Source organism: Gymnodraco acuticeps, unplaced genomic scaffold (assembly GCF_902827175.1).
Source record: "Gymnodraco acuticeps unplaced genomic scaffold, fGymAcu1.1, whole genome shotgun sequence".
Classification (NCBI taxonomy): Eukaryota; Metazoa; Chordata; class Actinopteri; order Perciformes; family Bathydraconidae; genus Gymnodraco; species Gymnodraco acuticeps.
Window position 1 is genome coordinate 949,243 of NW_022990590.1, and position 59,661 is coordinate 1,008,903.

Consider the following 59,661-nt stretch of genomic DNA (forward strand, 5'->3'; position numbering starts at 1 on the left):
CACATTTAGAGCAAGACCAACCTTCATCTTATCAAAGTGACTTGGCTCGATGGCTGCAGCTGAAAGATGGGGAGCTATTTTTAAGGCCATCCCTTCCTGAAAGGTCAATAAGTCCTTAATGGGGACCACAGAAACCTCGTTAGAGGGGAGGTTCTCTCTGTTAACAACATCCTCAGGAATTATGAAGACCTGCCCACGGACAAGGGCACTTTTTAAATTTTTTACCAGATGTGGGACATCGGGCATGAAATAGAGCTGCCTGTCTGGTTTTGCTGGATGTTGCACCGATGTTTTATTTTGGTCCACCCCAAAGGATTTCCACATGGCTCAGTTAGGGCTACCCATGTCGGTGGTGACATCAAGCACATGTAGCCCTATGGATGCTGCCCTCTGTATTATCTCAATAATGATTGGCCTGTACTCTGCTCCATTGGTAGAATTGCCAGTGTAATGATATGCCACTACTTGCTTCCACCGTGTTGTGTTTCCAGCCAACATAAACACACAAGCATGTGTTGCCACCCCTGTGTGACCTGGTAAAGTCACATCACCGTACAGTTTGCCTGTAATCATGTCTAACTCCACACTTGGTGTGATTGCCATTTCATCCAAGGTCAACACACACTCCCTTTCAAGGTCTGTCAATCTATCTGCCTTCAATTTTAGGAAATCAAAGACCTCTGTCAACACACCAGGCTCAAACTTAACACATTGCATCCTTCTTTGCAGTGTCCTTTTTCCTGGAAGGGGAATCTTCAATTCCTGCAGAGTTTTGTAACCCGTTGGTCCGCTCGCAGCGAATTTTTAAAGCCTTCTTAATTGTCTCATTGCTCCATTTCATCCTCTTTGTGGTGAGTCTGCCTAATGCCTTCAGTTGGTCTTTTGAAAATGTTTTCTTATATTTCTTGTCCCTAATTTTCATTGTTTTCTTGAGAGCTGCATTTTCCTTCCTGATTTTTCTTAGTGCAGCCTTTGCTTTTTTGGTGATTCCTTCTTGGCTCTTTAATTGTCTCTTTAATTGTTGTAATAGATCTGTTTGACTGGCTGCTGGTTCCCTCGTATGCTGACTGGCTGCTGGCTGAGTGGGTGGTGTCCGCCCTCCCTGTCTCTCCTCACTAGCCATGTCCTCTCTTTCTTCACCCTCACTTTCCTTTCTCTCCGTCTCCTCATCCCTTCTTCCCTCAATCTTTGAGACTAATGTAAGTAGAAGACATGGCACTGTAAATTTTCGAACATTTTAAATATTATACCACTTAAAAATAACAAATATTACTTTTGTTACTAAGAGTTCATACTTATTATACCTGTGTCACCTTTTACACTATAGCTGTGATCATGAGCTATGGGCTTTGTAGATACAGGTCCCGGGGTGAATCGTGGTGCAGGGGCCCTTCTCTTTTTGACCACAGGGCGATGCACGAAGATGGTGGGTATAGCCTCTGCTCTCAGCCTAGTCTTGCCCTTTTTTGTCTTGACAAACTGGTCTGCATCAAAATGTGCCTGCGGAGTGACTTGAGGTTACTTCACACACAGAACAACTGTGTCTGAATCTTGTCTGCCCACATACATATTCCATAGTGGTTGAATACACAGTGTTAGGAAACACTTTATACTTACTGGACATGTTATACTCATTACATACTGTATATAAAATATGACCAAGAATGTGAGACAACTTTATAGAAATTCATATCACATCTGTTACTGATGCCATTTGTCATACTTTGTTAAACTCACAAATAATAAATGTCCATAACTTCAGTTGGGAACAAAGACCACACCTTATCTCCCCAAGGCAATTTCCATCCAATAGGTGTGCTATATAGGTGTGTATAACCCTTTCTCCTGTCTGTTTATCCCTCTTTCAGCACAAGAACCAGAGGGGGATTCAATGGAGCCTGAATACCTGCACTGAGACCCTCACCCTGCACCCTGAGTCTCAACTCTGTGTTTTTCAAGCCTTTCCCTGTTTTTTTGTATTAAACAAAACATTAAGCTTTCCCAATGGTGTGGTTTTCGTTTTGTGAAAAAGTGCAAATGCAGTGTTTGTATATAATTACCTCACATATTTTTTTGCTGTTGGTCGGGAAATTGCTCCTGCTGACTTGAGCCAGCTATTTTTTCCTCTGCTCTGTGTCAGTGGGGAAGCCGTACATTCGTACTCCTTTCTCGGAGCGATTTGAGCATCCCCAGGCAGCACAGCAAACCATGGTGGCGACTAGGAGGCAGCACAGCAAACCAGGACAACACGGAGGAAAAGGCACAGACAAACTGCATGATATGCTATTCAATGTTTATTGAATTCCATGTATTTGCAATGGATGTTCCTAAAACAACACATTTAACATCATCATCATCATGCTGCTGCTGCTAGTCCTTTGATAGTCACCTGTCGGTCTCCTGTCCTTTCTGAAAGCCATAAAGATGACATTAGTCATTTAGATAACTTGTGTCCTCAATTACCATGGGATTACTGAAACTACCATGAATTTAAGAAAATGGTAGACATTAATCTAATCTGAATTTGAAAGCATTACTTTAGATCCCCTCCCTCTAAATATATCAATAAACATTAGAAAGTGATGCTCCTGACTACCATACAAGTTTAAGAAGATAATATTGGTTTTAAAGAATTCAAAGCTATAAATAAACAGCAACAGGCTCTTTAACCAAGGCACTGTTAGCCTAACATGTAAACTAGTTGTTCACACTAATCCTAATATTATCACTTAATATTAGCAAATTCTATTTTATTTTTTAAAACATATTGATGTAAATACATACACATATTACATTACATTGCATTTAGCTGACGCTTTTATCCAAAGCGACTTACAATAAGTACATTCGACCAGGAAGACACAACCTTGAAGAAAACAGAATCATATAAGTACATCAGGTTTCATAGAGCCAAACATTTCAAGTGCAACTCAACTGGCTTTAGATAAGCCAGTCCTTTATTAATATATAAGTGCTTTGTTAATAAATCTATCGCTCGAAGTGGAGTCGAAAGAGATGAGTTTTCAGTTTGCGCCGGAAGATGTGCAAGCTATCTGCTGTCCTGATGTCAATGGGGAGCTCATTCCACCATCTTGGAGCCAGGATAGCAAACCCACGTGTTTTTGCTGATGGGAACTTGGGTCCCCCTCGCAGCGAGGGTGCAGCGAGTCGTTTGGCTGATGCAGAGCGTAGTGCACGCGCTGGGGTGTACGGTTTAACCATGTCCTGGATGTACGAAGGGCCAGATCCATTCGCAGCATGGTAAGCAAGTACCAGTGTCTTGAAGTGGATTCTAGCAGTTACCGGAAGCCAGTGAAGGCAGCGGAGGAGCGGAGTGGTGTGGGAAAATTTAGGAAGGTTGAAGACCAGACGAGCCGCTGCATTCTGGGTAAGCTGCAGAGGTCGGATGGCACATGCAGGTAGACCAGCCAGGAGGGAGTTGACACGATTGTTGTATAAATATTGCAAATCAAAACCTTTATTCAATAATAATTACCAAAAATCGTAGTTCTATCTCCTGTTATCAATGCATTCACATTGTCCGCCATGAACTTCCGGGGAACGATCTTCGTCTACATGAACCATAGGCTCTGGCCTATATGCGAATGAGAGGTTTGGCAATGCACGTGGCCGTGGCTCATTCCCCTGATAGGTGGAGAGTTGACCAATAAGCGGAGCACGTCTTTGTGACGTAGAAAAGTATTGAAATCTGGATCCGTTTTTTTCAGATCCGTTGCAGCCCCTTTTTTAGAGATTTGGCTAAGGAGGAAAATAGAGAGGGTTGTGTTTTCTGACACTTGGTGAGTTCCCTGGAACACCGGGGACACATATTCATGTATAAAAGACGTACAAAGGTGCATTTTGCATGATAGGTCCCCTTTAAAATGCCGTCTAATCAGAGGGACAAGGTGGCATCTTGATCGTTTCTCCACTAGTTTCAACACTAGTCTCCGCCTTTGGTCTTTAACTCCGATCATTCCGAAGACCCATTTCTTCTTCCTCCACGTGCATAAAAACACAAAATAAATCATAACATCATCTTAGTTAACAACAACAAGCACACAAATTACAGGAAAAATTGTTGCACATCATGTTTAAAAATGCCATACTTGTTTATAAGGTGTATTGTATAACATCATTTAAGGATAATGATACAGTAATGGTCCATATTGATTTAAAAAAATAAAATATATATATATATATTCTCTTGTACAAGAAAGCCCAGTCTAGAACTGCCAAACATAGGAACTGGGTACAGTACCTTCTCCCAGACACAAATACTCAAATAAATAGTTTACTTTATCAGCATTGGTATTACCAATGCTTGCTTACTATTTATTTGATACCAATTTGGTAATACAATTAATAAAAAAAGAACAAGGTTTGGGTTTGTTCTTCAGATATGACTGTGACATTAACGTGTAAGCTCAATAATGAACTCCAGTTCAACCAACCATATTGTAATATTTAAGTAATCATCTTGAAATATGACATTATTATTTGTAATATACACACATCTTGTTGTGAGATTAATTTCACATACACTAGGCCGCTCTTCAACACTACTTTGTCGTTAGCTTGTCTACATAATCGATCATAGCTCATTTAAATTAACCTTATCAATGCATAAAGTTACCTACCTAATAAAATATCTCTCTAACTTACAAGGATGACCCTATTTCACCAACCTAAAACAGAAGCCGTTTGTTCTACAGTATTATCCCACTTAATGCTTAACACTTCTCCAATATGTTTTAACTTGGAGGCTACGATTAGCATCGTTAGCACAGATGTAGCTACCACTTTTCTTACTACATGCTAACACAAGCCTTAACATTCATTAACGTTAGCTGACTAAAAAGCATAAGCACCACATACATAAAGTACTCAAATTTCACTTACCGTAAAACTGTATTCATGCACCGTCTGTTTTAGCGAGTCACAATAGTCCGATATAAGCATGAAGAATAGTCCACAAGGCACCATCACAACAAACACGGACGAGTTCAAGTTCTGTTCCCCGGATGAGTTGAGCAGGCTGAGTCCCTGTAGCTTCACGGAGATGCTAGCAGAGCAGAAAGCTAACAGCAGCACTGGACAGACCTGTCACTCAATGTGACCATGTCCTAATTTATGCATAACTTTAATGCTTAATATAACTTAAACAAATTATAAATGGTAGTAACTCATTAATAAATGGTGATTTGTTTAACACATTACAATAACATTTGGTTGTAACTCATTAATAAATGGGAATGTGTTTTATACTTTACAAGGCTCCCTTTTGGCAGTTATAAATGTTAGTAACTCAGAAATAAATCGTCATAAAGAGATGCCAAGAAACATCAAAATGGAAGGGGGGGAATCAACTCTATGAACAACCAAGGATGTTGGCAGATGAAGAAGACGAAGTAAGCTAGGTAGCCAATATAAGGCTTAGGCCTACCCCTAGATTCCACCGGACTGCGTCTAGTTACGGCCATGTTACGGCCATGTTACGGCTGCGCCGCGGCGTCCGCAACAATCGCAGCCACTCTAGTCAATGGGTGATATTTCACCACACACGGCGTGTTACCGCTCAGAAACGTCCCAGAAGTGTCCCAGAAGCGTCCCAGAAGCGTCCCAGAAGCGTCTCGGCGCAGGGCTCCTATAAAATTAGGATGAATCCTATTTTTGACGCGACGCAGCCGTAACATAATGTCAGGCAGGCAGGAAGTGGAACGTTCAGAGCATATATAGCATATATATATATTGTAGTCATAGGCGGATTATACGGGGGGGGGCAGGGGGGGCATTGCCCCCCCTAGTGGCTGAAATATGTTACAGCATTACTACTTCTAAAACTGTTCCAATACAATATTTCGTATATCAATATTTTAATAGATGTAATATAATGATTGTTACAATACAAATCTGAATAATATCATATTTAGTTTGAAATAATTTCATTTTTGAGCAGTCGCATGTTGTGACGTGTGTGTGATGTGTGTGTGTGTAGTGCTGCGTACCGGTACGCCGAACCGGTACTGGACTTGTAAAAAGTTTCGGTTCAAGTCCGGTTAAAACCGGAACGTCGGGAACCGGTACTTGGACTTGCAAAAAAACTAGCACTTACGTATATTCTGGTGTCTGTGGTTGATAAACGTTATTCAGCGTCAATAAATGAGTGCTAATCCCAGTGTGCTCAGTGTACAACATCACATGTCATTTCACCTTCGATTCACGGTTTGAAAACGTAGCATTTCACCACATGCTAATGCTAACCGGAAGTGAAGAATTTTCTGAATAAAAGTATTAAGTTAATAGTGTGAACTTCCGGTTTTTTCAGAATAAAACTGATTTAAATTAAATAGTGTATTTAATTCAAAATTACGCCATATCAACATTGATTTTAATTTCTAACAGTATGTATGTACATCACTATGTATGTAGTATGTACTGTATAATGTACACATGTAGAGTTGTAGAAAATACATGGTGTACAGACAGTACAGTACACTCTGACTGTACAGTCACTACAATGTAGTATATACTGTATAGTAGGTGTGTAACAGTGTAATGCGTATAGTCTACTCTACACTCTACCTTTCAGCAACGTTTTAGGGATTTAGGCTCAGTCAGCTCAGGGACTGTTTGGTTACTTTAGTTTGGTAAATGAAATAAATGTTTGAACTTTGTAGTAGTTCACTGTAGTTGCTGTCATAAGTCATTTGTAGACTAAGTGGCAAAAAGTGTTTTTTTTACATTTGTATACTTTGTAGAGAAATGTAGACACAAGTTGGAAGGGAGCACAATCAACCTGATGAGTTTGAATTTGAGTTGATTATGAGTTAATTTTCAATTGATAATTAGCTCACAATAAGTTCACTTTAGTTACTCACACAACTTGACACAAGCCATGGGTTCAGGTCCGGACTTATAAGTCCGGACCTGAACCTGAACCTCTGGACTTGAGTCCGGACCTGAACCCGAATGTGACACACACATACATAAAATCAGCACTTTTGAAACAGGAAGTGAAATAGAAGGATATGAGGCATGGCTAGAATGGGTGGTCTGTTTGGTATTTTGAGACATGTTTTTTATATATTTTTATATATCTGAGACCTATGCTATTGCCTAAACATAGGTAGGTGACCTTTAACACAACATAACATAACTTTAACACATAGTGTTGCATATTGCAAATTCAGGTCATGCTATGAATAATAGAGGAGGCAAAAGTATGTTGTTAGTTTTCTGGATCATTGTCTGACTACTTATGTGCAATGCCTTGTTTTGTTTTGTTGTTTTTTATGCTGCTGCAACGCAAACATTTCCCAATTTGGGATCAATAAAGTAACTCTTATCTTATCTTTAACTTAACACTTCAGAGTCCCATCCACTTCATTCTAAAATCTTCTTTTGTCCATTTCTTTCCGATCTTTTTATAACGACCAAATACAGTTGCCATATTAATTGCACAATGTGAAAATCAAAAATGTCTTGGTGCAAGCTCAAGCACAAAGTTCTCATTTTGGAGCGTCAGAGCTGTTTTTGTTTCATCCAGTCACAGGACAACAGTTGGACCACTTCAACTTGGGACTAATTTTTCCCATGATAAAGAAAATCGAATGCATTCCATTCAGGAGAGCGCACTTTCGATTACATTTTAGCTTTACATGGAAGAGTCTTTTAAACAGAATCATACTGTGACAGTGCGAAAGAGAAAAACTACTTTTGTGTTCAGAAGATACAAATTAAGATGGTAAAAAATGTTGCTATTAACTCCAAAGTGCTAGGAGGCATAATCTCCTCAGTTAATAGCCTTTAGAAGTGAAGGAGCACCTGGAAGTTCTTTTCTCTAGCAAATCATCTTCACATTCGCAGCTGTTTGTGTAATGGAAGCTAAGACGTCACTCTGGAAGCTGTCGCACATCTGGTTTGTTACGGCTGTCTCCCACCAGGTTGTCTGTTGTTGTCTTTAAAGTTGTCTGAAAATCAACGATGGCCTCCAAAACAGTCCCAGGGGCCTCCTTACGTACTTTATCATAAATTAAATATTACTTTCTTGGGTTTCTAGCTCATTGTTTCTATCTCAGTAACATTGCATTAACACATAGATCTTACTTGTGGTGTTTTTTTATCAAACTTTTGAAATGTCGCGGTTGAAAAAGGAAGATAGACGTGTTTTGTTTCACGAGTTCGGAGTGAATAAAGGTTATGCAAATCATAGTTCTGTCAGAAGTTGGCAGTATAAGCTAAACTTTACACAAAGCTGTCATCACCAAGTAAACAGAGTAGAAATGATTGAGGTAACGAACTAGCAAACAGACAAGTGGAAGTGGCTAAATATGAGAAAAGTCTTCATGAAATTGATTTAATTATGGCTATGTTTTATCCGGTATAAAAAAATAAGGATGCTGATAGCGGAAACAGCTGATAAGTCAAGGGTTTTATATGTTCGCTACATCAAGACATTGGCAAAGGACTTTTCATACCTGACTGGGTGCAAAAACTCTCTTTCAACAAAGGAACAAAACAAATCAAGCTCACTTGTGCAGTGGAGGAATTTTTAGTATGACAATCAAACAGGGGTTTTAAAAAAAAAACAGGGTTAGAAAAATAAAGCTTTGCAGAAGTCCAATAGTGAAAACGTTTTGCATTCCTATTCTTTTTTGGGGGGTCATTGTTATCGTAGAATTATGAGCTTAACGTAAACTCTGGGAAGAGAGAAACCTGACTAAATTCCATGAGTCTGTGCTGGTTGCCTGGCAACACCGAAGTGATCACTTGGATTTTGATAGGTTCGGGGTGAGGTGACGTGACTGACGTTCTGACTGTGCTTGTATTTAACCTCTAAAATACCAGATAGAATGCTAAAATATGTCTTTTTTACAATGGAGTCCTGTCATACCTGGCAGCATAAAATATATGAAAAAACAAGAGTTGAGGATACAATTTTCTTAAATTTGGCCATGTTAGACGAGATAATTTAGCCCTGATTAAACTCTAACCCTAATTAAACGTAGTTGAAAATGAGCGTTTACCTAGTTTCATTTAGATTGGACACCAGAGAAAATATGTGGTATACCTATAAACCATTAGTCCATAGGGTTGTTGAGAAATGTTTGATATAGGCTAAGTGTGTTAATCAAACATGTATAATACAAGGCCAAAATCAGCTTAACATAAAATCATCATATCATAAAATGAAAACAGGTTATGTCAGGTAAAGGAAGGGGCAATAAATATACAGCAAACTTTATTCTGCCTTCTCTTCCTCCCAAGGTGCTCAGGGGCCCTACAGATCATTGAATGAGTCATCCAGCTTCACACTGTATGAAACCAGCTCCGTCTAGTGGTCACAGTGGCTCCTACACTCATTACAAGGGAATCTGAGTCCACAGGCAGATTGAAGCGAAGTCAGATATTCTTTTTATCCTACTTTCAGAACCAACCAAGCGCCCAGCCACAGCCAATTAAAACTAATCCAAGAGTTTCGCAGTGTTATATTGAAAAACTCCCATTCCACTGTCATGTTTTATCTATGACATGTCAACTGAGGACACAGAGTGTGCTTGGAGCACCTCTCTCTCTCTCTCTCTGGGAGGTAATCCCCACCATGTGAGTGGGCGGTGCGGGTACCGGAGGCGTGTTTTTTTTTTGTACTTGTTTTTCATTATTCAAATGCTGGTGTACCTATAAAAAGAGCGCCTGCGTGCGTCAGATAGTTTTTCTCCAATGGGTAAAGGTGACTAAAATACTTGTTGTTTCACCGGGCCCAGTCGCATCCTATCGGCAGGGGGAAGGAGATGATGCACGACTCCGGAGGTGTCCAAATGGCGAGGGTGTTGAAGCATGCCACCCTATGCCTGATGCTGCTGCCCCGGTTCCTGGTGGCCGCCGTCATGCTGTGGCTGCTGGATTTCTTGTGTATAAGGAAAAAAGTGCTGCTGAAAATGGGAGCGAAGCAGGACAGCCCTGACGACCCGCCGGTGTGCGTGTCTGACTCCAACAGGATGTTCACCTTGGAGTCGCTCAGAGCCGTTTGGTACGGACAGAAATTGGACTTCCTGAAATCCGCTCACCTAGGGCGCGCGGCACCTAACACCGAGGTACTGATGGTCCAGGAGCGGCGGCAGGTCCGGATCCTGGACTGCATGAAAAGGAAGAGACCGCTCATCCTTAACTTTGGCAGCTGCTCCTGACCGCCATTCATGACGCGTCTGTCGGCGTTTCAGCGCGTCGTGAGCCAGTACGCGGACATTGCAGACTTTTTAGTTGTATATATCGAGGAGGCGCATCCGTCGGACGGCTGGGTGAGCTCTGACGCGCCGTACCAGATCCCGAAGCACCGCTGCTTGGAAGACAGGCTGAGAGCCGCTCAGCTGATGCTCGCTGAGGTGCCGGGGAGCAACGTGGTGGTGGATAATATGGACAACGAGTCCAACGCCGCGTACGGAGCCTACTTTGAGAGACTTTACATCGTGATGGATGAGAGGGTGGTGTACCAGGGGGGCAGGGGGCCGGAGGGATACCGGATTTCAGAGCTCAGAAACTGGCTGGAGCGATACAGGAACGATCGGATGAATTCCCACACAGCGGTGCTCCATGTGTAGTTGGAAGATGCTGAACTGCTCCTCTGCTCATACTGCTTAAGTGTCCAACTCACAGTGCAAAAATATTCAGATGCTGCTATAAAATATTCACACATGGCACATTATGGTGTTGGTTTTTTTAATAAAGATATTCAGGACTCTTTGACAAATAGCCTAAAGTCATGTTCAAGCCTAGCCTGTTTTATCGTGCTTGTATTGACCTTAATTGATGGAAAGTCTTGAATCAGTTGAACCCGGATTCAATAGTGGTCACTCTCTTTTTCTACGGTGTGTGTGCGTGCGTTTGTCTGTGTGTGCGTGTGCGTGTGTGTGTTCAGGCTAAGGTCTCACTCTGGTGTTTCTGTGAAGTTCGGTTTTTAAAAGGCGAAGCCAGAAAACTGACACTGATGTTTTTGACACCGGGAGCGGGACCACGTGGGATGCCTTCCTCGATGATCGATTGCCAAATGATGTAATGTTGAAACGATGTAACTGAACAAATGTTTTTCATAAATATCAGATCACACATGAATGGTTAACTGTTGATTTGTGCAACACCTTAAAGGTATTTTTTATAATTTAATGCACATGATAAATGGAATGATGTTTTTGTTTAAACTCTCTAACCCTTTGTTTCACTCTCAGTTTTATGTCGTCTGATGACATCAGACCTGCTCGTTTCATGAATGTTTACAGCCAGAACTTATGTTCATATGATTGTGAATGTTTACTGTACACTTGCCTCCTTTGACTCCTGCCCTTATAATGACTTATAAGCATGACGTGTACTGTGTCCCCTCTTTCAGCAAGGAAACGTGCAAAAAAGAAGAACAGTTAAATGGTCAAAATCATTATCAAAATCAATTGTAGAATGAGAGTAACAAATGTGAGTTCTGTTTCATTATGTGTAACACAATCAGAAACAACAATCAGACCAATGGTCAGATAAAAAGAAAAGGTCAAGAAATGTCAGGACTGAATCATGCCTGGATGAAATGAGTAAAATAAACATGCTTATGAGAAAACTTCCCATTCATCAAATGTTTCTTTCATAAGGAGCCGTGCCACTATCCATCCCTGGATCTGAATGAAACAAAGAGACTTGAGCTGGTTGGGGGGGGGGGGGTGATGCATCTTTAATCCCTTTATCTTCATCTCTTTCTCACTTCCTTATTATTTCTCTCTTCTCCCTTCTCTCTTATACATATATGGTCACACACACAAGCAGGAATTCACACACTGCCACATGTATTTTGGTTGGATTATCGTGAACCCTCTATTGATGTGGGAAAATGACCCTACTTCTCACTTGATTTGTGACAGAAATAAACCTTTTCCTGATGAATTTATGGTCTCAATCACTAGTTGAAGTCTTCATAAATAAAACATGCAGTTTATTGTGTGAAAAGTGGTCCAATTAAAGGTAAAACAGAGGGTAAAGGTATGATTTGGGCCCTGGCAACATTGTGAGATTACTTTGGTGTGTTGTGGTGGCCAGCTCTCTGTGACTGGATCCCAATATGGACAACACATTGCTGCACTCCGCTTTCCCTTCAATGAACTGACAGGCTTACATAAGGCACACAGATCCTCATCCAGAGTGATTGTTTTTAATACATCTTGTAAGCCATTGTGTTGCTGCTTTTCCTCATTAATAAGTAAGGCTTTTATCTCACCCACCCGTAACCCATCTGCTATTGTTCAGAAATATTAATTTTGATGGCTTAACCCGTGAATTAAACATGTGCCTGCAGTTAGAACCGCAACCATACATAACTAGTAACTCACGCTCTTTCACAAATACAGGGTTTTGGCTTTGTGTGATTCCATTGGCTGCTACTTTGTGATATTTGTTCAAATGTGCCCTAGTGTTGCACAGAATATGTATCACCCCATGAATAGTTCTCGTATGATTTAAGTATCCTGCATTCAGCATAAATAAACATAAAGCAGCATTGACGTCATTAAAGGGGCACACCACCGTTTCAACACCCCAACTACAATCATCTTTCAGCATCTCTGTTGTCAAGACAGATGTTTTCTGCAAAGAATCCGAGGTTTGTGTTGCTTCACAGAGCCTTCTCTTTTCCTCCTGACTTTCTGTGTTATCAGCCAGTCTCAGGTCACCACTGTCATTTTAAAAAGCTCTTTGGTCAGACGTCACTGATTGACTCTTATCACCGTCTTTGTGCCTCGAGGGCTGTCATTTATTTGAAAAAAAAGTGTGTGTGGAGGGGGGGTTCAAACAAAGGCAGACCTTTTTTTCTTCCCCTTTAGCATAGAAACTGTTTCAAGATGGTGAAGAGGGGGCATGTCAGTTCTCCTGCTCTCAGTTCACCCCTCGCAGCACGCGGCATGAATGCAGAAGGACACACACAAACAAGCAGCTATACAGTACATGCATGTGGTGATATAATGAGGCACAACTGAGGCATGAAGGGACCTGAATACAGAAATCTATGCAGCACAGACGTGGGCTACATACAGAGATGCTGGGTGGAGATTGAAGTTGGGGGTGTTGAAACTGCATCCTACTGGATCAATGGCTTCAACAAACGTCATTATTATAATTGCATAGACAATTGAGCACAAAAGTAATTCAAATATATCTATCTTTCAGAGACACTCCAAAAGTAGATTTCTAATTAGGAGTGGGGCTGATAAAAAGATGAGTTCAAGTCTATAGTTGACAAATCCTGAGAAAGATCTCTTTGAGGAGGCACAGGTAGACAGCATCATCATCTTGTACGTAGATACAGGTTTCAAATACATTCTTTTGTGGACAGTTTCATCCACTTCTTATATACTGCGCAATATATGGTCTCATGGCTACTAGGCAATAACAAAAATATCTATAGTAACAGCTTTAGTACAGTTCATTATTTATGAAATTGTTAAATAAGTCAATATGATAATGTGAATCAGCTTTTAGATATCATGTTTTCCTTTAAAGGGCGAAAACGTTTTTTTTCTACTCAAGCAAAATGTAAACATCTTATTAGAGGTAGTTAAAGGTCTAAAGGTGGAACGTATGTGTAGTAACTCAGTGCAAAGTCTCATTTTGTAGCAATACCATTACAGATAAAGAACAAAACAACAGATATCTTGTCATTCCATACAGCACTTTAACCTGTTAAGCCCCAAGCCTGTTTTTCAGGTCTCAGACTCGAAAATGAAATTTCCAGAACAAATGACCATAACTTCTAAAAGGGGAAAACTAATAATCTTTTTTCTCAAAGTAATGATAAACCTGTGAGTTGGATCAATATAGATGTTTTTTATTTTAAAGAAAATTCAGATTGAACATAGTAAAAAAATGTAATTGATAGTGTCCGTCCAAAAATTCTTTTTTACTTATAGTGAAAACCACCCTTGGATGATGGGTTAGTTAGTAGACTAAAAGCTTTAGTAATACAAAGTACAACATATATATAAGTACCCTGTATCAAGATTGATGCAAAACAAGTGACATTTGACCTTTTTAGATAGGTTTAGCAAAAAAGACTCCACCTCTGGGGTCATTTGGGTGGAAATGGGCGTTTTTTGCCGTTTCTCTGAAACCCATTGGTCGATTTTGATGATTGACATCTCTTTTCAACCGTTAGAGCCAATAGAATCGAAGGGGAATTTCCACATACACACCAACGTTACCATTGAGAATTGGGGGCTATGCACACGCAGTTTGCCTAAAGCGAAACCTATCTTACGCTCTGAAATCTGAAAACTTAAAACTAGGTTTATTGCTGATGGATTATCAGAAATCATTTCAAAGTGACACAGGCACATTGCATTAACCTATGGATTAACCTTCAGCAGCGTTTTTATCGTTTTAATGCCATTGAAGACCACTTTTGATCAGACAACAACAAAGGTAAGACATATTGCCGTGTTTGCTACCTAATGCCACATGTTGTGATGTCTGTTTTTGTTTCTCATTTCGTGAGTTCTTATCATGGAGTGATGATACAGAATCTGTGTAATCTCACGATGCTAGTCGATGGGTTATATTTGCATTTACGATAAGTAATAAGGGTTTTATGAGTGAGTTCTGTGCTAACGGCGTTAGCATTTTTTCGCTCAGGGCTAATTCAGAGGCTCAGCGTTAGCCTTGTTTCTTTTTGTTTTGCTAAAAATGGTTCATATCATCAGTTAGCTGAGTTTCTTCCCGTTACATGGATATGAAACATTCATAGTTTATTAAATATTAAGAAGCCCTCAGACGCTGATTCCTGCAGACGATGCGTTTTTCCGCCCGCCGGCGGGGGGATGGGGTTTACATTTTTTGCACATTTTTATTAGAGTTCTGCCACTTAATTTCTACATTTACCTCCCAGACAAACTGACACCAGGCGGAAGACGCAAGATCTCCCTTTTTATTGTCGAGGCATTTATTGTGTTATATAAATGTGATTTCATTTGAATCAATTGATTTCTTGGACGTCTTGGCAAGCTAACAAACAATGTATGAACTCAGCGAGGCATTTGCCGGTTAAAGTCAATAACTGCTGATTAACAGAAAAACACACAAACAGTTATTAACTCATGAATAACAACATGCCTCAGATAAGATGTCCTGACCACAAAGCTGTGAATCTTGTCAGGCATAGCATCTTCTGACCCAGTAAATCCCACAAGGTTTTTTAGTACACGTTATGGCCAGCTAAAGCTACAATAATCACTATTTTATATTTCAAAATGTACCAAATGAGAAAAGTGGTACCTTGTTGTGAATAACCCACAGAAAATCAAAACCATAATCCTTCAGTTCTACACAGATTTTTAGTATCTTTCCACTAAATGTTTTTGTTTTCTAGACCACAACTTAAATACTGTTTCAATTCAGTCTCCCTGGATCAGTGCTTTTAACAGCAATAAATGTCCAACCTCATACTACAGCCATGAAGTAATCTGGTGTAGCTGGTGACAGGGTGTTCTCATTCACTGTTTGTAGGTGTATTTATGAAAAGTCATGCGCCATCCTTTCTGTATAGCCAACTAAATGTATTTGTATGTATTCCAGGTAAATGTGGGGCAGGAAGTATGAAGATTGAATGATTCTGCAAATGAAATAGGTTGCTGTGGATCGATGGGTCCAAAGACTTTCATCAGGGCAGACTTTTTATGTCTTGTGTGAAACCAGAATGAATTAATCTGTTGTGTAACTTCTGTATTTATTTAACTTATTCCACTTCCATAGTTAACCTGTTAGGGCCTGTCATGGCTCAGTTTGTCACCCGCGGCCCGCCACAGATATTTGAGAAGCCAAACCCCAACAAATTATACTAAATAATTGTATTTGTAGAACATTGAAAGAAAACAGAACTAGAACTATCAAACTAGTCTAGAGGAATGGCAAAAAATAACCAAACAATTAGGAAGCCTTCGGACCAGAGCCCCCCGGAAAATTAAGAGAAACAGTGCATAAACTAAACTAAGAAACCAAGCCGTGAAAACTGAACAACCAGATCCTCCGTCCTTAAAAAAACAACAAAAAAGAATGGAGGGGGTAAAATGATGAGTGAACTCATACAATGAAGTCTAGAGCACATAGCTTCAACATGGACCCTCCAGCTGAGTGTAATATCTACACGAACACCAAAACACCAGGACACTGCAGCAAAACAAGAAAGAGACAGATACCTCCCTTCTCCTCCAGCCTTACAGCCGTACAGGGAATCATGAGAGAACAGGGGTGGTGAAGGTATAACACAACAATTACAAGTTATTCTGTTACTTAGAACTGATGTGTTTTTTGTGAAGAATGGCGTTTATTTGGCTTTATGTAGGTACACATGTTGCTTGACATAATCATTCGTATTAATCGAATAGCGATATTTTTCAACAGTATACTTGATAGCATTTCTTCAGTACTTTCTGTCGGCTGTTGATTAAGTATGCATATATTCTGGATATTTGTTGTTATCCACTAAGGACTCCACCCCCTCATTAGTTTCATTCATTCATTAGTCAGTTTATTGAACATGTCAGAAACAAAAACATACAACAATAATATATATATATATATATTCTCTATTCTCTTTTTTTCCTTTTTTTTTTCTCACTCAAATTAATAATTATAACAAAGTACAACAAAAAAAACAAAAAAAACAAAAAAAACAATAATAATTCTCAAATAGTCTCTGTCATGTTCAACAGTTTGAATACTTACTGTAGTGCTTTCGGAAATAAACAGGGTCTCTGGGAGGCTGAGGTCGGGCCTGGGTGCAATGGTCTGACACGCTATCATAAAATGAATTGCTGAGTTAAAAAATACAGTGAAAAATGTGTAATTTAATTAAAAATTACATGATCGACTAAGTACAACGTAAACAGCAAAATCATATTCATATTCAAAGCAATCGTAAAGTTCGCAAAAAAGTACAGCGAGCCTCTCTGACCCTCTCTTCCACACACACACACACACACACACACACCTCACCCAGGTGAACAGGTGATTATAATTTCTATGAGTGCTGCCCATATCCATGTGACCCATACACACCAATTCATTGCGATCCCACAGTAATATATTATAACACAAACCATTACCCATACAAAATAAATATAAACTAGTACAAACCTAAATTGTAATAAAACTAAATGTATCACTTTGTAAGTTTAAGGGCTTCTACATTTACAAAGCACAAGTTATTTTTCAATTCTACCAATTCAACACCGCCCTCCTGAATCAGACCACTGACCTGGCACGTGTTAGAAATACTCCCAAGCCCTTTTAGTGTGTGCTGTCTACGAAATGACATGAAATGATTGTAATGCTGTTTGAGAAAAGGTACATCTCGACAGGACATGAAATGCCTTCTAGAAATGATATCTCTTCATCTAACCCCGTGACTCTCCATTCCATTTCACTGCGAGCCCTTGAAGTCATATGATGGAGAAAACAAGGTTTGTGACCATGGGACAGTGTTTCTCTGCGGAGAGACACTCTAACACACTTTACAATTTAAGATACTCAATGACCCTCAGGGAAACCTTCCAGCTTTATCACAGCAGATTTGATGAAAGACTGGCAGCAGGAATGTGTGTGTGTTAATGCAAACAGTGAGCCTCCCAGCTGCACTGAACTCCACGGCATTTTAATATAATCAAGTCTGAGCCGTGTGGATATTAGTTCCTAAGGGAAGTCCATAGAGCAATACACGGACAATGCCTGTTCTAATAATAAATAGAATGGACTATCATACTTTCATAAACTGTGCACACAGCATAAGCAATAATAATATGGAAAGAATCCTAGGAGTCATTTCCAGTGGGGGTTTGACTGGTATTTGAGTTTGATATGAGTTAATATACAGTACGTTTAAACTAATGTTTGAAAAGCACATGGGCAATGTTCAGTTCTGGACTCATTTCACATTCATGCATTTGTAAGACGGGTTCATATTTACATCTGTCTTAAGTCAATACTCATATGTATAATATAAAGAGTTCCTGGATGTTAGTATTCCATACTTTCCATAGTGACTCTCCAATGTATTTATTTTTAATCTGGGAAACCATATGGAATAATACATAAAGAAATCAAGTGACTATGTATTTTTTACTGAATTACTGTTTGAACATTTAAGTAATACATTGCAATTCATCTCTTTTAGAACTTTTACAAACCTCACGGATCTTTAGCAGCATCCATTAAGGTGAGAGGAGGCTGCTTTCGGAACACTTTAAGTAATTAGCGTGAGAGGAAAAGGCCGGAAATGGTGGGAGGTACATAGACAATAATTTAGGGATGGAAACTAGATGAATCATTCTTTTTTTTTTTTTTTTGGAAAAAGTGTCAGTCTGGCAGCCAGTCACTCTGCATAATCACCTCAGCATGGCATCTGTATCCATGTTGCCATGGCAATTTGGTTGCTATGAGATCATTTTATCTGAAGATCTGGCTGTTGCAGATGTCACTTGGTGCTGCTCTCCAAAATGAAGCATCGATCAAATTAAAGAAAGGCTCACACACACTCCTTATTCTGACCTTGACTGATAGACTACATCTTCAGTATTCTATCTTTGAGAATCCTAGAGTGTGTTTGAGTATTTCTGCTGATCATCCAATCAAAAACTGAACCAATTTCACACTGGGAAGTATCTACTATATCAGATAAATAACATAAGATGCCAGTCAAGATCATAGTGGAGCTAGACGTACAGTAACACCACGCTCCAAACTCACTCTTTTCCATATCCACCACCAAGAGGAAGAAATACATGAGACATTATTATGACTTACTATCAAGTCTTAGACATTATCAGAACTTAATATCTCATTATTATCAGAGTGCGTTGAAGGCCTACATGTTTAACAAAGCCTAGGGTTAGAGCTGGCATTTTTTTGGTATTCATTATGGGGCGAAGCCTGCGAGCTAGTTCAGGCAGTCAACTCGAGCACTTATGCTGCATTCATACATAACGCCCTTGCCACTCTACAACCAACCAAACAGAGTCTCCTTAATATGCCGCTCTATTTAACCTGCCAGATCTCTCTCCATGCATTGCTTGCTGCTGCCATCGCTGCAGCTACCTCTACGTCGCTGCTGCTTGCCTTTGTCATTATCGGGCTTACATTGTCATTATTTTTGGCTTCTTAAAACTAGATTCACAATGAAGATTAAAACAGAAACTGACTGAGAGGACTATGGATGGTCCACACCAGACAGGAACCTGGTTAAAGAGTCATTCCTAACCAATGTTGAAACAGGTCCAGACTCTGCTGAAACTGAAGTCAGTTTTGATGATGGGCAAAAGCCTTTGCAGGGAATTCTGAAAAGGCACACGAGAGTCAACACACGAGAGAAACCATTTGATTATAACAATGATACAGTGAATTATTCAAATAAAATAGTAAGTCATAATAACGACTGGCCCAGTGTCTTAAATGTGCCTCTCTCTCTCCCAGCCTCCTCCACTCAGAGCCTCAGTGCTGGTACATGCGGCCCCTGCATGACGCATGTCTCCACACCTCTGACGTGGAGATCAGCACAGGAGCGGGAATACCACCTACTTTATTTCCAGTGGTTAAAACCCCCCGAGCAGCAAATTCAAATCTGTATATTGCTCTCCTGTATTCATCTCAGAGGGGGCTAAAATTAGTTTGAGTCATCACATGACAGAACATATTTAGCAACTCTTCAGAAATATGTCATGTGTGCGGGAGGAAGAAGAGAGCATACGAGTGTAAAAATAAAACTTTACTTACACTACAGAAGTTGTTTGAGAAGTGGCACATATTTTTCTCAATACCTTAAGAGTTGATCAAGAATTTAAGGTCACACAGAGTAATTGATGTGTACAATGGTGAAATACTCCCGTAAGTGCATAGTACGGGTTGAAGAACTAAGACTAGGGGAAGGTAAACTGAAGTTATGAAGGTTATTTATTTATACAATGTTCTCACAAATATAGTAGAACTGCATGCATCCTGTCAGTGTTAATGACCCTCTTAACGTGGCCCACCTGTCTCCTGTGAGGAGCTGCTGAGCTCCACTTAGCCATATTAGGTGCAGAGTTGGGGAAACATGACGTATGGAGTGCAGGCTGTATGTGTAATGTGAGAGCCCTGCTCCAACAGGCCAGAAACAAGTACATTTCAGGTACGGAAACATGTTGCATGCTTGAGTTGGAAAGGGGGCGTATTTCAGCCCAAATGATACATTTTCTCTGTCATAAAGTTGTCTTCACAGTTTAAACAAAACACCATTTTATTGGCACACATTTGATAGCTGGACTTATTTTTGCCGCTTTTCACCGTTATATGGGGAAAAAAACACTTTTCTGTCTAGAGTTCGATAGCTTGAGATGGACACCAACTCCTTTTCTTTTCATTTCCTTAGTCTCTGTACATTTATGAACTGGAGTCATAAACTCTCTGCATAGGGGTGACTTATCGGCCAAGTACAGAGTTGAGCGGTTACATATTTACATCGATCCATGCCGCTCATTCAGGGCACATTTTTGTCCACTTTTTGATTTAACTTATTTACAATAGTCCACCTTGGTTGTCGAATCCATACCAATTGTCCATCATATCTAATGTTAAGTGGACATACTTTAAAGCCATCACCTTCAAAGAATAAAATGCCAATATGTGAACAATGCCCCCTTGTATCACAGCTTGTTTCTCATACATGAACAGCAGAGTATTATGAGTCCTGCAACTTGGATGCTGAGTTGTTTTTCTAGCATGAAGTTTAACCTTGTGATCTAATTCTGACATTTTGAAACGTACACATTCAATCAAAAAATGATTGAATGATCCCGAGATTAAACTCACAAACAAACCCACGTGTCAGTTGAACGCACGCTTTGAGTGTCCTCAGCTCAGCTCTCACTCCTGAGAGTGCAATGACTCATGCAGCTCCTTTCACAACAATCCAAAGGTGACATGATGCAACATGCTCTCGTGTTTTTCCTACAATGCAGACAGGGGTAGCAAACAACCGAGACCTATGCATTATCTTGAGAGGGTTTAAAGTTAGCAACAACGCAATGCATATCCTGTCCCCTGACATCCAGCAGAGTATCCTTCCTTCACCACCAACCGCAAAATCAATCAAGTGTTTTTTTTTATGCGCCTTAGCAACACTTAATCTGCCTTTATGCCTTTATGCCTTTATGCCTTTATGCCTGCCTGCCTGCCTGCCTGCCTGCCTGCCTGCCTGCCTGCCTGCCTGCCTGCCTGCCTGCCTGCCTGCCTGCCTGCCTGCCTGCCTGCCATTATTTCCAAACACAAGTCAGTGTTTTCTGTTCTGAGAGCAGCGAGGCTCCAGACGGTCAGGTGAGGCTGTTCTCTTCCTCTGCCCTACATATAATCAGACAGCTACCTGTGTCCCTTGTACAGACGAAGGCTTATGTGTCTGCGTGGCTTCAGACAATGGGGACGTCCCCAGGTGCCCAAGATACTGGAAGATAATAAATGTTGTGTGTATGTTCCAGACAGTCACAAAGGAAGAGTGGCTGTGCCCGCACTGACAGGCAGCAGGATTACAGCTGGAGAGGTGACCACAGTTGTGGTCGCGACACAGAGGGCCTCATCATATAACTTTGCGTGGGGCCACAAGTTGGCCAGGGCCAAGTTGGCCCTGCAGTAGACTCACAAAGTGTCAGAAAATACAACAGTCTCTCTTTTCCTCCGTACCCACATCTCTAAACATGGGGGTACAACGGAGCTGATCCAGATTTGCGTCCGATATAACTTGATATCGGAAATGTTGCTATCACAAAAAATGTGCGACGTGTTTTGGACATAATATGGTCTCTTTTTACATTAGCAAGCATCGCTAACACTCAGAGATAATGCCACTTATTATTATTAACGCTGTACTGGAGAGAGTAGGCTGTGTACAAAATCAGGATATAAAAAGGTTTTATGTTATGTTTCAGAAATAATCCTTGATGTAGTTTGGAACATGATATGGCGTTTAATCACTGCAGCGTTTAGCTGAGTATCTGTAGAATTCTCCTGCATGAGCTATTTTTTTTATTTTTTTATTTTTAAAGCTATACGGACCCAGAATCAGCACTTCTCTAACAGGGCTGAAATAGAGGGGGTATGAGGCATGGCTAGAATGGGTGATCTGTTTGGTTTTTTGAGCAAAACACATCATAGACATATAATTTATGATGAGAACAAGTGTGAAATGTACAAATATACATCCTAAGTTGAGTCATAAAGACCAGCAGTCACAAAACCAAAGGCCTCGGCCATCGGCGGCTGACTCTTTAAGCTCTTCCTCATCATGCATCTCGCAACAGCAATGCAGCACACCTGAGCAGAGCTGAGTGACACACAACAGCTTATAGTTATACTTTGACTTATGCCTTTTGCAGTCTTTGTCTGAAATATGTTTCCCAGGCTTTGCAATTGAGAAGAAACAAAATGTCCTAAAGTATAATCGCACATTGTCTTGTCACCTGTAAGGAAGTTAGCCTTGTGAAAGCCGGATGAAGAAGACGTCTCTCTCGTCTCTCTCCTCTTGTTTGTAAGGCAGGATGCTGGGCCCGATTCCAAGTCCTCCACTTTGATGCCGAGGACTTTGAAGACCGTGTGTGGAGCATCAAAGAAATGGGGGACTGGGCTGAACCCCAACTCTCCATCCTCAAGGGGGGGGAGAACGGTTAAAGTGCGTGGGGTGACTGTTCACTATGATCAAGAGGATTCAGGTAATACAGAGCTACGGAAGTCAAGACCACGTAGCTCAGTCAGATTTCAGACCCCCTGGGTGGTGTGATGAGTCATTCTTCGGCTCCCCCACACACACACACACACACACACAGAGAGAGAATCAGGTCCACACAGATGTAACCACACTGCACTTCAGAGTAAAGTAACGCAGCGCTGAAAGCTTTTCCTAAATCCTGATTGGATGCAGGCACAATGGGGGTTGATGCTCCAAACTTTTGAGTTCTGTTTCCATGGTGATAGGTTCTGACATGTACCGTCATGACAAGATGTTTTTTGGATTGCAAGGACCAGAGGGGGATCAGACCAATGACAGTGAACGAAGGGGCTGTCAGAACATCCTGATGACCAAAAAATAGGAAAGAAAAACAACTTATTTGAAATCCAAAGAGCTGCACTTCCACTGCAGGCAAAACAACAAACCCAATGACCTCATCCGAGAGCCGAGAGAGAGGTAGTCTTTTAACAGCACACAAAAAGACGCATTTTGTGACGTACCCAGTAGAAAGGAATATTTCCTCTTAGATAATTGGGGTACAATTTGTTGATAATGAGGCGAAGAGAATCTTTTTTTGTGGGAGACAATTTGCATCCTCGTTAGGGCGGTAATTTAGAAACAAAGGCTATTATGCTTCACACGTTTCCAGTGCTAGATGAATCCATCTTTGGCCCTGAAAATAGGATCAGTGTAATCCCTTTGAGAATAAAGTCTTCAAATGAAAAGAGGAACTTAAGTGAGACGAGACAAAACAAAGCAGAGAGTGTGGGCATCGTTGAAAGACTGCCTAGTAACATCTAAAGAAGAACAAGCAGTGTCCTTCAAAGTATGACTGCTTATGAGTTCAACCTGTTTATTCAGTAACGCATTCATTAAATGTGTCCTAGTTCAGTGCTGCAGCATGATAAAATAACCGATTTCAAACCAGAGAAGCCACATGACATCACACCCTGTTTAACAAGAGAAATTGCAATCATGCTGAGTCTTTAAATAGTTATTAGGGACAAGAGTACTGACTGGATCACATGTTTGTTAGCAGCACAAAAGACTACATTTAAATATAATTATTTTCGCTTTAATGACGAAAATATCAAGGGTGAGGCATTGATTCTTTTTTTGCTTCAGTCAGATATTCGTCTGAAACGACGAAGTAAACTCTGTACCCTTCGTTTAAATGCTGCAATTGTGAGGTTAAACCATAGGGTTAAACTGTACGGCGATGTATAAACACTTGATTGACAGCTCTTGGTTGATACAATCAAAGTAAAAATGGGACTCAACACGGCAGCAATCAGAAATGTGTATGATTTTGAAGAGCTTGATATGAATCATCAGGCTCTGAAGTGTTGAATGTTACCTTCTGTTTTCCAGCAGGGGGCAGCCAAGGACTACGTTTCCTTTTAAATTAGTGCAAACAGGGATTACAAAAAAAAACAATATCATTTAGAGATTTGGTTTCCTTGCAGTTTGGTTTGAGCTTAAAGAAAAGTTCAACTAACGTGAAAACAGTCAAATGTATCCTATTCATATAATCTATATAAATGCTATACCAGAATTCAAAAGAAACAACGGTGAATGTATTACCTGAATGTCTGCATACTCATTCTGCAATCATGCGTGGTGACGACAGATACATTTTACATATTCAAATTGAGTTGCTTATTCAATATAAAACAAGTGCGTAAAATTGTACATTTCTAAAAGTTGTAATCTTGTATAGTTCACTCTATAATTCTTCTGTAAAAAAGTTGAATGAAACAACAGAGGGAGACTCACATGATAGCTTGAATGCGATCAATAACGACTCTCAGAAAAGGTTTTTTAGGATGAAAATATAAAACTCACATGTTCTCTTTATTTGCTGTATATAGATAGATGAACACCACTGGAGATTTGGATAAAAGCACACACACAAAAAGCTCATTTATGTAGAATATCAACACGTGTGAAGACGAAAAACAAAAACGGAAAAGATGTCAGATTACAAATAGATAAACTATCCAAATTCTATACGGTTCTCTAAATGTAAATAGTCACGTGTGTTGAAGTCTGTGCCACATACCAACTGTCTGCAGTTGCTAATAATAACCTCTGTATTCTGTACACAGGGTTTTGTACAAAATATGAAATCTACCATTTAATAGTTATAACATAAAATAAAAGTACATTATATGTACAATAGAAGCCATTTAGTATGAGACGTATACTAAAGCACACTTCATTCTTTTGAAAGAAGACAAATGTGACATGGAGAGCTCCAAAGAAGCCAATATTAAAGCCATTTTGAGAAGAACAACAGTCACCAGTGAGCGTAACAAACCCAGACAACCAACAATCAGAGGACGTAGATCACCGAAGGGATGGATTCACTTTCATTACAATCCACTGTGGGCACAGGGGGGTGAGGTAAGAAGCCTTTGGTGAATGTTTTTCTTCCAGACAAACACAGAGAAAAAAGAAAAAACGTGACTGCAGTATTATTTACAATTTGCACATTCAGTTGAAACACTGACTGAGAGGTTCTGCAGGCAAAGGAAGAAGAAAAAACACAAGGAAAACTTGCAAGCATCCAGAAGCAGATTCAAAAGAATATCAAGCCTACTGGGTAGTAGGTTTCTACTGGAGAAAGGGGGAGGGGGGGCGGTTAGAGTCAGTGTGCAGGTCCGGGCAGACGGGGTCAAACAACGGTATAAATCAAAAGCGGAATGGGACAGAAAAGATTTCCTCTCCTGTGGAGGCGAGCTCTTATCCACCCCACCCAGGGGAGGCGACCCCTCACGCCACGACAGACAGCATCACGGATTCTTTTCTAGTTGTTTTTTTTTCTATTTTCTTTCAAGTTTTATCAGGAAGTGCTTCATCGCTAGGTGGCGACCACTCTGCTTCTGCTCTCTAGCTTTCACCTACAAAATCCACTTTGTAGCTTCAACAAGGCAGCAGCTGGAGGTGTGCCACGTAGACTTGAAGGAAAACTTTTTTTGTTAATGATCTGGCATTTCTTTTTGTTCATGCTACTACTCGATTCTCGTTGGAACAAATATCCCCTTGGACTATAAAAGGCACTGTGAAAAGAAAGGCTCACGTTCAAAGCAAACACACCTCATCTCAAAGCAGTCTAATCTCTAACAAGTGTTTTATAAATAAAAGGGTCTTGCTTGAGAAGAGTAGAAAAAGCGATCACCATGGGCACAGTTTCTGCCCCTGTTGACTTCTCTCCCACACAGCAGCATTGTGTAAATCCAGAACATCTCTCGGACCTCTCTTAGCCCAACATGAATGACAGCGACTTGTACTGAATGCTAAATGGCCGTGTTGAACACACTCCTACCATGGCTGGATATGAGCGAGAAACCAAAAAGAAATCCCACAATCCCCTCTCATGTAACCAGGCACGGGCTGGACCTGTCCCAAGAGCCAATCGAATAGATCCAAACACACAACAGCACACTGTCTGACCATTGTTTGAGCCACACACTGCATACCTGCGTCAACTTATTGCCTACACAATTAAAAAACGATTGTTTATTTTTATGAGAAGTTGGCACCAGACTATGCTTTTATACAAGCACAAAGATCTGTTCGATTAAAAAACGAACTCTGTCAGGCCAGCACTGTGTGTCGTAACGCTTTTAATCTGGACACACACTGTACTAGTAGTCCTGTCCTGATTATCAGAACAATCAATTCATCTTCACAGCTGATAGAAAATAAAAATAACATAGCAGTTATACCGATAGGAAGTGTGTTTGACTCCAAGTAGAGCACCTAATATACTATGTGAAGGAGAAAATCAAATATAAACAGCTGTCTAGACTGTCTAGTTAAAATGAGAATAATAGCTTGTGTTAAATATATAGAAATGACTGATCTCATCCACCGCTGATTTCTGTTTTAAAAACCAAACAAGGCTCATGGTATTTGTACAAACACCTGACATCTATAGAGAAGAGGCTAGAAGAGACGACGGCTCACGCACAGAACAGAACACCTGAGAGAGACGACCAGGAGGGGGCAGCGCAGGACCCCGAAAAACAAGGGAGAAGAGAAAGATAACACTACAGTATCTTGGGAGAAGTTCAGGGACATGGTGCACTTTGTGGTCTTTTACAACAAAACGGCATCACAGATGTTTTTGCTGGACAAAAAGGGGAAGGGTGAGGGGGGGGGGTCAGAGCATTGCATGTCCCAAAAAGTCGAACAAGGCTAATTGGACGTGCCGCTTTAGACATTTTCTGCGTCAGGTGGAGCTGTTCAGTTCCGTGTTGTGCTGGGCTGAGATTCCAGAGTTCGGACGTTGTGCTGGCCTCTGTGGGCCCTCTGCTGCTGCTGGTGGTTCATGGTGGATCCAGGGTGGTCTCTTAGTGGCCGTCGTGCGGCGTTATCATTTCATCGGCTCTCCGATGCATCTCCAAGGCCGTGACGGTGCAGATGTCCCTGGGGAGTTCGGATTTCCTCCTCACCAACGGGCGCTCTCTACGCTGATCTTTTTGGATCTGGACACACATGGAGACGGGGAGGGATGGTACGATTCAGCGTTAATACACACACACTCCAACGTAACAATTATGGCAATTCACTGTCTCTCAGGAGGCAAAGGAAAGTAAAAAGTCTGATATTAATGTCTGTGCCCCAAGTTCCATCTGGAGATAAAAAAGCCCCTGCCTTCAAACTCTCAACAAGCACATAACAAAGAAAAGGCTTTCCAATCAGATTCAGTCTGATCTAAATGAACTATTTAACACTTAAATACACGCAGTTTGTTCCCCATGATACTTGGAAGTGCAAAGCATAATCTAGTGAGCAGGCATATGGATAATAGAGATGGTAGGCGTTAGATCTATGAATTTTAAATAGTTTTTTACGTCTGGCAGACAGGCTGTTCCAACAGAATCCTCTAATGGCGCTTTTCCACTGCAGGACCTAGCGCGGCTTGGTATGGTTAGGCCTTGGTAGGCCAGGCTCACTTTATGCTGTGTTTCCATTACAGTTTAGTAACAGGGGTAGTAACTATAGTAACACAGTGTAGGCGGGGCGATCGGCTGTTCAGCGGGCGGAGTGACGCTGCGTTAAACTGCCGTGACGCCATCTTCAATGCGAACCACAAAATCAAAGCAATCAGTCGTTAGCTGTGAGCACTAAGAGCTCACAGCTCCTCATAGACTGTGTCATGGCGAATACAGTCGCTGGTTTATTTATGTCTGTATAGGCCGTTGTTGTGAGTGTGGACGGAACATATACAACGTTAGCTTAGCCTGATCGATCCGATCTCCATTAAGAAAACACGCATTTAAAAAAAGGGTTTTTCGCCTGCCGTCTGTCTGCAGACTTGTCAAAGCATTAATTCACGGTTTTTACTAACCGGTATCAGTATGTTGTTACTTCAGCATCATTTTGAAACGTGTATTACAATTAAATCACGGTCAAATATTCATTTTGTTGTAGTTGTAGCCCCCTTGCCAACGATTCTCTCTGACCATTCAGCAGTTGAGTGTTTACGTCACTAGTTTTCAGCCCGGTAAGAACCTCGTTTTTGGAGGGCCAGAAAAAAGGTGAAAAAGTACCCGCTAGCCAGAACTACCCCTAGTGGAAAAACAAAAAAAATACGTGCTACGTGCTACAGTGGAAAAGCGCCATTAATGCACAGTTGGACACAGAATCTAGAAAATGATTTGTATATTATCCAAGTTGTGATAGTATATTAGGAAAAATAGCGTTATACAAAAATATGAAGCAAAAATGGGCCCATAATAATTGGACTGCACCAATGAGCAATGTAAGACCAAAGAAGACAGTAATATTGACTGCTCCACTACACTACAGTCTATTCCGTACCTGTATTGCCTCCTCCTCTACTTTTTTCTTGAGCAGGTTGACATCGTCTAGCAGCGGCCCGTCTGTCTCCATGTCCATCGGACCATCGCAGCCTATCGAGTCAACGTACGGCAAAAACTGTTAAGGGAGAGAAGCAGGAAAGGTGAAAAGGCATCTAGAAAAACTTTGAGAAATGTTCACTAACTTCGGAGAACTCAGTGACCTTTTCTCTTCCGTTTGTTTTTGACCATGCTGTTGCACGGTGCATACTAACACCTCATCAGTCAGAAAGATGTCTGACGTATTGATTTATTAAAAAGGTTAAAATGTTGTTGCTCACCTGTGGGTTTGACTTTGCAAGATTCTCGATCTTCAGCCACGCTTCGTCCCTCTCTTTCCATTTGGCTTTCTCTCTGTGACGAAACAAAAACAATCTTAGAATTAGTGTTAATTTCGTGTTTTAGTCTTAGTCCCGTGTTAAATTTCATTTTTAGTTTTAGTCATATTTAGTCACCTTCATCCTGTTTTTATATAGTCAAGTTTTAGTCGAAAAAGTCTGAGCATTTTAGTCTTATTTTAGTCAAAGAAAACTAATTATTTTAGTCTACTTTTTGTCAATGAAAACTGTTGAGTCTTTTTTAGTCATCAGATTATATAGAACATTTCAGTCAAACTAGTCTAGCCAAAACCAATCATTTGTCAACATATTTCACAATAAGATTATATCTTGTCCTTATTTGATGAAAAACACAGGTTGAATGATTAAGAAAGCACCTTTGCAGAGAGTATCTGGTTTGTGGTGTTTTTACCAGCTGTGTTATGGCCACATTGCTTCCCTTCTGATGAAACAAAACATTCGCTTTTTTTCTCCGCCTCATTGTAGCGAAAATGGGCCCAAATATCACATCGTTTTTTTCTCCCAAGCAGTGGTGGCTTTAGACTTTTTCGTTGTCAGTAATTTTGACAGACAGGATCGTAACATTTCCGTCATAATCCATTATTATCCGTCGAGTGCACAATTTATCTCTCACTCGCGCTGACGGGGGGGTATTCGGTTAACGCGAGTGCGACCACTGCTCCCAAGCCCTGTTGCCATTTTATTTTCTGTTAAATAAGGTTAGTTAGACCATGAGTTAGACCCGAGTCTTCCTGACAGTTCACAGTGTGCCGCTGCCCGGTGTAATTCAAATCTACTTCCGCGCGCACCGCAGACACACACAGCTGCTGCCCAGCCCGCAGCACCGGAAATGGAACTGCTGGGAGAAAAACTGACTATCAGAGATGTAACGTTATCTTTGATAATATTTCGTCTCCTCATTTTTCGTCGACGAAAGTAAAGAGAGATTTTGGCATAGTTTTTATTTAGTAAACTACATTTTCGTCTCGTCACTTTTCGTCAACGATATTGCATGATCATTTCGTTACAGTTATTGTTTACTGCCGTCGGTGCCGTCTCGTCATCGTCTCATTTTCGTCATGGAAAAAAAGGTCGTTGACGAACATATTTCGTCATAGTTTTAGTCAACGAAATTAACACTACTTAGAATTCGACTGTTATTGGTATCAGCTCAGTTTCTGGTATCGTGACATACCTAGTGCCATTCTTTTCATATCAAATAAGGTTTGTGTGATGTTTTCTTTGACATGTAATGAGACCATAAGATGTGATGTCTCCCTTGGGACTTACTTGCTTTTCTCGGCCCTGAACTGTTGGGTGCAGTCATCAAACAGCTTCTGGTTCATCTCCATGAAGAGTTTAAGAGCATTGTAGATCAACCCGTGGATCGTCCTGCGGAGAGACAAAAAGTACAACAATTCGCTTGATTTAATTACTTTCCAATTGTTCAAAAACCAGCATCACGCCAAGACACAGACACAATGGAAAGCCCGAGTAGGGTCTCACTTGTTCCAGTGGGTCTTGGAGTTGCGGTAGAGCGAGGGGAACATGATAGGCAGGATCTTGGCAGCGTTGTCGCTGATCAGGCTCATGATGTACTCATTGTTCCAGTAGTACAGAGCTCGTTCTGCCACCTAAGAACAGAGGAGTTTAGATGAGTTACAAATGCGTATAACAGATCATCTAAAAGTGTGTACTGGGATGGATGACTGTCGGACCTGGAAGTGTGGGCTGGACACACACTTGGCCAGCTGTCTGAAGAGCGGCTCCATGACTTTGACGAACTCCGACGGCTCGATGACGTCCAGGATCTCCTCCAACTCGTTCAGGAACATCACCTCTTTTGGACTGTGGGTCTTCGGCCAGTACTTCAACAACGCCATTACGGTCTGCGTGCAGCAACAAAAGATCATGGAAAAAAGAAGAAGAAGAATGGATGGATGGATGGCAGATCTATCAAATTAATCATCTGTTGATGAAGTAACACTCAGGGACAGTTTTATCCCACAGGCCATAAGACTGCTAAACACCTGAGCTGTGCCCCGATAAACGAATGTTGTCATCTTGCAATATGCTCATTTATATAAATAGTTATCACCGCAATAAACCGTATTTAATTTTGTCTTAATTTAATATTCTGGTCTTGTACATATCCCATATTCTATTCACATGTATATAGACTTTTTGCACTACTTTTTATTTTCTATTTTATTATATATGTTGCATTGTTGGAGGAGCTCAGGCCATTGCCATGTCTACACTGTAGCTTTGAGCATATGACAATAAAACCTTTGAATCTTGAAGTACTACAGGAGCTAGCATTGAACTGAATAATAGAGTCCTTTTAAGATATAAAGCACAGATAGCTAGCTTGTCTGTACATCACTGTATTTTTTTTTCAGGGTTGAGGATCTAATGTACTAAAATCAAATAGAGTTTGTTTTCCTATCTCTTGTATTGAATTCACACAGGCTAAGCAAGGTTATGGCCTACATATTCGCTCTCTTTATTTTATGTCCAAAAACATTCAATTGCATTTCCTCTTCCCTTTAATAAGATTTTAAAAATAATACAGTACCTGACATATCACATTGCAGCTAAGCTAATAAGGAACTATCCAAAGCTTTGATAATGGAATCATAGGGTTCACTCAGGCAATTTGATAATGAAATCTATAATATTATTGCCGTAACAACATTACTCAATCCCATCTTACCGGCTCCGTGAGGGTGCTATCCTTCTCTAAGAACTGTACAACACGTAGGGCCAGCTGAGGGAGGAACAACACATCATTTCAGAAAAACAGCTCGATTGTGAATAGTGTTATTATAAAGTTATTTTTGTGCAGAACACTATGTGGTTACCTGTGGGTGGTACACACTGAGAGACTTGACTTGTGTAAAGGCAGCAGGGACTTTCAGCAGGAATATCTTGTGCTCTTTCTTTCAAACGGTAAATGCAAAGCCATTGATTATGCTGTGAATAGAAAGTGGTCATTGAAGATAATGAGACAAAGCAAACACCTGTATGTTACTAATACAAATGTGCCTTTTAATGGATTTTACTAATGAAAACCATTACTGAAAATGAACCAGTGAATGTGAAATGGTGAAAGAGTAATGGGTGCACCTCCAATCATCTTACCTGCCTAATATCTCCAGTAATTCTGCTATTCCATTATGATGTTCAGTCTCATAATGAACCTGAAAAAAAGCAACATGGTTATAAAATCAAGGCATTTAGGCAAAATTCACTCCATTCGACAAAACCACAGGTGTCACTAATGTGTACCAGCATCATGAGTCACTCACCTATAAAATATTTATTAATGTGTTTCCTAATGTTGCTCGCAGGCCCAGGAACTTGCCATAGATGCGATGAAGAGTAGTCTTTAAAAAGTCTCTTTCCCTGGGGTCTTCACTGTCAAACAGGTCTAAGAGCTGTGGACAAAAAACAAAGGCATACATTAGACTGAGCATCAAAAATATAGATCCCTTAAAACCATGCGTACAGAAGTGTATCATCATGCGCTCACCTGCATTACAAACTTCTGGTCAATATACTTTTTGGCTATGTTTGGTTGAAAGTCAGGTGACTCTAAGAAGCGTAGGAAGAATTCATAAACAAGCTGTGGGAAGAAAAAAACAAGGTTAACACATGAAAGTAACATACGGATGTATTCAGCAGCATTTTACCTTGGTGTGTGTGTTCACCTGTAGATGTGGCCACGCAGCCTCTAGCGTGGGCTCGTCTTCTTTCGGGGTCAAACTCGGCGCCCGTGGGGTTTGATGATGTGGCAACGTCCTGAACATGTTCACAGCAAACTATGGAGAAAAACAGAGCAGCAGGTCAACTCTACAATCCTCCGAAAAAAGTGACGTCACTGAGTAAAGACGTTCATTAATCAGGTTACAACTAGCGATTCATATTCAAACATTAAATAGAATTACTGGACACTGGATGTAATGTCAACTACTCTGCTTCCTCTGGTATCCTAAAGCTGAGCCGGAAAAAGACATTTCAGCTTTAGCGAGATAAAATGAATGAATATATTTATTTAACAAATTAAAGCCCTATAGAGCAGGGGTTCCCAACCTTTATTGTGCCAAGGACCGGCAGATACATTAAAAGAAATTCGCGGACCGGTTGTCAATTTTAACTGATTTTAATATTTACTCACCAGCAGGTGGCAACAGAGGCCAATTGTATTCACAGCCTGAAGAAATACCAATATGCATCCAAAACATATTAACAACGTTTTAAAACCAGGATACAATTCAAACAAATTAGGACCACTGTACACATATTGATATAACTGAAATGTTAGTGAGACCCCTGAGCTTGTTTTGCCAGCTCCATAACTTAACGTCATACCGGGGCGTTCGTTCCGGTTGCACTCCGACAGCATTTAGCACTACATCGAGATTAAAATTAAACTAACTTCTTTTGGGGAACACCCACATACCTATGGAGTTGGCCAGATGTGTGTAAATTACTGTTCATGGTCATTTGAAAACAAATTGCCGTTGTTGGACCCACAAACACACAGAACATTACACACACCACAGCAGAGCTGAGCAGAAGCACATAAACATCATGGCCCTTTGTGAACGGACATTTCCCTTCATACAACGAGTAATCGGGGGAATATCGGGCCGTTCGTGTGGTGGTTTGTGTGTGTGTGTGTGTTAGAGGTGTGTGTGGCTGAACGTAACAGCCTGCAGTGGGGAACACAGTGAAGGCGGTGTGTACGCTCTGGTGCTGCACTTCTCCTGATGGCTGCAGCCATTTCTTGAAGTGAAGGAGGTTTTACCAATAAGAAAATAGCTCTACACCCCTGGCCGCAATGTCCTTAAAACGAAGTCCGAGTTTGAAATATATCTCAAATAATGTATGCACTGCCATTTTCCCCACATAAACATAACAGTCTGCGATGAAACGGTTGTCTCCTGTGTGCTCCACTTCCTATTGGGGCACCGGTAACTTTTTCTGCGCACGAGTGGCTGAGACCTTATGCTAACCAATTTTGATTTATTTTGTATGTTTTGGATGAAATAATAGACTGGTATAGGTGCGAAAATATTTTTTTTTTAGAATTTTGCAAATATTACGATAAACTCACAGCTATTTCGCAGCCCGGTACCGGTCCGCGGACAGGGGGTTGGGAACCCCTGCTATAGAGAACATCCAATTTAAGAAAATAAATAGCTAACTACAATTATGTTCCATTGGAATACTAGGCTAATTCAAGTGAATAATAAATAAAGTGAAGAAAATAAATGTCAATCTTGAGTCTGTGATAAAGATAAAATGATTCTTTTTTGCTTATTATCATTTCTGTTAGAGAGATGGTATCCAAGCTCTGAAGACCATAGATATTATCTCTCCAACAGCAATGATAACAGAAAAGCACACTTGAAAGATATTTCTCACAATGTACACACCCTGTAAACATTAGCTCAGTTTGTCCTCCACTTAAACAACTGGCGACTTCTAACGTTTGCTTTTAATACAAAACCGTCCAGCTGAAATAATAAAGCCGATGGTGGAGTTTCAGAAAGCCACTCGCGACAGTATTTGGATAAGCAACCAATGTTATAAACAATCATTAACGCAACAAAACCACAATAGGACAAATACTCAAGGGACTTGACAACTAAAACCTCTTTGCAGCCGCTTTCAAAGGATCTCAACTAAAGACTGGATATGCTGGCTACGCTACAGCTCACAGTGAATGTACTATTATAATTTAAAAAAAATTACATCGCGCAATGGGAAACATGTTAACTGTCCACTAAAAATGTAACTATACAATTATTACAGTACTCCATTTTTTGCCCAAAACAAGTAAATAGAAATACTGAAAAATCAAATACTCAATTCTCATTAGCTTACTTTGAAACAAGGTGTTTTCTTTATGAAAAAACAATGAATGACATGTGTATTCAGTGGTTGAATAATCCCTCGTGGTGTTTCCTGTTTCACAAAACACCATTCCCCAAACTGGGAAAACATCTATGTATTTTCTTTCTCACTTTCAAGACAGCTCACTCAGACAGTCCCTGATGAGACCAGACGATAAGAGGTCCAAACACACTCGTTCGTCACGTTGTGTTTATATTCTCAGCAGAAAACCATTTATAATCCCCCCCCCCCCCGGAGAATGGGACTAATGGAAGAACCGCTGTCATGTCATCCAGAGGTCTGCCAAAATATTGTTCTAAAGCTTGACCACCAAGACATCAAACATGGGAGGAAATACTGTGTGCAGCCTTAACATGAGAACGCACCCTTTAGGGTCTAAAAAAGGGAGTTTGCCGGGTCAGTCTGCGCACTTGATGATTAAAAGCCTTCAGTGTCTTCAAAGGGTCTTTAAGGGGGAAGGGGCAAACGTACGGTCAAGTAATAAGAGTTTGTGTTTCATGCAGATGTGTTGCATTTTTGGATCAAATGAAGCCAAGGCGAGGAGGGTGGAGGGTAGATTTGGCACCTTGATCCTCTGCAGTTTACCATGTGGCATTGAGGCATGGCTTTGATTACAAATCAAAGAGCTTTTTTTTCATTTGGCTAGGGAAAGCAAACCGGGCACCGAGCACACATCCGGGACACGACCTTTAGAGCAACCCATTTCTAATAAATTATACAGTGTTACTCAATGACCGCCACAATGAATAAACGAGGTTCCGAACATGCAGAAGATGTAGCAATAGACTATTTCAGGTTTACTTTCCTGGCCATCTTACCACAAACATCATAAAGTGCCAACTGGAAGGAAACAAAATAATATAGGTGTCACGTTATGGCTTACTAATCATTTAAAAAGAATAAAGCTGGGTGGTTATTGGGTTCAATCTGAGATTAGGGATGCTCATGTGAGTTTCCTATGCCTTAGAAAAAAATACATCTTACAAGAAAGTATTGCTGGCAGGGAAAACGGAAACCGCAGTACATTCTCTTCCCAGTGGCGCAGAAGGTAGAGCACACAGAACACACAGATTCTTAACAAACAGCAGATCCTTGTTCGGAGGTCAAAGCGGGAGCTACATTTAACCGAGTCACATGGATCTGTTAATGGACCAGCACCAGAGGCGTTCCCATACACACAGGCGGTGGAGCTGTTCTTCATGAAATCCCAGAAGGATTAAGTGCTCTGACAAACAGTGCCATCTTTGCGCAAAATGATTATACAGTAATGAAAAGTCAATAAATAAACATGTATATATCTTAATATAATAATAAACTGTTATGCAAAGTCCTGATGTAAAACAACCAAAATGTGTTTAAAAAAGCCTGCAGCATTTCATTTAGTTTAAAACGGTAGCAGTTTAAAATGTATTGTGACTTCCACTTGCTAATCTGAAACTCACAAACCTGCAAATGTTGCTTACAAACAACTTCCATCCTGTATGAGAACAGAGGAGGCCATTGTAAAGGAAATGAAAATAGCACATTCTCTGTCAGGTATGCAACATAAACAACTGCTCTGTCTCATATACAGGAACCTTCAGTATGGAGCTGAGTAATGTACGGTCAAACTGAAATCAATCTGTAGTCTGTTTCAATACTGACCAGTGTTGCACGGTGTACCGATACTTGAAAGGTACCGCGATACCCTGCCGTTAAAAACGGTACAATTCCTCCGTTTCATTAGTATCGGTACTTTAAGAATGACGGGGAAAAGTACTCGGGTGAGAAAGCGCCGTTTTAATAAGAGCCGTGTGTGTTCAGCGCTCTGCTTCCACTCCCTGCACTGCAGCCGTGCCTGCAGTCCCGCCCCTCTCAAGCACGCTCTAAGTCCCTCCCCTCTCAAGCACGCTCTAAGTGCCTCCCCTCTCAAGCACGCTCTAAGTGCCTCCCCTCTCAAGCACGCTCTAAGTGCCTCCCCTCTCAAGCACGCTCTAAGTGCCTCCCCTCTCTCGTGCATGCGGCCACGCGCTAGCTGCCAGAGCATGTGAGAAAACGAGAAGCATGGCTGCAAGTGGGAGTGCAACTGCCGCTGCGCCTCGGCTTGTTGACAAAAAAGACGCCAGAAGCGAAATTTGGAAGTATTTGAGCTATATCTCTGACAGTGAGGGCAAGCCTACGGACACCATGAGGCCGGTCTGTGAGACATGTTTTAGATCCCTGCAAACCAAGGGAGCCAACACATCAGACTTGGCTAAGCACCTGCCGACCGGAATCCAGAGCCGTTTAAAGAATTTAAAGACAGACAGGTTAGCGAATGTGATAGATAACATAATTACATCATGCTCAATCCCATGCCCTCACATCTAAGTCAAACAAGTGTAATTTATTTTGTGACAAACGAGGCAATTAATGGCAATGATAACGGTCTAATGGCTATCTTTTTAGCTAACTTACCAATGTGGCTAACATCTGCAATATACATTTTGTCAATAATTATTTATATTACTGTACTATTACATGCTAATAAAATATAAAACAAATATTTTATAAAACAAAAAAGTTGTTTGAGATGATGCTTAATTTGATTTAATACGAATTCTTGTCATTTATTTTGTTTATTGTTCTCATTGTTTAAAAGTTTGTGTTATGGTTCTGGTTCTGGTGTGAAATAAAGCACAATAATTACATTTAAGACTGTTTCCCTTTTTTTTTTTAAGTATCGAAAAATAATCGGAATCGCAATTCTTGACTTGGTATCGGTATCGAAACCAAAATGTTGGTATCGTGACAACACTAATACTGACCATGTGCACCACCTCTGGGTAGATGGGCTCTGTGATGACATTCCTGTTGTGGGTGATGTACTCCACCATCTCGCTTATCGCCGCCCGCTTCACCTCCTTCCATTTCAGGTCACTCAGTGGGTCTGAGACGAAGTCAAAGAGGACGCAGCACTGCCGCAACTTCTGGATGAACAGCTTCTCCTGCTCTGCAAGGGGAACATCTGCGAGACACAAGAGGAAGTCAACAGTCAGTGTGTGTGAGATTACAAATCAATTCAGACATTAACACTGTATCTGGGAAATGTAGTCTCAACCCTATGATGGGTTGTCATCACGTGAGAGCTTCATCTTTTCATCAGCAGAATATAGAAGTAGCTAAAACATTGCTGGAAGTTTAATATCTAGGAAACGCATGCATAATGATGCAGCACCTGGTCTTTTATAGAAAAAATGATCACGGTTACATATGTGGAGGTAATACTGGTGCAGGAATGAGTCATAAACATGGAAATGAGCTAGCATTTAAGCACTTCTCGTCCCCAACTTCTCAAGTTCATAATGTTTATATGAGTTTATACGCCTGAAATGAGGTCTGTGGTTAATACAAAGATCAAGAGAGTGTTCACGTTTTGTTATGTGATCACACCAAACACGAGTCTGCCTTCTGCTTAGTGACAGGAAGTCTTGTGATATAATGAGTTTGCAGCATTACATTAGCTTTGTATCCCTGCTGATAGCATGTATGCTTTAAATAGGATAAAAAGTGGTGTTAATATGTGGAGATTTTAAACAAAACGTCTAATATCATGAACGTTTGTTTGGCCATAGAGCTTATTCTCTGCTATATCTCAAAATACAATGGAAAAAAATCGCTTGCTAGTTTCTGCCGGCTGGTCTAACCACAAATAAGTCATCACTGCACAACTCATTGATAAAGATTGTTGCCATGGTATGGCCAACAATCATTGTTTACATGTTTGTTCTTCTCCCCCCCACCATGCAGGGATCATTTGTACATCGCTCCTGGAGTTAGTCAGGCTCAGTAGAGCTGTAATGTGATACTGTGGAGTTTCATGTAGAGACATCATCGAAAGACTTCATAAATCAATAATTCAGTCAGCTACGACATCAATGATGTAGAAGCTCCAGATGATTGAGCCACGCCCGTCTGTGTGATCATTAACCTGCCATTTCAAAATCATTACACGTTCCTCTGTAGCTACTGCACACTCACTGGCAATGAGACAATCTCCATTCTGCATGCATTATCTTTGAGTAAATCATTACTAATCACAATCCGTCCACAACATTCAATTAATATGCCATCAAACAAACATTATGATAAATAAGAGAATAACTCACATTATAACTACTTAATGTTGAAACCATGTTAAAATGTATCAAGACTTTCAGCAACCCCAGCATTACGGTCGGGCTGTGCCAGAGGCTAGGAGCACAGGAGCTGAATGCAAAAAGATGTATGCTCTGAATTTTGGAAACGTTACACGTCTGCTCCCAGAGGACCTAAAGGGCTTTCCCATCCTGTACAACAAGAATGTAACGGATATATAATGAACAAGGACATCTAGTACTTTATTAAAAATAAACAAACATTACAACTGTTTTTATATTCGGTACAGTTATGGATCAAGTGGTACTGATTTGCAATATTTTGGGAACTTCTTTCACTGATTTTTTTTTATTGTTTCTACTTAGGCTTTGGATGTGATTTTTTATTTTATTGTGCATGCATCTTTATAATAATCTGTCCCCTTGGCTGTCATAATAAAAATGTCCCTGTGGACCAAATAAAGTATTTCTGATTGAGATTCCGACAGTTTTACATAATGTAGTACACTGAGAGGGTAGCTATCATGTTGTACATACTGCAATAGGACATGCCAATATTGCTGAGGTGTTAACTTTTATGCTATTGACAAAGTGTCAGTAGAGACAGTTTTCCCTTTAGCCTCAGTTGGTCAGAATCCCAAGCTATAACAAGTACCTGAAAACAAGTGCAAGGATGCCATTGCCCATTTATTTGCATTCAACGAGGGGATACAAAACAACATGTCACCTTCTTTAACCCACCCATTGGGCTGAATGAGTTTGTTTGTCTCATCTCCCCATTAACAATCTGTATGTGTACTAGGGGTGCAACAACTAATCGACTTAATCGATTACCAAATTAGTTGGCAACTAATTCAGTCGTCGATTCGTTGGTGACGTCATCACATTGTGTTCTACACCCCGTTAAGCTCCAACGTTATCGGTACAGGAGACATTTAAAAACATATGTCATATGTATTATTGCTACATAAACATTATATCGCAGTCTTAGTGTCACCAACTCCGTTTCTAATATGCAATATGACTACAAAATGTGTCTATAATGTATTTTCGATCTTCCCAATTCAGACGAGATCTCTCTCCCCCGCCTGCTTGCGAGGGGGGCGGGGCAGTTTACACACACACAGCTGCTACCATGCAGCAACACACACACACGGAGGGAGATGGCGGAGAGAACGCGCTCCGAGGTGTGGTTAAACTTTAGCCGTCTCGATGCTCGTTACCAAAAGTGCAATAAGAGTTTAGCATGTAAGGGCGGTAACACGAGCAATTTAACATTTATCAAAAGTGCTCCACATTCAGACGGAGAAATGCACCGGGTTCCACTGTCTTTCTAGCAGCTCTGTCGCTCCATCCACGAGTAACGTTTCCACGTCAGGTGTTATGTATGCTAGCAGCAACACACGGAGTTAACTCAATTATAAAAACATAGGTTAATGATTAGAGGTAACGGAGTTATTTATTTTGTTAAAGTTTCAGATATTCTGTCAGATTATTTAATACGATTTGTTAAAACATTGTTGTTTCTTTTGATGTGAAATATTATTTATTTAATTAAAATAAAAAGCAATGTTAGTTTTGTTCACAATTTGTTTAGTTAGTTTACCTTATTTCTTGTCAAAAGAACCGTTAATACTATCGTTAAAAGGACAGGATCGATAAGCAGTATCGATATAAGTAGTAGTACAGTTAAAACCTTAACGATCCGAATAATCGATTAATCGTTTCATTAATCGATAGATTAATCGATTATCAAATTAGTCGTTTGTTGCAGCCCTAATGTGTACTGTAGGTAGCCATGGAGACCACAGACAGAGATAGGACTTTGGACCACGAGGTGACTGTTGCTAATCAAAGATGCAGGCTGCTGCTGTTACAAAGGAATCATATGCTGCCGATGTGTTGAGCCCATCAGCTGTGGCCATGAGACAATTCAGCCAAACTGACCTCGCAAAACATGGAGCACTGGAAGTAGAAGGGCCATGGATAAAAAGAAAAAGACTTATGGATTAGAAAAGACATTTTTTTTAAAAGATTCCTAGTATAAAAGACTCCAGCCACAACTTTCTGATTTTTTTTTACAGCCTCAGTAAACTTCCTCTTATCCTTTAACTTTGTAATTCTCAACTATAGTGGTTATTTGCATAGAACCAACCTGTTCAAATGATTGGGGAATGAATGTTTGCAGAACTCTATGCAGTAATAGTTTTAATTGGGTTTTTAAAAGCTGTTTAAATGAAGCTGAGTAGAGCCTGTAGAAGTGAAACACTCATATTCCATATCTTCTTAAAACAGATGTAGCTTGACGAATTAAGAAAAAAAATGCAAGTCACATTATGATAATACTTAGCTAGTGTTAGCTCTCTTGCCATTGCTTACAATGTGATAGTATCAAGGATCAGGGACTACACTGAAAAAGTAATAGAGCATCTGGGCTCATTATTAAACCCAAACTAAATCCTTAATTAAATCAAACAATCCCAACATCTAGCCTTCGTATGATAGATTAACATAATATTTAACTTTAACAAACATGAACCAACACGGATCAGATTGAGATGCCAAGAGTCAACATCAGATATGAATAACTATTGTCAGATTAAAGAAAACATATTAAAGTTTAAGCCCATCAATAGTTGCAGCACTATAGGGAGAACCTTAGATTTCAGGTAATTTTGCTTTTCTAACTGTAAAACATAAAATGTCTTTGTCTTGCTGACATCTTTGTAATTAACATTGGGTATCCATGATGTGTATAAGGGACCAGCCGATACTGCTGCACTGCTACAAACATCGCAGTTGATACTTAATAAATACATGCATTTAATTACTTGCCACTGATTTAAGAAGATGATTCGAAGAGATTCAGTACTGCATTCGTGCATACTCCCACACAAGCGAGAACCTGACCCTGGGACTGACAGCACCAACAGGCGGACTTTCCCAGCGCCTCCACGCTTCTGAGTCACTGAGGCACATCTTGTATCTGACGCAACAGCACCAAATGCAGCTACCTGTGTGCTACCTATATGTTTTTTATTTACTGTACATTTCTATTGATTTCTAGAACAGGCATTACAAAACATGTGTATACAAGTTTGTATCAGCTTGGAACAAGAAGTCTAGCTACCCGATTACAAAACATTTCTGAGGCTATATTCGGACACAGTATAGATTAGTGACAGAGTGTGTAAGTAGCTTCGCAGTAACGTCACACTTCATTCCCTCCATCTTGACTACTGGTCACAGACAGGATCTAAGACTATCTGTGCAGTGGAAACGCGCCATTATGGCGCGTTTCCACTGCAGCGGGTAGCTCGCTTTAAAGCGTGCGAGCCGTACGGGGCCCGTTATTGGTTGCGTTTCCACTTGGCCTAGTACCGGCTAGCGGGTCCTAATTCACAGTTTTTCTGGCCCCATAAAATCGTGGTTCTAGGGCCAGGAACAACCAGGCTGAGTCGGGCTGAGTATGCTAAACTAGAGAGAGAATCGCTGGCAAGGGGGCTACAACTACAAACAAAATGAACATATTTGACCGTGATTTAATTGTAATACACATTTCAAAATGATGCCGAAGTAACAACATACTGATACCGGTTAGTAAAAACCATGAATTAATGCTTTGACAAGTCTGCAGACAGACGGCAGGCGAAAACCCCTTTTAAAATGCGTGTTTTCTAAATGGAGCTTGGCTAAGCTAACGTTGTAATATGCTCCGACCGTCCACACTCGCAACAACGGCCTATACAGACATAAATAAACCAGCGACTGTATTCGCCATGACACAGGCAGTCTGTGTTTGCACTTGTTTAACTTTTTGTCTAGTTTCTGAACAGATATGAAGAGCTGTGAGCTCTGAAGTGCTAAGAGCTAACTGCTGTGTTGTTTTCTGGGGCGCTCATTGAAGATAACGTCACGGCTCGCTCGGTAAGGCCTAACCAAACCGAGCGAGGCCGAGCTAAGGCCTGCAGTGGGAAACGCGCCATAATAGACAGCATCAAAGGTCAAAAAATGTGCTTCACCCCTCAGCTTTAACCTACCACCCGTCCGTGGAGAACTCTAATGGGGATCTGTTTTATCTTCCAGCGCTGTGTATTTATGTAAGGCACAGCTGAGTATATTCTTTTGTTATGTCTTTCTTTCCAACAAGCTGCAATTTTTAAGCAGCTGCCACTGAAAGAATAATATTGAAAAGTATAATTTTTGTTGAGAAACTTAGGCAACCACTTTCCCTTCCTCCCGCCTTTAGCATAAACAAAAAGGATTAAGCCCGTTTTAACACGAAACAGGAATAGACAGGACCTTAATGTGAAGGTGCAAACAAATATCTTTGCATTTATCGAGATACAACAAAAATAATGCTAAATTGGCCCTTTAACCCTAAATAATCACATTGACAGCTTAGTGTTTTAGAAGTCCTTAAGTTTAATGTAGATCATGTGATAGTAATCTAACTGTAACAATTGATTTTAAGGTGAACTCATCAGTACCCAGGAGGTCAGTCGGTGCCTGTTGCTAATGATCTGACACTGTTCCCACCCATAAGCAACCTCGACTCATCAACCACCGAGTGCCAAGAGGTCTTCCAGCTCCTGTTACACAACAGCACTAGGGTTTCTGAACAGGCCTAAAATATTAAGAGGCATGCTGTGCAACTGCATACTTCACACACAGGCCTCTCTGCATGATGGCCCCTAACCTTTAATCATCTACGGCTCCAAGCGTGCATGCAGGAAGCCAGTCATGGGCAAAAATTGCTGCCAAAGTCCGTCCTCTCAGGTGCCATGGTGAGGTGAATAGTTGATGAACTGATTAATAAGTGGTACAAACTGTGTACGTTTTGGTGTCAATGCAAACAGAGGACAACCAAAGATAAAGCCTGTGTGATATTTTGTGGCTACGATAATCACCATGATATTAAATGTCATGAGATCAGTTTAAGAGACACAAATACTGATTGTAGAACATAATGTGACTTTCTGAATGGAAGCACTGACTTGCTGTAGGTCTCAGTGTCACACTATTCTGGTTAGCAAGTAAATCACAAGACACCTGGAGATTCAGCCACCACAAGCAGAGCCTTTCTACTGACATGCGTTTCAACTGACACATATACAAGACAATAGGTGTATGCTGATAACAAGCTTCTACCTCACTTCCTATGACATCAGCAGTCTTGATGGGGGATGGGAGACTCAAAACTCACACTCCTAACTCTCTCACCCTCCCTCCCTGACTAGCTAAGCTATGCAATGTCTTGAGCAAAACCCTTCCTCGTTGACATACAAACACAATCCCCTGCTTCCTCCTCCAAAACACACCAACAGGATACATGTTTTAGTGTCTTGTAGAAACTTTTAGAAATGTCATCTGGGAATTACTTTCTTCAACACAATCTAAATTAGCAGCTGCAGTTGCTAAATAGCAAACACATTCTTGCCTATCTCCCCCTTGAAACACACACAAACACAGAACAGACACATTTCCTATTCTCACCTCTAAAATGCATGAGGGCCACAGGCTGGTAAGGCCCGTTGGAGCTCGGTGCATCCAGAACCATCCCACCGTTGGTTCTAGTGCATGCCAACATCAGAGAGCGGAGGCAGGAGACGGGGGAGAAGAGGGCAGCCCGGGCTAAGGCGAGGAGCCAGCCTCCATTTTAGCACGAACACTCGGAGCAGAAAATGAAGCTCCCCTGCTGCTGAGGGAACTAGCTAGTGAGTGATGTCATAAACTGCAGCCACCCGATTGGCTGGCTGCAGTCACGTGGGATGGCTGTCAGAATAAATTAACATGAGGAAAGGGATTGGCTGGTGGGGTGAAGGGGGAGGGACTGTGGCTGTGATTGGAGTGAGAGCAGCTACATCTGTCATTTTGGTGCGATGTTGAACAGTATTTAAAAAGGATAAGCTACGCAAACCTTACAACTTAAGGATAAATACATTTTAAATATTTTAAAAGGTGATGGAGTAAAAGAGATATTGTTTTTCTGTTCAGTTTTGTTCAAAGTTAATAAAAGGATAATTTCATATCGATAAAAAGAGATGATATGACTCTAACCCAATTTTCAGACACCTCTACCAAGAACTATAGAAGTATGGCACTACTATTAAGGCAATTCAAACTGTATTTGACCGATATTTTTCTTTTGATTACTTTGCCTTTTTTGTTTATTGTGTCTGTGTAACCCGTATGTGAACGTATTTGTGTGTATATAGTGGGATTTGGTGTTTTATATATTTTCTTGAATTACAAAAACATCTATCAAGAGTTTTAAAGAACAAACACAGAACTAACCCTCATTTTAGCCACTTCTGTTACTTCATTACTACAACAACTACTACTATACTAAATACAGGAATAAGGCCAGGGATGTAGGCTATTTTTTAGAGTCAGAGGAAGGTTAAAGTGACGCTTCTCATTTTTCATTCACACCCAACAACAAAACCCAAATACCACAACTGACCAAAGCACTTCAATACACTGAATATAACACACACAAGCACAAGTGTTACGCTTTCATGCCACAGTGCAAGTTTAGAAGTGATCCTTCTTTTATATAAAACAACTACAAGGTATAGATAAGTTAAAGAAAATGTTTGCATATGGTACTACTTTAGATAACTAAAGTAAATATGTGAAAAACACAATATGTGTACAATAACTAAATGACTAACACGGGCCCTTTGAGTCTTTGTGCGTGTGTATTTGTGAGTTTTCTCTATGACAGATGGCTGTCCTGGACCCCAGCCTGAGCCCAGGTGTATGCGACAGAGAGACAGGAAGGGAGGAAGTCTCAATGTGAGCAACACAGGATGTGCATGTTCAGAGAGGAGCAGTCCTGCACTGTAAAGTTGTGCAGGAAAAAGGGCGAATTTACAGTGTTAAAACGCAGTTAAACATCATGTTTAGAAACTACATTGAAAAGAGCACATTCAATACAGATATAGCTCTTTAATGCCTGTAACTGTGGGTGGCTGTGGCGCAGTGGATTAGTGTGTTGGTGTTCGGATCATAGGTTCAAACCCCACTGCAGTCAGCATGTCGTTGTGTCCCTGGGCAAGACACTTCACCCCAAATTGCTCCTGTGGAGATTGCCCACTGTCACGGAAGTGATCTCTGGGCCCATAGATCTCGGCCTCCGTTACGGGTTGTTGTTGATTGTGTTCACCTGGTGCCCTGTGTTGTCTCCTCCCCCCTCACTTGTGTCTTATTGGCCTGATTAGTGTGTGTGTGTATTTAGGCTCTGTTGTCCCTGTCAGTGGACAGGTAGTGTGTGTGAGATCCTTGTGGCTGGTGACTGTGTTCACATGAGACAGTAATAAATGCCCACACCGGGTTATATTTGAACTCTGCCTCCTTGCTTGGTCGGGCCGCTCAACGGTCAGTCTCACACCCGCAGTATTGAGTATGTAAGTCGCTTTGGATAAAAGCGTCTAACAAGTAACATGTGATGTAATGTAACTAGTGCAAACGAGGTAGAAAAGTGGAGTCACAGTGTGCATCCACCCATTTCACACCCACCATGACTACAGTGTACTGTCACCAGCTCTCATGAACACAGAGTGCACACACCAACATATACATAATGATGTCAACTAACACCTATTGTCATTTCCTGTGCAATTTAACTCCCTGTGCATTACTGACATTAGTTTACATTTCCCTTTTGTCAATTACAAAACCACATTTCCACATTTAAAACTACTTTGATCATTATTTTTTACTCATGATTGTACATTTTTGTAAAGAGAAGGTGACAAACAACTGAAATGCACAATATATTCACGCTTAGTTTAACTCCATTTACTATTTCTATGAATTTTGCAAACAACAAATTATAGCCGAAATATGCACTGTTGCATATGTAAGGTCAAATAGATATATGTGTTTTAAATGCCAACATTTAAAATCAGTAGATCATTATTTGTTATTAATATTGTTTTATTTGTCCAGCTAAATACACTTAAAATATATATAGTTGGGGCCTTTTTCCAGAGTTTAAAAAACAAATCAGTGTGTTTTTAATCATGTCAGTTACTTTAGGTTGTGACTGCAAAAATGTAGTATTCTGATTGATCTTTCGGAAGACTTGGCGATTAAGCTAAGTTTGACTAACTTGCTACATTTGCTCTAAACTGAAATCTACGCCATCGTTGTTTTTCAGCAATCTCTGAAACCTTGAATGAAAACACAGTGTTTCTCATACATTGATTTATTTGTGGCGGGCCACAAATAAATCCCGCCTGGAACAACACTACTAGCGTGCCCTTGAGTAAGGCACTTAGCCCTCAGTTACTCCAGGGAGAATGTCCCCTGTAATTGTGCCCCCACAAATAGAATCAAATTCTGTGGGAAACACTGAAACATGATTGCATTGTTAAGATCCCCCGCATAATGATCTAGACTGCAAAATACAATTTAGCAGTGCAACAGGACTCTACCACAGAGTCTGTCTGGTCCTAATATATACAATACAGAGGGCTATTTCAGCAGCAGGGTGTAGTCTGAGTGTATAAAGGGCTCTTTCTTCCCATTCTGTTCCCTAGTCATGGGGCAACATCCCATCAGAAGATCTGTTGTTCTGACCAACACAACGCTAAAACACTCCCACTTGTTACACATGCTCTCCAAACGCTCCTCTGGCACATGCCTTCATGAGCTTTCTGCTGTCTGCGCTATTTTTGGCGGTGGCAAGAGAGTGAACTTGTGAGGCATCATGAGTCTGCTCCTGTATTGGATGGGGAGAGCTTTTGCTTGTGTTGTAAATCCATCATTGATAGCAGCAGGTCGGCCCGAAATACACAGCCGAGTGTTTCATTTTCAGATCTGCTGATCTTTAGTGTCATGTTTTGAACGCTCCAGGCTCAAATCTATTTGGAGAAGCAGACTTATCAACACAGCTGAGGCATTTTCAACTGAAGCTTGAGTTGTTTTTGCCCTAAAGCAACTTCCAATGATATACAAATAGCTCTATCAGTATCCTGGATCTATTCTAATGTTTCTGCCTGCTCTAACTCGCACAGAAAGTGATCTTTACGAATGGAAGATGTCATGTTCATTATGGCTGCTATGTATTACTTTCACATAAAGACTGGAAATGAAAGAGACAAATATCTCAGATGACTGGTACAACACATTGTATTTTTTGTTTTGCAAACACAGAAGCAATATCAGTTAAAAATATGACTTCAACATTTTCATTTCTTTACCTACTTAAAGGTCCCATGACATGGCCATTTCTACTGATCATAATCCCATGGTTGAGGTCTACTAGAATAGATTTACATTGTTCAATGTTCCAAACTCACATTGGTTTCTCATGCAGCATCTCTGTATAGCATGTGTATTCACTCTCTGTCCTAAACGCCTTGTTGGAGCTCCTGCCCCCCCCCCCTCCCTGTGAGCCCACTGTGCTCTGATGTGTGATTATGTGTTACAATGGCGTTTGTTAGCAACCAGAAAATGACACCAGTAATGACAAACATGAGAATGCTGCGTGGGGTCTGGGTGCCGTGTTGGCGGGACGTTGCGGGGCTCGCTGCTGTGAGGAGCGGACAGTGTGAGCTGGATTACTGGTGTGGTTTCCTGGTTGCTGCGTGGGATTTGCGAGACAGCGAGACACGGCGAAACCCAGCCTGAGCACACACACGTGAGTGTGTGGCGAACTGTGAGTGGAGATCCACGCAGCTACGGCTGAGAAAAGATAAGGCTGAGTGTGCCGACGAAACTCCGCGGAGTATCACGGATTTGCGGCTGAGAAAAGATAAGACTGAGTGAGTGTGTGTGTGTGTGAGGAGCTCCACAGATTGGTCCATTTGGACTAATAGGTCCATTTGGTCGTCGTTACGTCACTTGGTACCAGGAAGAAAAATTAAAATGTCCAACGAGGCGTTCTGGGGCAGCACAGACAGGTCTTTTCTGTGTTAGAGTTTTACTCGCTACAGGGTGTACTTTGAGGGTTTGTGACAGACCGTTTACAAGCAGAAAAAGCTACATAACACACAAGGGGACGGGTAATAACCAGAAGAGCATGACATGGGACCTTTAACACTGTTCCTCAAAAAATGTATGAGCTCAGAGTCGTGCCAAACCATTGCTAGGTATTTACAGCTTCGTCCCAGCTGGTGAGTTATGTTTTTATTATTTTATATATATGCGAAATGTTAGACCTCTCAGGAAAGAGGAATGGGGGGTTTTCCTGTCCCACCTGCAGGAGTGAGAGGAAACCCCTCCCTGAAGGCAGCTTTGCCCTTTGGCATCCTGCTTCAAGTAACTGCTAACCATTTAACAAAAGTCAACTTTCAACTTTTCTTACCTGACGGACACCTACATTTTCTACATTTTAACCAAGCTGTTAAAAACCAACAAGAAGATTATGTTAAAAATAAAAACATAAAAATAACTTCAATAATAAGGGATTACTATTCTAAATGGTGTGATTATATTTGAGTTTTACACAGGTTAAGCAACCACTAGAGTAAACTTGCAAGGTCAAAACGATTGAAATGTTTGTTAGAGTTTAACATAATAATAATTCATATTTTATACCAGCAGATGGCGACAAACCCTTGGTGAAAAATGCTTCGTGCAGGCTGCTTTAAAAAAAAGAACACTTGCAGGTGTAAAGGTTGTTGTTGTATTTGTATATAATTAAAATTAGACAACGATTAAATTAACTAATTTAAAGCATTTATCTTATGTGTATGACATGCAGTGAGAAAGTAAGTATATATATGTGTAATAAAAGCCTTACAAAACAAGCTTGCCTGCTGTGCTAATGAACACAAATGGAGGGACAGTTCAACTCCACTCTACACTTGCAGTGTTTCCCATACATTGATTTATTTGTGGCGGTCCGCCACATATGGATCTCATAAAAAAAAAATAATAACAATAATTTCTTTTTGGTTTTTTTAATTAAAAAAAAGAAAAATACGGTGGTCTAATAATGGATAGTGAGGCGGGCTGAAGATCGGAAGGTTGCGAGTTCAAATCCTGCCTGGAACACCACCACTGGTGTGCCCTTGAGTAAGGCACTTAGCCCTTAGTTACTCCAGGGAGAATGTTCCTGTAATTGGTCATTGTAAATTGCTTTGGAATAAGGCATCTGCTAAATGCCTAAATTGTAAATTATATTTTTGGGAGAATAAATCCCACAGATCCTCAACTCCAGTGTGTCTCACTCATTAACAACGCAACACAGAGCAACAACAACGTTGTCTACAGTAGCCATGAACTTGCATGTATTTTCTTATTTGAGGGGGGGGTGGATGCGTGGGCCACCCGAATAGGTTAAGGGGGGTTAAGGGGGGTCATGGCCTGCTTCTGGTCAGGGCTTTTAGGCTCGTCTCGGCCTTGTGGCTCTGCAGGACGGCCTATCAGACGTGTGTTGAATATGCCCGGAATGAAAACAGGCCGAGCGTGGAGCCTGTTTGGACAGGACTAAGAGATAACATCTACCGGGCCACTGTGGGATAATGTTTTGCAGAATGTTATCAAAGCTCCAGCTGGGGTGTGGGAAGAGAGCAGCTTTTATCAGGAATTAAGTTATGATTGATGGTTTCTTGACACAGTACAAGGGTAATGGCTAACCGAGATATAGGTGTGTTTTATGGTAGAATTGCCACACTGGGTGTAATTGTAATCTCACACAAAAGGTGAACAAATGGTACACAATAACAACATCTGCTATTAAAACCACAGATAGTAACTTCACTAAGTGCTTTAGCTTCCAAAGAGAGAAATATTTGTGAATTATTTTGAAGGGGAGTGCTACCTTTGCATTGTGTATTGTAGCAAGGGGTGCTCACTGCAAGAAGGCTATGCTGAGATCAGAGGCAAGATAGAAAACAATTAAAGTCATATTTCAGTCTGTAGTTTAGTGGATAATATTGTGAGAAGAGATTGGCCTCAGGTGTTATCTTATGTGTTTACCTTATAGGACGTCTACTCTCTCTTGAACAGAGAGTTGACGTAAAGCTTGCATAGGTAACATAAGGAGAAGCCAGCAAGAATGATCCAACCTTGAAAGCAACCCAGTGTTTCTGACTATGTTTTAATGAAGGCAGCAAGAAGCCCTTGCTCTGAATTGGCAAAATTACAGTTTAATCCCAAATTATTAAATGTTTTGGTCAGAGCATTGGTTTATTGATTTTGTCAGGAGAATATCAACAACAAAAAACACAATTCAAAACACATTAACAGCCCTGGCTTTAAGTTCTGACTTCCAACTTATAATGTACAATTCACATATTAACACTAGTAGACGGCACACAACCATGCCTTGTCAGAGTTTTCCAAGACAGAATCAAACCATGACATTGAATTGAATCAAATTCAGGAAACAACAACCCTGCAGACTTGTCATTGCCTTATTAACTCTAAACAATTCAAATATAAAAACAAAATCTGTCTTTGAGAGGAAATGTATGACCCTCCCAGCCAACATCTCAAATGTCCAAACGTTAAGAACTTTGTGTAATTATTCATTTGTTAAATGATTAGAGGATAGTTTAGTCGCTACTATATCAGTTTCTCTGATAAGAGCACACTGCCTTGCATTGTTTATTTCACCACCTTTAGAGTTATATTTCCCAGACATAGAACTATTGCACCTTTGTCTTTTGCACTGATAAGCAACCTTTTATTGCATCGCACTGATTAACTAACTTCTTGCCGTCATATCCACTTCCAACATCTGCCAAAGCAGTTCCTTTAAGCACGTCCGGTTGCAGTTTTGCCCACGTTCTTAATAACATATAGTACATTTAAAGCTGTATAATCTGGCTGTATGTTTTCAGCACTCAGCCAGGTTATATAATTACTGTACTGGCAGGAGGCAGCGGACAATATTGTTGTGTGTGTATCCATGCATAGATAGTATGCCCAGAGGCCAAACACCAGTGCCCACTTCTTGCTTTTCCATCTGGTGCTATGTTGCTTCCGAGTTTAGACATAAAAGAAAACGTCAATAGAACTCTGCAAAAACCTGCCAATTTCTCTTCCAGCGGGGGCGGGGGAGGTGGGGGGTTAGTAGTATGTCTGGCAGACATTACTGGTCACTGGCAACATCCTGAAGCACAAGGAACATGGAATTAAAGCTTTATCTCTGGATTACCACTAAATATAGACGCTTGGGTCCAATCCAGCGCAAAGTCCATTCCATGTACGTCCTCTGCTCGTTTCCATGTGTTGCGTAATGTCATGCTCAGCTGGATATTACAATGAGGGTGATGCAGCAGGGGATGTTCAATAGGTGTTTGGAAAGAAATTAACATGAGTGTGTGCATGTAGGGATGAATGTCTGTAAGGCTTACACTTATCTGTGACAAGATTACAGGTTGGTTTTTCCCCCCATCATGCCTCAAGGGGAATTCTGCTCTATGTACTGTATGGTTTCTTGGAGATGAGGCTTGAAAACAACATATTTTTGCCCCAAATAAAGCAAATTGTTAACACTTAAACAAAAAGTGGAAACAGCAGCTTTGCTTAGAGTGCTTGTATCAGTTGATGTGTAAATGCAAACAACTCTAGAACCCAAAACACGGGGTAGTTACTTCATGATTTGATTAGAGGACTTGATTTAGTGTTTATACAGGTTAAATACCTTTGAAAGCAGGCAGCTTCTGCAGCTCCCTGTTGTTGCTCAAGCTGAAACGAGAGGAGCTCTGCCTCTTGTCCTTTTTGACAGGTGTCTGGGAACCTGGCTGCTTCCCCTTTAGCAGCTGAGTGGTGGGAGGAGCACTATTGCTAGCCTTCCTGTTAGAGCTCTGCTGAAACAAGAGAGAGAAAAAACACATTAGTGACAGGGCGATAGCGCTAGCACATATTGTGAACTGTGTGTGAAAGAGAGTGCAATATGTCTTTGTGAATCAGATAATACTGTGTGACTGCCACACTAAATGAAGGATTTATTTATATGCAATAGCTAAGGTCATGAATCACTCTTTACCCAATGTAGAGATACTATATACTAGGGATGTAACGATATACCGAATATCGCGATAAATAAACGTCTCAATGCCGTCATGAGACTGACAGAATCTACCGCGATATTACATGGTTAATTCATTTTTATTTATTTAACCTTTATTTAACCAGGTGGTCCCATTGAGATCATCGATCTCGTTTTCAAGGGAGACCTGTCCAACATGGCAGCAAGTAGGTTACAACATGAACATAAAACAACAGATAACACAAAAGGATGTAGGGCTACATGTACACACCTAGAGACATTGACAAGTACCGTATATGTATATCTCGCCCTGTCAATAAGCCTCACCTTCTTGGCAAAAACTGTATTGTTTTTGAAGTGCTGGAGAGACAATGCCCAGTTTTACCCACTGCTGTCACCCATGGCCAAAGCCTATCTCTCTGTCCCACAGAGGTGGCGTTAGACTTTTTCGCTGTCCGTCATTTTGACAGACAGGATCGTAAAATGTCCTTTGTGAGGTGCAGTGGCACAAAGAACATGCCTACTTTGTTTGGTAGTACTAGTAGGTAAAAAAAAAACTGGTTGTTCTTGTTCCAGTCTGTTACTGTCACTTTGTTTTTGACCCTTTAAAAAATACTACTATCCTACTAAAATGCTGTACAAATCAGATTTATTATTTAATGAAGAACATGTTTTCAAGTAAAAAATAAATACATTTTAAAATTATTTTTTCTTTATTTTTCAATATCGCGATAAATACCGTAACCGTACCGTGGACTTGTTATCGCGATATTATCGTACCGTGAGTTTTTGGTATCGTTACGTCCCTACTATATACATTAGGGATGCAATGTTTGTAAAAAGGAATTAATTGGGATTATTTTTGACTGATATTGAAATTAAGATATGATTCACAATATGGGAGGGATTGATCATTTATAAATCTTAGTTTTTTATTGTCATTGCAAAATATATGAAGTGATTATGGTGTGATTTTTTAAGAGGATCTGTGCCAAACAAACATGTCTTTTAGAGTCTGGGGGTCTACTTTTTCAAGTCAGGATATCTCTGCTGCTCCACAGTTGTGGAAAATAAATTGTGCTTCCTGCGATTTCAATATTGCACTCATCAATATCAGTATAAAGACGAACCATCATGACTTTGTATTCACTAATTATTAACCTACCCAGCTGTGTTCTAGAGAGGACTAAATACAAATCTTAGTGAGGCGTGATTTAATCCTGATGTGGAATAAAGTGAAAGTGGAAACTTTCTCACAGCTGGTCCCACCTGCCTGCTGGGATCGATTCATCAACACACACCTGACGGCACAAAGTGTACTTCACCAGATGCAGCTGTGGGGCTGTGTCAGACCGAGTCACAGGGGAATTATTAAACTCAGTTAAGACCCAGCTGAAGTCACTCACAGTCAGTACAAGAAAGCAGCCTAAGAGCTGGGCAACAAGCAAGCTGTATAGCTAAGTGGGAAATAACAGCTTGCAGCCCAGCAATTTCAATATGACGCAACATTGAAGCCATGGTACGCATGACTGCTGACACACAACAGCAATCCTGCTTGCATAGATAATTGACATCAAGGCAAAAATATTTTTTTTGGGGGGGGGGGAATACATGAATGTGATACAGTTCTGTCTGTTTTTGTAAATAGCGAGCAGAAAACTTTTTCAAGCATTTTAGTCATTACAAGGGACTGGATTATGTAATACAGCAGCCCCCAAAATACAAACAGGTGGTCAGCAGACGGTCCAATATGAATATTAGATGTAAAGGGGAGGACAGTACGGCACAAACAGATGTCCACTGTCAACCAGGGCTTAAAAAGGGGGCATCAAGGTTTTTGTTTACTTCAAAATGGAAAAGAAAAGAGTTGAAATCTTTTCAAAATGGTTCAGTGATGTTCCAATAAATGGTCATTGCTGAGTTCATGGAAGAAGTTGATTTTCTTTTGTTAAAAGATGCATTTTAACTTGGAAAAATCACAACAATACTGTTTGGAATCATGCTGTGCACTGTGTGTGGATACGCTCATACTTTTTGTTACAAATACAGTACATGACCATGTCGTGCAACACTGTGAGAAAAATGATTCACACCAGCTGCCTGTGCTATTACAGGACCAACACAATGTTTAACAGCTACTGCTTTGGCATGTCCAGATGTGACCACATCCAGATGTCAGTGCAACTTTATTAGCCTTTCTTTTAATGTTTTATACATATTGAGAGGTTATGTAGAATGGTGCATAACCTTTTTATACAAGTGTATTCACTTCTGTGTTCATTTCTGAGAAACCAATAACAGTGTTGTCCTTTCCGTATTGAAAAATAAAGATTACCAGTCGAATTGTTCACATGTGTTGATTAGAAACTAGTCTCGTGGCCTGATTACACATAGGCCTGTAACGATAAATACTATTATCGACCTACGTACTATATATGAACATGAACTCTGTTGGGACACAGCCTTGCTAAGCAGGTAGCACATACAGTACAACCTTCGAATTCCATTTGCAATATCTGATTATTATTAAAAGTTCAACGTAATTGTAATAGTATGCATTAGTATGATATCAGTTGCATGGATGGTATTCAAATGATGATGATAATATCATTCATTACTTGGAACAATATATTGTCAGTCAAAAACCATTATTGTGTCCTCATTAAACACCTATTTATTTTGTAGCTAGCCAATGGACATAGAAGCATAATAATGGTTTTATAATCTCCTTGCAACTATATTGAATTGCCCATGTTTTTGCTGAAAGTGTCACATACCGACAATAGGATGCAACTAGATGACACATCCTGGGAGCTCTACTAAGTGATATAGATAGCTTTATAATTCTGATTAGCTAAGTATAAAGTAATTTGCTGTGTCATTTGATCATGCAGATCTAGTGAATCAGTACAAAAAAGCATGCACAACCACACTTCTACATTTAACTGCATATTAAAATATCAGTTATTGCACATGACACCAGTATTACAAAGGATTTGGTGAGTATATTAATATTGAGCATACTAAGGACATATTAACATGTATGGAGAAACTCCACTTATTGGCAAGTGCCATGAACGGATGTCATCTACAAGCACTGGATCATCAATAAACAGCAACATGAGTCTAAAAAAAGTGTACAACCAAGGCTGGTCAATGACCCCTAAACAGAATCACTGCAAAGGACTCCAATTTACAGAACACATTCCATTTTCACATTGTAATATCAGAAGCATATCATTTGTTAGCACAAAAACTTCCAATACGTATTTGTATTAAAGTGGACATGGTTAACCCAACGTTACCTCGTTCTCTGAATTGTCTTGTCCTCCACTCTTGCCCACTTTACCAGACTTAAGGGACTCCTGAAAGAGAAAGTTGAAGTTCCTAGGTCAACTTAACGTTAACAAATAACTAAGGAGCCAACATTATTAAGCAGTCTATCAAAGAAAATGTTAGCTAAAAATAGCATGCCTGCCCACCCAGTCTCACACTCCTGTTTGAATACACTGGCAAGTCTGCTGCTAGCCAGCTAATGTTACTCAATAGCATTTACACGACCCCGGCTTCAAGCTTTAAACAAAATATACAACGCTTACTTAATACAACTTAACACACACACGTTGTCATACACAAATATTTTCAAAGTATGCAACATCACTTTGGGAAAACGGTGCTTAATTTAAATAAGGCAGGACAAGTGCTAACATGTAGGCAGAATAGCGGCTAGCTGCAGATCATTGCAGGTTTGCTAACGTATATGATGGGACCCTGCGCTGAAAGCTGTATTAAATGTCTTGTTATAACGCCAGTTTTGAATAAATACACTTAAATACATCTCATGCAAACTTTTTCTCCAAACGTCATAACCTCTTATCAATTCTGAAACTCACCTTGTCTTTTTTCGTTTTATTCGGCATTGTACAACCGTAGCCGCCCTTGCTCCCCTCTCGGAAAACGTTACTCCACTCCACAACCCAAACCTTGACAACTCTCAGGGTACCTCACTGAAGGCGGTTCAGCCCGTCCTCAAGCTGTGATTGGCTGCTGTCTGTCAGCTGACACCAACGTCAGAGCAGCGGCCGGGAGCTCCCTGTCGGGTGGTCGGTGACAGTATGGATACAAGTGAGACAGCAGGATACATCATGTTCATGTAACGGACCGTAGGTCTAGGTCTAGGACATGTTCCTTTTAATGCATCCATGGCTGCCATACAACTTGCTTGACTGCTCCCATTTCCTCTGTCACTTTCAGATCTTATCCCATAGTTTGCATTTATGATTTGTTCGCTCACTTGCTCTGAACCATCTACACAAGCTAGAAGGCTATTTTGCATAATAATTGCTTTAATTGTTCAGCAAAGATGGACTATATCTATATGGACACCATGCTTCTTAGCTTATGTTATTATATGCTAGTTATTTGAGTGTTTATTTTTATACCAGACAGAATATATTCAACTGATAGACTGCACAAAATAAGTTAGACAATGCATATCTATAGACCAAAAAAATACTGATTAAAAACATTTCATCACAGAATTTCATTCAAGTGCAAGGTAACATACCTTTATAGACGATAGCTTCTTTAACGTGAGATATATTTGGAAAAGAACACACGAAAGGAGTGCAATAATCTTATATTAAATTATTGCACTCCTTTTGTGTGTTCTTTTCCAAATATATCTCACGTTAAAGTAAAGCATGTTTAAAATAATCGACTCTTTGACTGTTGTATCTCATTTCTATGTTCTAGAATATTTGAAGAGCTTGGTAGAGCCACTGAGTCTTCTATGTATGCAGCAGCTGGATCCCTTTAGTGTTTTATTACCGCCATCTACTGGCATTTGACGGTCTTACTTTGGCTATTTTTACAACTAAATATTATGAATACATTCATGTTATCCCCCAAACTCCAATAACTGTTTATGAATTCATCGTTTTATATATGCCTCCTTTTCTGTAGGCGGCAGTGGTTCAGACTTTAGGGGATTGGACTTTGGACCGAAGGCTCGCCGGTTCACGTCCCAATCGGACCAAGAAATACGGAGTGTGGACTGGTACTGGAGAGGAGCCAGTTCACCTCCTGGGCCACTGCCGAAGTGCCCTTGAGCAAGGCACCTAACCCCCAACTGCTCACTGGCACCGGCTACCTCCGCTCTGACCTCTCAACTGCGTGTGCATATAACTGTGTATTTGTATGTGTATGTGCAGTGCATGCATGTTGTAAAAAGTGTGTACTGTGTACTGTATTACCTGTATGAAAACGCATGTGTATTTCCCCCTCCCATCTTCTTCTTTTAGTCCTTAGGACATTGTAATGTTAAAGGTCCCATGTCATGGCCATTTCTACTGATCATAATTCCATTGTTGAGGTCTACTAAAATAGATTTATATTGTGCAATTTTCCAAAATGACATTGGTTTCTCATGCAGCATCTCTGTATAGTATGTGTATTCACTCTCTGTCAAACGGCTCTGTTGGAGCTCCCGCCCCCCCCTCCCTGTGAGCCCAGTGGCCGTCTGTGAGACAGCGAGACACAGCGAAACCCAGCCCGAACACACACACACAGACCCGCAGCCTGGCTGGGAGTTTGTGTGTGTGCTCACACACCGGCTCACAGGGTGTTTCTCAATGTCGAGGATGCTTGCTTGGTATGCAGCCTCGAAATTTCCCGCTACGAAGTACGCTGGCCTTGGTAGAATTCCAAGTATGCTGGACATTGGAACAGTCCTTCGGCGGCACTCGATGACGTAGTATGCTTGAAATAGTGGCTCTGGAGCAGCCTTCCTCGACATTGAGAAACAGCCTCGCCGCGTTCCGCCGTCTCAGGGAAGAGAAATCGGCGGAGCTGCAGCTGTGAAAAGATTGAGGGTGTTTCTCAATGTCGAGTACGCTTGCTTGGTAGCACATGTCTTCCGAGTCACTTGCTTCAGAAGCGAGGCAAGAATACTTCCTGGCATTCGGTAAACGAAGAGTGGAACAGGCTAGCAAGCGTGCAGGTGTGCGTCATATGAGAGGCCCCACCTTACATTTTCCGCCACAGATTTGGGGAAATTGGTCCGTGCGCAAAGCATTGTGGGGATTTTAAGACCGCGGAGTCTACACATGTGCAGCCTCGAAATTTCCCGCTACGGAGTACGCCGGGCTCGGTAGGATTCCAAGTATGCCGGAAATTGGAACAGTACTTCGGCGGCACTCGATGACGTAGTATGCTTGAAATAGTGGCTCTGGAGCAGCTTTACTCAAGATTGAGAAACACCCTTGTATGTGTGTGAGGAAGTCCGTGGATTGGACTTAACTTAACGGCTCCAGGGATTGGTCTATTTGGACCAATGGGTCCATTTGGGTACGGGAACGTCACTGTACCCAGGAAGTAAACAATGGAAAAAGAGAAATCTCCAACGAGGCGTTCTGGGGCAGCATAGACAGGTATTTTCTGTGTTAGAGTTTTACTCCCTACAGGGTGTACTTTGAGGGTTTGTGACTTTGCAGACCGTTTACATGCAGAAAAACCTTCATAACACACAAGGGGACGGGTAGTAACCGGAAAAGCATGACATGGGACCTTTAAATAGAGAAAACCACAGTTATAAATAGTGACATTAATTAAGAGACAGGTGACTAGAGCAGAGCCCTCATTAAGGTAATTAGGAACACCTGTGCTTTTTCCTGCTATGACAGCC

General features: G+C 40.7%; 2 protein-coding genes across 2 annotated transcripts; one reads left to right on the top strand and one right to left on the bottom strand.

Annotated features, from left to right (window-relative positions):
• Nucleotides 1-9,676: 9,676 nt before the first annotated feature.
• LOC117554269 (thyroxine 5-deiodinase-like) lies at nt 9,677-11,925 on the top strand. The gene has a single exon (XM_034228622.1). The coding sequence runs from the start codon at nt 9,795-9,797 to the stop codon at nt 10,599-10,601; it is 807 nt and encodes a 268-aa protein (XP_034084513.1). The 5' UTR covers nt 9,677-9,794; the 3' UTR covers nt 10,602-11,925.
• Nucleotides 11,926-24,588: 12,663 nt separating this feature from the next.
• Nucleotides 24,589-56,962, bottom strand: ppp2r5cb (protein phosphatase 2, regulatory subunit B', gamma b). The gene is given in 16 exon segments (XM_034228624.1): nt 24,589-27,264; nt 28,604-28,720; nt 28,923-28,995; nt 30,270-30,371; nt 30,486-30,613; nt 30,698-30,868; nt 31,696-31,749; nt 31,844-31,955; nt 32,124-32,182; nt 32,291-32,419; nt 32,515-32,607; nt 32,693-32,803; nt 37,691-37,890; nt 52,629-52,794; nt 56,282-56,341; nt 56,870-56,962. Coding segments are annotated over 16 exon segments (1,737 nt in total). The 5' UTR covers nt 56,897-56,962; the 3' UTR covers nt 24,589-27,129.
• Between the last annotated feature and the right edge of the window lie 2,699 nt (nt 56,963-59,661).